The sequence below is a fragment of the Rhamphochromis longiceps genome, linkage group LG7 (assembly GCF_057381845.1).
Source record: "Rhamphochromis longiceps isolate RC_006_pf linkage group LG7, R_longiceps_female_GT1.1, whole genome shotgun sequence".
In the NCBI taxonomy this organism is placed as follows: domain Eukaryota; kingdom Metazoa; phylum Chordata; class Actinopteri; order Cichliformes; family Cichlidae; genus Rhamphochromis; species Rhamphochromis longiceps.
Window position 1 is genome coordinate 16,808,807 of NC_140563.1, and position 56,663 is coordinate 16,865,469.

At 44.3% G+C, this 56,663-nt stretch overlaps 2 protein-coding genes across 10 annotated transcripts; both read right to left on the reverse strand.

Moving 5' to 3' along the window:
- Positions 1-4,568: 4,568 nt before the first annotated feature.
- On the reverse strand, positions 4,569-28,261 carry LOC146665099 (filamin-C-like). 2 transcript variants are annotated; one of them, XM_085412553.1, is made up of 47 exons: positions 27,459-28,261; positions 24,921-25,169; positions 23,329-23,426; positions 22,040-22,190; positions 21,483-21,601; positions 19,937-20,014; positions 19,665-19,827; positions 19,376-19,576; positions 19,095-19,211; positions 18,304-18,441; positions 18,012-18,138; positions 17,774-17,910; positions 17,475-17,668; positions 17,272-17,385; positions 17,029-17,172; positions 16,727-16,850; positions 16,293-16,453; positions 16,110-16,200; positions 15,813-15,982; positions 15,571-15,688; positions 15,222-15,484; positions 14,528-15,125; positions 14,187-14,360; positions 13,192-13,354; positions 12,706-13,034; positions 12,489-12,612; positions 12,165-12,321; positions 11,896-12,085; positions 11,776-11,799; positions 11,422-11,663; positions 11,220-11,319; positions 10,986-11,126; positions 10,733-10,861; positions 10,465-10,638; positions 10,180-10,344; positions 9,837-10,040; positions 9,603-9,755; positions 9,388-9,510; positions 9,019-9,267; positions 8,645-8,914; positions 8,403-8,540; positions 8,123-8,238; positions 7,109-7,241; positions 6,810-6,986; positions 6,483-6,701; positions 5,792-6,013; positions 4,569-4,862 (listed from the first exon to the last, which is right to left on the reverse strand). In XM_085412553.1, the coding sequence occupies exons 1-47, from the start codon at positions 27,832-27,834 to the stop codon at positions 4,675-4,677; spliced, it is 8,235 nt and encodes a 2,744-aa protein (XP_085268679.1). In that variant the 5' UTR covers positions 27,835-28,261; the 3' UTR covers positions 4,569-4,674. The 2 variants fall into 2 exon arrangements, with proteins under 2 accessions (XP_085268679.1, XP_085268678.1); XM_085412552.1 differs by lacking the exon at positions 19,095-19,211 and having other exon boundaries at positions 27,459-28,260.
- A 2,319-nt stretch (positions 28,262-30,580) lies between these two features.
- On the reverse strand, positions 30,581-51,874 carry LOC146665100 (uncharacterized). 8 transcript variants are annotated; one of them, XM_085412557.1, is made up of 10 exons: positions 50,869-50,999; positions 50,562-50,706; positions 43,739-44,056; positions 39,486-39,560; positions 38,631-38,933; positions 37,524-37,641; positions 36,788-37,064; positions 36,573-36,704; positions 34,803-34,915; positions 30,581-32,760 (listed from the first exon to the last, which is right to left on the reverse strand). In XM_085412557.1, the coding sequence occupies exons 2-10, from the start codon at positions 50,611-50,613 to the stop codon at positions 32,748-32,750; spliced, it is 1,401 nt and encodes a 466-aa protein (XP_085268683.1). In that variant the 5' UTR covers positions 50,614-50,706; positions 50,869-50,999; the 3' UTR covers positions 30,581-32,747. The 8 variants fall into 8 exon arrangements, with proteins under 8 accessions (XP_085268683.1, XP_085268682.1, XP_085268686.1 ...); XM_085412556.1 differs by having other exon boundaries at positions 50,562-50,709; positions 50,869-50,977; XM_085412560.1 differs by lacking the exon at positions 50,869-50,999 and adding an exon at positions 50,233-50,387 and having other exon boundaries at positions 50,562-50,862.
- Between the last annotated feature and the right edge of the window lie 4,789 nt (positions 51,875-56,663).

Genomic DNA, 56,663 nt, shown 5'->3' on the forward strand with positions numbered 1-56,663 from the left:
CATCTCACCGTGCAGTGCTGTCTGCTTGTATTAGCATTCAGCAATTAATTTGAGCACTTGTTTAGACTGTACACAGTGAATCTGCTTCAAATATTTGAAATCATGTCGCCCCTTGAAAGCTCAAGGGCCGCGGTATTATTTAGCTTGGCCCGATGCTGTGATGAATAAGTGAATTTCTGCAAGTGTGCTCAGAATGCTATTATGCTAATATTAACAGACAAGCCATCTGCAAGGAGTGTCGAGTAGGATATGCTTCTTCTTTTTTTCCCTTCAGAACTATTTCTGCTTATTGGAACATAGATTTAACCACCTGTGCGCATATGTTAATACAGCATTTTCAAAAAAATCTGCGCCTGTGACCGAACAAAGTGTTCCGTAATAGGAAATGGGATACAAAAGACAGCACAGGTGGTGCCCAATGACCCACAGGCCCCTATCATCTCCAGGTTTAAAGCTGATTGAGACCAATGACTTTGACTCTTACAGTAAGAGGGAACAAAAAGTTATGCTTCCATTTGGAATCAGCCTGAGTTTCAGCCCACACACAGGGCACGCTTCAGTGGTCTGAGAAATTACAGGATACCACCCCTTCCAATTTCACCATCACTGGACCGGGCTGTTGCAGGCTTCTGAAACAATTACCCCAAGGGGACCAGAGCAACCTTGTTTATACCTCATTGAGCAGCCACAGTTCCAATTTAGCACAGGTAATTACAACATCGTTATCTTCTCCTAAATCTTCACCAAAGGTGCTATCACAGAAAGCTACCTTTGGCTCAGCTCGCCATTTGGACAGTGATCGAAACAAACACAGCATCAGTATGCCCAGGCATTTCTTGGACGGGCTTATGTTCGTTCTCCAGGTGTCGGTGACCCAGCGCAGCCTGCTCACCCAAAACACATCAGTCACACTAACACACATCTGTCGTACCGGTCCAAGCCACTCCATCACAGCACACGGCTGGTCTCTCTCCTTGAATGTCCCACCCCGCTTGGAGAGGACAAACAAATCTTCTGATTTGCCTCTAATCTGCAGTCTACCCTCAGCAAGGGCTGCCGTCAAATCGCACATCAAGGACAAGCCCTCCGCAGGGGGGCTATCCATTAGCACAGCATCCTGCATTCACCATAGTGCGATGGGGACAGGGCAGAGGGATACGCTCCAATTAGAGATGGAGACATGGGGACTTTGCCCCTGACATGTCCCTGCTGCTCCACAAAAGAAGTGTGAACACACCTTTCTCAGAGGAAAAAGGACGCTTTTTCTCCCTGTCATTTCTCCTGCCTCGGGCTGTTGCTGTTCATACACCTCATGAAGCTAAACCATTTCACATCACGCTGTTTCTTTTCGTGTGCGTGATGCTGCCTGCCTGTTCGAGTCTGCTCTGTTCGAGCATGAATGACTGGCCAAGCTTATATGTATGTGTGTATATGGCAGAAATGTGTGCCTCTTGCTTTGTGTGAAAATGCTTTCTTAGGGTGGGAGGTCTTTGGTATGCATCTCTCGTTGGAGGCTTCCATCAACAAAAATCCATCCCTCTCTATAGTGCAGCAACTATTCAGCAACTGGTTTGAGGGCTTGGACCAGCTTCATGCTTTACGCATTTGCATGCTGCATGAACACAATCTGCTGACGCCCATTGGGAACTCCGTCCATCCATTTGCATTGTTTTTACACCCCTACACGAAGCTAACCAATTTGCGGCCGTAGTCCGTCTTGATTTTTAATCGGCTTACGTGTAAGAGACACAGACAAAAGCAGAGCGACAACAGCCTAATGAATATTTCATCTATATGAATAAAACACATCGCGGTCCTGATTCAACTACAGGAGAGCATACCTTTCACTGGTCCCGCGTGTGCCTGTGTGTTTGAAAGGAGAACGTTGAGCGCTCAGATATGAATGAGTTTTTGCGTTAAAAGCAACTCCAAATCCTAACTTTCCAGTGGCCCTCAAAGTCCAGATCTACACAAACAGAGAAAATCCAGCATATTTGGTTGATTATGCAGTGTATCAACTATGCATGAAGCAATTACACAGCAGAATCTTCAGGCTTGGATGGAAATTGAATGGATGCATTGCTACAACAATCCCTCTCTCTCTCTCCCTACATGTTCATTCATTAACCCGGCCGGGCAACCATTTGTTTGTGCAAACACTCGTTTAGCTGTTTGTTTGCTGGTTCATTTCCCCTTTTTTTTTCATTATTTGCTCCGAGAGATGTCAATGTCTTGTGACCCAATCTTCCGGGATTTCCATCTGAGTTGAGGAGACAGCCGGCATTGACAGATAGAGGTCAAAGGTAGAAGATGCAGGCCTGGGGACAAGGCTCTCAGTGACAGAGGAAGGAAGATGAGAAATAAACTGCAGAAGCTTAGATTGATAGGAGTTTAAGGAGCGGGAGGAAAAATTAAACTCGGGGGAGGCGGGGAGGGAAGGAAGAAAGGGAGGGTGGGAAAGGCTGGATCAGAGTAGATGGAAAAGAGAGAAGAGAACAGGAGTCAGCATGATAGGGGCACGCTGGAGAATGAGTTTTTTGCCCCGAGAGCACCATCTTCAAAAGCTTTTGGGGGCATGCCTTTACACAATTTTACTTTTAACATAATCCAGACTTTTGTGTTTGTCGGTAAGTGTGTGTGTGTGTGTGTGAGAGAGAGAGGGGGAGAAGCATCTCGATGCAGAACCCCCCCCCCCCCTCATCTTCCAATAGTCGAACACCAGTGCTATCTTTGACGGTAAAGTTATGCACTGCATTAGGATGCTCTCAATGACCTAGAACAGCAATTTGATTGCTTCATCTGCAGTCAGTTTTTTTAGGTTGTCTTTAATGTACTTTTGTTTGTCTGCTTCTCTGTTTTTGTGTGTGTGTGTGTGTGTGTGTGTGTGTGTGTGTGTGTGTGTGTGTGTGTGTGTGTGTGTGTGTGTGTGTGTGTGTGTCTGTCTGTCTGTGGGCCTGTCTTCCTTTCTTCCATCTGGATTCTTTTAATCCCATTCTCTTACTCTAATCCATCTTTCTCAGCCTCTTCCTCCCACACTCTCTTCCCCTCTCTTTGCCCTCTCCTCTTCCTCCCCCCTATGCTTGTACCCCCCCCCCCCCCCCCGCCCCCCTTCCTCTTTTTTTCTATGCTGCTGGATCGCTGCACCCAATTCACTTGGCATCCACTCGAGATAAACATGTTGTGGTGGACAGACGCCTGGGTCCCGGTCCGGAGGAGCGGTACGGGGAGGACAGACTGACGTGGGTGGGCCCTGCCCCGGTCCCAGCGTCAGCAGAGACAGCAGCGGGCAGCGTCAGCCACTCGGCCAGATGGTCTCGAGTCGAGTTCTCGCCACTGTTCATCAGATGCACCCACGCGCTCTGTCTTGCCTCGCCATGGCCCCCACCATCATGTCACAGTGGAACCAGAGAAAATTAGCACCTAATTATAGGCTCCTCTCTGTGAAGAATGGTATTGGTTCAGGTGAACTGTGTCACCGTGTGGAGGCTACTTGGCTGACTCACTGTCGTACCAAGGCCCACAGACCACACACAATTCATGGAGAGGCACACACACACACATACACACAAGCAAAAGGGTAGACCTCCCTCCTTGCTGGTTGGTTTGCGCCCCACCATGAGGACGCCACAACAGAATCCACTTGTGTTCCATCTCTGATCCAACAGGATTAATTACACAAACAACAGAAGCCGTTTCCCCCTGCTTTCTACGCTCCGCGGGCTTCCTCGTGTTGAGCATGGTGTAGTCAATCTTTACTGGGAACAATGGAGATTGCATTATGGTGTATTTTCTGGAGATATGAATACAGATGTGAGCTTGCCTATGCTGCCATCTTGTGATTGCATCTGGACAAGTACAGGATGCAAACAAGGTGAACTCGAAGAGAAACCCTTTATTATTTATTTGACGCGACACTGTATCGTGATATCGAGTTAAAGGTAAATGAAGACCTTTAGGAGAGTCGATTTTAAATGTTGGTTGCACAGTCTGAAGTTTGCCGGGAAGAAAGTTTTCAGCTCTCAAATATCTAAAGGGCAGCTACTCAGCTGAGAGCTGCGGTGATCGAAAAGAAAAATCCTGAAAGCTGCTCAGACAGAGGAACCAGCAGTGGTCAGAAAATAGCTGCATGATGAAACTATGGAAATGTAAAACGTAAGAGATGCCTCTTGCAGAGCCCGCGAAGCATCTGCCAGCACAGCGTGAAATCAAATAAACCAAATCATTTTCATCTGGAAAGTTAGCAATTAAATCTTTATTAGGTCTGCAAAGACTTACCAAAAAAAAAAGGTTAATATAACAAAAAAAAGCCAATTTTGTCATTCTTAAATCATACAAAACCATACTGTATCACACTCTAAACACTGTTACTCTAGCATCTGTTTAACATTCGTGTACTTGTGCCATTTGGGGGTCGCTCAAGGACTTCTGAACCACAGTGCTGCCCCCACACCCGTCTGAATGTGGATGCATACCTGTGAGTGTACACGCACACATCATCTGAAGTTTAAACAATAATTTGGCACAATAGCTTCTTGCATGTTTAGTAGATTGTGATCCCTGCTGAAGAGCAAACAGCGGTGCCGGAAATGAAGCACTGAATGATGCATGCACATGAGGAGGAAAGCGTGGAGGGTCAAAAGGGATGGAGTCTTTTTGTCACTGTTGCTGTTGTTTTTATGGTACAGCCACTTTGTACGGGCTTCCTGGCACGTTATCGTCGCCCCATTTAACAATGACGGTGTAACTGCCCTTGTCCTTCACGGTATAGGTGACGTTATAGAGCTTGTTGCCCATGTGCTTGACGTAGACCTCCTCACAGGGAGCATGGGGTCCGTGCACGCCCACCATCAGCATGTTGGTACCTGGATGGAGCGGCAAGAGGGAGATTTAATGATAGTGGTCTACAAAAGCTGGTGGTTGTGCAAGTTTAAATATTCTTTTATTCAGCCAATGAAAAGAAAATGTATGATGTCAGAGAGGTTTCCTAAAATGACAAAGTAACAGAGAAATATTCCTCGTTTCTGCAGTTCATCATGACCTCTGTGATCACATTGTCTTGTGTTTTTTATACATTTTTATACTCTTTTCAGGAAATTAGACTTTATGTTTCTTGCGTAGCATTAAATATTCGAATATTACACTAAGTTTGCAGCTGTCTGCCGAAAGAAAATGAGCAATTTAACATTTACCAGCCATCTATGATGATGATGTTAACAAATTATTTGGTTGAGCCCGAAATAAGTGAGGGAGGTAGTGTAAAAAAATATAGAGAGCTTTGATTGTATCAGAATTTTAGGTTTTTATGATGATTTATTAATGTATTAATCCCTGACTCTCTTCCACAGTTTGTCTTTTGTCTTTTCTTCCTCCCTTCACTAGCAGCCGGTCACAGCATATGGATGCCCCTCTCTGAGCCTGGTTCTGCCGAAGGTTTCTTCCTGTTAAAAGGCAGTTTTTCCTTCCCACTGTCACCAAGTGCTTGCTCATAGGCAGGTGACCTGATTGTTGGGTTTTCACCTTAAAATATAAAACACCTTGAGGCAACTGTTTTGGGGAATTGAAACTAAATTTGGACTTTTATATTGTGAAATATGTAAATCCAGATCCCACTCATTCACTGCATAAAAAACCTGAGATTACTGAGGTCATAGCAGCTTAAAACTACGTGTTAACATACGGTTACAGTGTGAATCATTTAATAAACCTCACTTTGGTGTCTGTATATACCAGTGCTCAAATCCTGCTTTTTTTCTGTATTCACGCAAAATATGTTCGATCTCTATCGCCTCACCTGCTGTGCTGCAGTCGACAGTAAAATTGTTTTTCTGCCCAACCAAAGCCTTGGACAGCCCTGTTCCACGACAAACCACCTTGCTAGCATCTGACGTCATTTTGGATGAGGTGGTAGAAGAGGAGGAGCTGTAAGCACCACCCACTTTGGATGTTTTGGTAACCGTTTCGACCAAGACGGAGGAGGTCTCGTGGAGGCTGTGTCCCCCAGAAAGCCTCGGGCCTGCGGGAGAGAGAAAAAGAGAAAGAGAAAAAAAAAGTTATCTCCAGCCATCATGGCTTAATCCAGACATTACATAACACACTGGGTATTGACAAAGATATGAGGGAGGAAAAGCTGCTGTTTATAGGGAGAGTTTTTCCTCAACGGAAACATTCAAGGAAGCCCAAATTGGAAAAGATTTTATACCACTTTCAAATAAAGTGAACTTTCAGGGACTCTTGGGAGTTGTTTTCAAACTTGAAAGCATTTTTATGTAACACTAATAAAAAAAAATGGGAATTTTTTTTTCCGTCAGCCAGTGACAGGAATATATTGCTGCAGTGCAAGAGAAAAACAGCTTTTATCTAAGATGAACACGGAGAAGCACACACGTGGAAGACGTGACATTTTCATTACTTCTGCACTTTTCAGAGATGCACTTATCTCTCAATCGAAGACCTATCATGCAGATATATACTGTCAAGCACACCTGTTATTTTGGCTTTGAAAGGGCTGCCCACTATGTGCTGTGGCCCGCCGTATTTGATGGTGATGAGATAGTTGCCGGGTGCCATGGGTGTATAGGTGATCTTATAGCCTTCAGGACACTCCCGACAGTCCATCTTGACCTTGGACGGCCCGTCGATGTTGACCGACAGAGTGCCGGAGCCTGCGTTACAGGTTTTGACCACAAACTCTGAGGGTACACCTGTGAGAAGAAAGATGCAGATGTTTGAAGGGCTTCCCCCTTGTTGCAATTGTGCAAGAATATTAACAATAGCAGGAGCACATGGTGGTGAATGGCAGTGAAATGCACCTGTGGTTCCCCCTTGCAGTCCAGGGCCATGTGCAGTCACCATGCCAGGGTCTCCAATAAGCCCTGGATCTCCCACTCGCACTTTGAATGGGCTCCCAGGAATGTGGCATCCATTGAACTTGACATCTATGGAGTGAACTCCGTTCTCTCGTGGAATGAAGCGGATTGCACTCTTGTCTAAAAACACAAGAGGAGACATTTCTGCTCTTATGCTCACAGATGACGCGTTGAAATGAAAAAACCTGAGTTATCTCTGTTGTGCAGCCTACTTAATGCTAAAAGCTGAGGGTGGTGCATACCGCTGTCAAGCTCGGTGACATAGCATTCCTCAGAAGAGCCAGAGGGGGTGTGGACTTTGGCATCAACCACACCTCGGGCGCTGTTGCGCTGCACCATGAAAGATGCCTCTTGGTTCACCTTCAAGTCTTTCTCCTGCAAAAGACAGGTAATAATAGGATCACAAAATGTGTGTGTGTGTGTGTGTGTGTGTGTGTGTGTGTGTGTGTGTGTGTGTGTGTGTGTGTGTGTGTGTGTGTGTGTGTGTGTGTGTGTGCGTGCGGCCCACACATTTAGGGACACAATGTGTGTGACTCATCATGCCTGAACGAGAATAGATAGAGCATTTGCGTGTGAGAGGCAGAAAAGGTCAAAGATTACAGCGAGGCGTTTAGCGTTTTTTGCCCCACAGATGGACAAGAGGTCCTAGCAGACAGAGATAGCGTGACATTTTAAATGCTGCTGTTGCACTTTACCTGCCTTTTTCATTTTCTAGTGCGAGAAAAAGTGCTCTGAAGTGGCATTTCAGTTAACTAAAAATACATGGTTTTAGCATCGTTGGCAGCTGTTACGGAGACTATGAAAGCAAATAAAACAACATCTGTCTGCCACTGACACCGATATCGTGAGCTGTCAGAGGTATCTTTATCTTCAGCTCACAATTTGCTTTCTTGCTTTCACTCAGACGGAAACACAATCACAGCAGAGCAACTGAGTGCTCACATAGCACAGCTTGTGATGCCCCACATTACAGAGGGACAGTTAATCCAGCCCTTCATCACTCGCCAGCATCACAGTATTATATTCATGGGTACTGCTCCAGCGCTGGCATTCAATTACACTTCAAGGGCAAAGTGCTTTTAGAAAGATCTGCAACCAATCGCACATTATGTCACATGCCATCTGCTATTCTACCTTGATATTCTGTGATTGCGTATCTATTTTGTCTGTGATAGCTGCTGAGACAAATAATTAATGTGACTATTGACAGCTGCGTATGTGTGTGTGGAAGTGTGCATATGTGTGCGAGAGCTAACCTGAAGGCTTGTGACAGTGAGCCTGCGGGCCTCGTCTGACAGTGTAGCAATCGGAACGATGAAGGGGCTGTCAGGGATGTGCTCGTTGTTGAACTTGATTGACACCTCGTAGTCACCTGGGGAGGCAGACAGGTTATTTACTTCCACCATCAAATGAAGTGGAGGAGGCTCACAGGAATTACTGAAAAGCTTAGCAGCTCAGAAACAAACACACACACGAGTCGCACTGCTAAAACATGCATGAGGAAAATACCACGGCTGTGTGTGATAGAAGTTCTACCTGGTTCTTTCACTATATAGGAGACACCGCAGGAACCATCTTTTCTGTCCTCAAATGAGATTTCAGCCTTGCTGGGCCCCTCCACGGCAATGGACAGGCCACCAGCACCTGCCTCTCTGGTCCAGATACTAAATTCAGCTAAAGATGATAAAGTAAAGGAGAATGTTAATCTTAAGGAAGAAGAATGTCAAAACACAGTCATTCCCGTTAACAGCATGGCTGTTTACAAACAGGAAACTCACAAGGCGCTCCAGCAACGCCTCTCTCCAGCCCGGGACCGCCTGCGCGGACCTTGTGTGCTCCACCCTCCCCCATGGGACCCACGGTGAACTGGAAGGGGCTACCGGGGACGTGCTGGCCTCTGTACTTGACGTTGACTGTGTGGGGTCCGATTTCCTGAGGGATGAAGCGCACACTGTAGGTGCTGCTGCCTCCATCCACGATGTCGGCGTCCACTGTTTTCCCACTGGGGCTGGTCACCTGAGCTGTCATGGCCTGGGAACCACTCTCAACTGGTAAAACGTCAGATCAGAAACAATCCAGGATATATATAATAGGCATAGAGTACATCGGTGATTTAGCAGGCAGCTAAAGCTGGATTCAGAGCTAGACTCACCCTCAGGTCTGGCAGTGATGCCGGCGAAGCTGCTGAGACTCTCTCTGCCTAGAAAGTCTCCAAAAACATCTCTGAATGGGCTTCCTCTTCCTCCCACCTGAGTGCTCTCCTCCACTCGTACTTCCCTCTTGGTCTCTCCACCGCGGATTTTGCTGATCTCTGTGCGTTCGGTGCGGGTGTAAGTGTGGCTGCTGCGAGTGAATGTCCTCGTTAGCCTCTCCTGAGCTGAAACCATCTGGAACCAGTTTCCTAGAGCAAGGAAGAAGCAGTGAGAGTATAAATGTAAAAATACTGTAGCTTCATTTATTTAAAATCGCTCCCCGTTGTTCCTCTGCTCTCTAACCATTTCTAACTGGCTTCTGTGCTCACCTGGGATCTTAAGGTTAAGACCGCATGTGCTTCCCACTGACGCAATGGATGAGGCCTGTCTCTTCCTAGTAATACTCTCCTTGATCCTTCCCTCTCCGGTCACCTTCACTGTGAAAGGACTTCCTGGAAAGAACACGCACACACACATATGCAGATTTAATTCATTTTAAGATAAAAAAATATCCTCTTTTTTTCCCAAAGTAAAAGATTCTAACCTGGGATGTGCTTTTCTGCAAACTTGATGTTAACAGTGTAACTTCCAGGCTCTGTTGGGCAGTAGGTCACCCTGCAAGTCCCATCCTCCACATCTTCACAGTTGATGTCCACTTTGCTCGGACCCTCAATTGACAGTGCCAGACCTCCGTAACCTAGGCAACAGATTTGACTGTTTATTTGCTTCTTTTTTGTAAAACTATGTCTGTGTGTCATGTACCATTTAAAAAGCATACCTGCATTCCTAGTATCCACAAAGAATTCAGCCATTTCAAAAGTGTGTGCCTCCACCAGGCCTTTACCGAAAGCCTTCACCCTGCTGGCCTCACCAATCTCTGACTGGCCAACCATGATTTTGAAAGGACTGTTGGCCACATGCATGCCATTCTTCCTAACGCTCACTTCATGCTCACCAACCTCCTTAGGAGTGAAAGAGATGCCTGTGGGCATAAAAAGAAGGGTCAGAGGAAAGAAATTCAATGCGACCAACCTGGGAAAAAAAGCCTAAATCCGTCAGGTGAATCTTATCAATCTTCTACTCTTCTTAGTCTTTGTGTAACAGGAAAATTAATATCCCACCGAGGTGTCTGTTGGGCAGTCTCTTAAGTAGGCACGGCTCTTCGTTGCCAGATGGGGCTCTGATACTGGCAGTCAGAGAGCTCAGATCAGTTTCTGCGATCTTTAGGGACACATCGGCCGCTGTGCCGACATTCAGCTGGGATGTTCTGGTTATGGAGTCATCCCCTTAATTAAAAAAAGAGATGATTTAGATCTTTGTCGAGCCATAAATGCAAGTGATAGTTTAAAGATTCAATATATACATCTATGTGTATAGTGTATACATATTATAATGTACTTCCTTACCAGTGATCTTGGCAGTAAAGGGACTGCCAGGAATGTGCTTGTTGTCAAATTTGACAATGATATTGTAGTCTCCAGGTGCTGTGGGCAGGTAGGACACAGTGCAGGTGCCGTCTTTGTTGTCCTTGCAGGTGATCTCAGCCTTGGAGGGGCCCTCCACTGCTAGCGACAGACCACCTGAAAGGGACACAAAAAAAAAACTTCCGCTATGTATTTTTTCTTTTCAGTTGTCTCATAAATATCACTAAAAAAAAAGCGTATGTTCTGCTACCTTCTCCTGCATTCTTCGTGACCACTGTGAAAGTGGCAGCCTTGTTGACCATGCCATAACTCAGACCTGGGCCATAAGCAGTCACCACTCCACTGTTCACTGCATCCACAAAGAACTGCAGAGGGCTTCCTAAAGAGTGCATAACCATCAGCAACCAGTGATTAATACTGCATTTTATATTTTTAAATCTGGAGCAAAATTAATCAATAGCACTAAATTCCGATCCATCCATCCAACATGGTGTGCTGCTGACCTGGTATGTGGTTTCCATCATATTTGATGTCCATTTCGTGCAGGCCTTTCTCCGTGGGCTGGTACTTAATAGTGATTGTGCCATCCTTATTGTCAGTGATGTGTGGGCGAGCAGTCTTGCCAGAAGGCATCCGCACTTCACCTGCAGAGGCAAGACGGTTAAATGTCAGTGACCTAAAAAATAAGATATTTTGTGGGCATGTGTGTGCAGACTTTTTGTGTGTGTTTGTCACACCTGTGATTTCGCCTTGCTGTGGTGTGAAGGGGACGAGAAAGTTAACGGGACGGAAGAGAGGATCCACAGTATCCCGGGGAACGACTGGCTCATTTGTGGCCTGTCAAGGAGCAAGAAAAAATGAACTGTTGGTTTCATTCGACTGAATGTCAGTTTAAAAGCACACAGAACTGTGGCAGCTAGCGAATAATCCTTTACTCACCATCACATGGAAGGGGCTTTTAGGGATGTTTTGTCCCCCAAAGCGGATGGTAATTACATATTTCCCAGGTTCAGGTGCTGTGTAGTAAATGTCAAAGGTGCCATCGTGGTTTTCCACCACATCCATGTCCACCTCCATCCCCTGTGGGGTCAGAACCTTGCAGGTCACCTTGCCTTTCCCAGCAGCCTTGGCATCCACTGTTATAACTGTATCCTCAGAGGTCTGCAGCTTTTGCAGACTTGCTGTTAAGGACAGAGAGGAAAGAAGGATAAGTGGTAAAATGTGCTGCATTGATTCCTGTAAAGTCTTCCAGCAGTGCAGTGCAGATATAAAAGCAAAGCTTTGGATACTCACACACGCCGTGTCCTCCAATAGAAACTGCGGAAATAAAAAAAGAGCATGATGGTTAAAAAAACATGAACATTAAATTAAAATTGCTGATAATATTGTTATTTATCATAAGTATTTTCCTACCTGTGACGCGACATTTGCTGGCATCTCCTGTGGGCAGAGACTGGATACGGTATGGGGAGTAAGGGATCTCATCTCCTCCATATTTAATGGTGATAGTGTAGGGGCCAGTAGAGTCAGGCACATAGGAGACCGTGTATGTGCCATCCCTGTTGTCCTGGATGGTTGCATTCTTTGGCTTTCCCTCTGGGTCCTGTGACCAGACATTTCATGTTATTTTACATAGTGTCTTATTGTTTAGAAAATACTGTGTAATAGGAAGGAAAACCTACCAGAATCTGCACAGTGAGCAGTCCCTCTCCAGCGTCACGAGCATCAATGGTGAACTCAACAGGCAAGCTAGCGGGCACACCTTTGGTATCGAGACCAGGGCCACTGGCACGTACTTTACTGGCGTCGTGCCCAGGCTGAGACATTACCTTGAATGGACTGTTGGCGAGGCCAGTAGCAAATATAATTACATTTTCAGTGTGACAAAAAGGTAGAAATGGGACACAAAAATGTGTTTAGCGCTTCTAAATCCAGACACAAAGAGCAGAGATTTAAACAAGACATCAAAACAAATTGCCTGGATTACTCTTATACTCAGACTCTACCTGTGTGGGACTTCCTGGTCAGCATATTTGACTGCTACAGTGTACGGGCCATCCTGGGCTGGAGTGTAGTGAACTGTGTGGGTTCCATCACCGTTATTCTTCACACCAACAGGCTCCACGGTCCCTAAAAATAAAGACATGCCACATAATTACTGCTATTTGTCACTCACTTGGTGCATTAATGACAGTTTTTCTTATTAATAGAGCCCATTCACACCTGTTGGGCCATAGAGTTTGACATCCAGTGGGGCCTGTCCAGCCTTGGTGCAATCCACAGTGAAAGTCTGAGGAACATGGGCTCTCACTCCAGCGCCCAGACCTGGACCTGAGCACTTTACTTTGCTGGGATCCACGGGATCCTTAACTGGCACACGGAACGGACTGCCGGGGATCGGGTGACCTCCGTAGTTAATATTCACATCGTAGTCTCCAGGAGTGAAGGGCACATACTCCACACTGCAGCTGCCATCTTTGTTGTCCTTGCAGGATATTTTTGCCTCTGAGGCTCCTTCGATGGTCAGACCCAAGCCTCCTGTACCAGCACCCCTGTGACAGAAGCAGACAATTTAAAAAATGTTCACACTGGGGTTCTAATATACTCTCTCTCTGTGTTTTATCCACAAAATACAGAAAAAGAAAAACATTTTAAAGAACATGCAAATATTCTTTATATTCTTTTGTCTTATATGTGGTTCAGCAGTACCTGGTCTCCACGGTGAAACAGTTTGGTTTGTTGGTTATTCCTCCCTCCAGACCCGGTCCAAAGGCACGGACCCGGGTTGGATCACATCCCTCCACCACAGACACTCTGAAGGGACTCTTAGGCACCGGCGCGTCATTATACAGCACTTCAATCAGATGCATCCCTACACACAAACGAATACATCACTTACAGGTCTGACGCCAAACCTCTGTGTCTGCTTGTTTTTAACACAAGAATATATATATATATATATATATATATATATATATATATATATATATATATATATATATATATATATATATATATATATATATATATTCTGTTACTGCTTCTTAAATTATGGGCCAGACAAATTCCCTTTTAGGTAGGTAAACATCTGTTTATTTATAAAAGACACTATCAAAAGCGCAGACGCTCGGGTGAATGTACAAGGCGTTACATCTGTTCCCTATTCATTATTCTGTTACAACATTTTTCTGACAGAGCCCTCTCAGTAGGCCTACACACCAGATTCCCAGCCACACTGCTGTGATATTAGAGCATGTCTGGTGGTAGAGAAGTGCTCTGTGATATCTTTGCTTTGTGCTATAGGTCTCTATTAATATCCCCTGTCATTCCCCTGCTGTACTGCTGTGTGCAGGCAGCCTTCAGCACACATACATACCTGGTTAAGAGCTTCTGTGCGCACTATTTATAAAACAGAGCCTGTCTGACTCTCTGCTTCCCTGCTCTCTGCCCCTCACATCATTGCACCACTGCATCATTCTGTATTTATACCCCCCTCTCTCTCTCACTCGCTCTTTCTTTTCCATCTCTTTAGCTTTATTCCCAAATGGCGCCCAATGCAAGCAACTGTTAGCGATTTTTTTCTGTCTGTATGAACTCTTTCACATGCCCTGTCCATGTAAAATCCTCCATTTATCTGCATCGGGTCAAATCTGGACATTTTTCACCACAGTTTATGTATGATCTAACATAATGACTGCTCCTACCATCCTCGAACGCCGTATATTCCACTCTGTAGGTGCCGTCTCCCTTGTCAGTAATGTAGGTGTCTGTATTGGTGCCAGAGGGGTTGATAATGTCAACCTTCACGTGATTTCCTCCAACCTTGTTGAGGGCGCGCGCATCCACAATGAAGTGGGTTGTGACTTCTCTGAGAACACCTAGAGAAGAAAATAGGCCTTCAGGTGCTGAGATATTAGATATCTTTACTAATACTTATTTCTGGGCAGTTGGCATATATGTTAAGGCGGTAACGACCAATAAAACAAACCTTTATGTCTACAATGTAATGCAGTGATTTATTTTGAGGTGATTTTGTCATGTGTACCTCTGGGCTCCACTCCAGGCCCGTAGACGAGAACACCCGTGGTGTCAACAGAGGGCTCGACCTGCAGGACCTTTGGAAAGTGGGGAATCACGTTTCCGCCGTACTTGATCGTGATGGTGTGTGTGCCGTGGAAGGGTGGGATGTATGTGACAGAAAAGGTGCCTTCAGCCGTTTTCTGGATGTGCACTTCCGCCTTAACCCCAGTCTCTGACACAATCTCGATAGTGAGCTCGCCGTCGCCTGCTCTGGTACAGTCCACAGTAAAGGTCGCTGGTTCACCCGCCTTGGCCCTCTCTAGACCGGGCCCACTAGCCGTCACCTTGCTGGGGTCAAAGGCTGGGCGGACTGCAGCTTTGAAGGGAGAGCCTGGAATGTGCTGCTCTGCAAACAGGATGTTGATGGCGTACTCGCCGGGCTCAGTGGGCAGGTATGCGACTGAGCATGTGCCGTCACCGTTGTCTTGGCACTCAATTTTTGCCTCGCAGGGACCTTCCACCGTGAGGCCGAGCCCACCTGCACCAGCTCCTTTTGTGTCAATAGTGAATGGAGCTGGTTTACCCACAACCCCTCCCTTCAGACCTGGGCCGAAGGCTCGCACCTGTGATGCAACAGTCAAGTTAGTTTGCGGGAGATGGTAGAGAAACATGTCTTCATACATAGTGCAGAAATCTATACAATTTTCATGATCTTTTACCTTTGATGGATCAGCAGGCATTACTGCTTCAACCCCAAAAGGGCTTCCCATCACAGGGTTCCCATCATAGCTGACATCAACCTTGTACTGCCCCTCTTCTGGGGGAATATACTTCACACTGTGAACGCCTTTGGCTTTGTCTGATTCCAGCTTGCACGGGATTGGTCGGCCAGAGGGCGAGGTCATCTTCACACCTACGTTGCCCTGCCCACCAGCGTCCTTTGTGTTAACTGTGAACTCCTGATCCTTTCCAACCTCCACTTCTGCATGAAAGAGCACAATAAATTTACATAAAACATGTAATTATACAGTTAACTGGACTATAGATGTGTGATGGGTTATAACTTACTGGTATCTAATCCCTCCACTTTCACTTTTCCAATATCCATAGCTGGCGACACTGTGATGTGGAAAGGGCTCTTGGGAATGGGATCTCCTCCGTGAGTCACGGATATTGTCATGTTGCCCTAAAAAATAAATAAAAAAATTTAAAAAACACCAGAAGAAGAATGAGTATTTAATAATGCATGGCACTACTGTGAATAATTCCTTTTCTAATCTAACTGGACATCGAGCAGAGGTCCGCTGTACCTGTTGAAGAGCCGTGTACTTGACAGTGTAGGAGTAATCGTGGTTATCGATGATCTCAAAGTCACGAACTGCCTCTCCTGGGCCTGACGCAGCAAAATGCACCTCAGGCTTGGCCTTGCCAGCTCCCTTTGTGTAGATATTGAAGTGGGTTGGAGTGCCCACCTCCACACCTGAAACGCACATGCGTCTTGTCAAATTGTTCTATTACTTTGTATCAAAGCTAGAGCATTAAAGCAATGTAACGGAAGTGGTTGCGAATGTAAATACCTATACAGTGTAGATGTCACGAAAGCTCACCTGTCTTGTTGAGGCCAGGCCCTTCTGCTCTCACCTTTCCAGCATCGTGGGAAGGATCCACTTTCACTTTGAACGGACTTACTGGAATTTCCTGGGGAATACAATTACCAAGTAATGAAAATGAAAACTACTGATAATTTTACGGCCCGGCCCCCTCAGCTCAGGCAAAAACTGTTTTCTTACCTGATCTGCAAACAGCACCATGATGGTATATCGGCCTGGACCGGGTGGAGTGTACTTGACAGTGAAGGTGTCATTGTCATTCTTGATGATGTCAAAGTCGATGTCAGCCTCGGCAGGCCCAACCACCCCCGGGGCGCATTTTATTCCAATGCTGATGTCCCCTAACGGTGCATAACAATGAGCACAGTTCACAAAGGTTATTTAAAAGTTGAGCGTGTGAATATATTGAAGCAGTCACTCAACTCCTCTGGCTTTATTTATAAAATACTGTCATCCATTTCAAATAAATTCAGCTTCACAGATTCACTTATTCTTCTCTTTCTGTGCTCTACATTTTTTTTACATTTGCATGGTGCAGCACTAGTTTCTTTAGGGTCGACTAAACTTAGGAGTGTTTTTGTAACCACCCACATCATTTCCTTGTTCAGGCTCACCTTGCCCAGCCTCACTGCAGTCCACAGTGAAATATGTTGGCTCGTTAGCCTTGAGCCCCGTCTTCTCTACTCCGGGCCCATAGACCTTGACTCTGTCTGGATGAGACCCCTCTCCAACCAGCACCTAATGAATTCACAGTGTACTTGAAGCAGATGCAATTGATTGAAGTACAACCACTGCAGTCCTCTTATTTTGTCTATATCTGGTGAAGTATCATCCTATTAAATAGACTTAATTTCGAGAGCGGTATAAAGTCATGTGTGCGCGCGTGTGTGTGTGTGTACATCTACAAGTCTCTTACCCTGAAGGGGCTGCTGGGCACATTGACCTCGCCCCAGGTGATGATGATGGTGTGTTTAATGGGCTTGACAGGAGTGTATACACAGTGAAATGTGCCATCTCCCCTGTCAGTGATCTTGATGTCTATGGTGGAGCCTTCAGCATCCTTAGTGGATACAAAATCTTGTCAGGTCTGGCTTGTACACCCCACATGAATATAAGTGACCCACTCCTATGAATGCAAAACAAGGATTCCAGGCCATACCTGTGCGTAGATCTTGAGTTGACCCTTCCCAGCCATGCGGGCGTCAACAGTGAATTCGGCCGGTTTGTTCACAATGACACCAGTCGGCTTCAGGCCTGGACCATAAGCTTTCACCTTGAAATACATTATTTGGGATGCAGTTGAAGATCTCGGCGATGTGATTTGTACTTTCTCAGTTTATAAGTGATATCAGCTAGAATTACCTTTTCAGGGAAAACATCATTGGCTGCGGGCAGAATGTGAGCCATGAAGGGGCTGTCCTTGATGTCTTCATCGTCACAAATGACATGGACAGCATAGTCACCGGGCTCGGTGGGCCAGTAGCGTACGTCACAGGAGCCATCGCCCTTATCATCACACTCAATTTTAGCTTGTGATGGGCCTTCAATCGAGAAGCCTGAGAAAAATGAAGCATTCACACGTATAAAGCTCAGATTTAAAGCACTGAAGAATGGTATTACTTTTCTTTCATAAGAGCTTGCATAACCTGCACACATCTTACCCAGCGTTCCAACTTCAGTGCCAATGGCCTCTACCACAAAGTCAGCAGATTTTCCCACCATGCCAGTCTTCAGACCAGGACCCCAGGCCCTCACCTTCTGAAAACCTGCCTCCGCACCCACCTGAACTTCGAAAGGGCTGTGGCACACAAGAAGAAAAAGAAGTATACACAATATTACCTGGCACAAATGTGATCGCGCATTATTAATGAATCGCTGAAGGCAACAATAGGACCCTACCTGCGTGGGATGGGCTGGCCTCCCCAGGTGATGGTGATTGTGTATTTACCAGGTTTAAGGGGGTAATATTCACACTCATACACGCCGTTCCCCACATCTCGCACTTTCACTTGCTCCTCTGCTCCAGCTGAAAAGGAATAATATCAGCTCAGACGCATTTTATGCATTTCGTTTTGTTGTTTAGTGCCGTATCATACGCGTATGTGAATGCAGACAAAGGGCCCAAACAAAGGAAATCATTCTAAAAATGCACGAGGAGGAGTGATGCAGAGAACAGAGCTGTCTGACTCACTTGGTCCTTTGACTGAGACGCTCAGTGCACCGCTGCCGGCTCCCTTGGTGAAAACTTTGAAGTCTGCAACCTCCTTTACTCTCACACCTGTAGGCTGAAGCCCTCTGCCAGTAGCTCTGCAAGCGTTTGGGTTTATGGCTGAAAGGAATAACAACAAGTGTGAGAAAAATATTCAGCAGCAAAAAAAAGCAGAGTAGCCAAGAGCTGATTGCAGCAATGTTAGTAGCAAATTCCAATTGAAGTGTTGAAGTGGGATTCCACAAATGTTGACAGACTGAACCTGTAAATGAGAATGATGCTTTCTGCAGCACAAATTTCAGTGCAGTGCTCCACAAAATATTGACACATTACGGGGCATCAAGGAAGCATCCGGCAACATTTCAGTCAGTCACTCTGAAATGTTGAGGGCAGGCTTTGAATGGAATATTGGCTGAGGCAAATGCAGCCATGATGAAAACAAACATGTCGACAGCACAAGCACAGATATTTTAAGAGAGAGGAGCAAAGACAGGCAGGAAGTGGCTGAAATTCTAACTGGGAAAAACTGCAAACTATGTGTACAACACTGCATTTCCTCTCTCTCTCTCTCTCTTTCTCTCTGAACATGACTAAACCACCAAGCTTCAGGACACGGGACGATAGAGCAGGCGGCCAAGCATGGCATAAAGCCACGGCACCAAAAACTCAGAGGAAAGCACAGAGGGGCATCTGCAGGGCCTGGCGCACAGGATTGCACTGTGTCAATCTGGCTAGGCAAGAGGCACAAGCTCCTCCAATGAGACAATACTAACTTGGACGGTCAGGTTTTGGGGGAGGAGCCCCCGTCGCACCCTTCGCTCCAGGAGGGGTGCGCACTGACTGAGGAGTTATCGGCAGTGGCGCTCCCTTGGGAGGAGCAACAGTTGGAGCTAGAAATGACAAATAGGAAGGATTATGGACTTTACAGGGTGGCTGTTTCCAGGATAAATAAAGTTGACTGCAGACTGTGATGGATTGATCAACGCGACACTTACAGCACGGTAAGAAATCAGATTTGTGTGACACTAATTTACAACACAGACAGATGGCTCACCCTCTGCGATGTTGACAGTAAAAGGGCTCTTGGGGATCTCCTGGCCTGCGAAGAGCACATGAATCTTGTGAGGGCCCTCCAGAACAGGACGATAGGTGCAACGGAAAACACTGTCCCCTTTGTTTTCCAGGATGAGCTCCACCGTGTCCTTTTTGCCTTGAGGATCGACGATGACCACACTGACATCGCCATTACCAGCACCTACGTTTGCCAGAAAACCATTGATTATTGGAGGACTGTCGTTTTCTATATGATTTCAGTAAGCAGTGGGTGTTTTTTTCATGCTTACCAGCTGTGTAGATGTCAAAGTATGTGGGTTTGTTTGCCACATTGCCTGTGGGCTCCAGACCTGGTCCCCTGGCCTGGACTTTGCTCGGGTCCCCTAAAGCTTTTGCCACATTCACTGTGTACGGGCTCTTGTCAATGTCCTGGCCTGCAAACAACACTTTCACCTAATGTTGAAGGAAAAAACAAGACAAATTGAATACAGAGTCCGTTTTATCCTGTCGTGACCGTGTTTATAGTTAAAACACATAATAAATATTGCCAGTGGGCTCTCACCTTGTGAACTCCCTCAACTTTAGGAACATAGGTGACAGTGTAGGTTCTGTTTTTGTCATTGTTGGGTTTTACTTTTGCCTGAAGAACAAAAAAGTCAAAGTGAGAGACATTTAGTCAAAGATGAGCCAATTTTTTTGTGTTGTTGCAATGGTCACAATGTAATATTCATAAACTGTATATAAAAGCTGGCCATATCTTCAATTTCTGAAAAGTGACACCAATGTGTCTGCCTTCAACCAGCGCTCTTTCTGATTACTAGAGGTGGGAATACCCATACAACCCACGGTACTCAGCATATTGCAGTTATTAGTATTTTGCAATGGATGATTAGGATAACGGTTAAAGCTAAGTGTGTCCAGTGTTTGTTGTGTGCATTCGAGCTGATTCAATGTAAGTTTACTCAGCTCGCATCATCTCAGGATGGTGGTGTATGAGATGAGCCCTCTTGCTCACTGTATTTCCAGGGAACTTAAATGTATTTGATAAAATATCGAGTTTTTTATCGACACAAAGTTGCCAGACAAAATATTTTTCCCTGCCCCTACGACCTACTGTTCTGTCTGCTATGAGTCCATATTCAATTCAGTTCAATTTTATATACACCACAACAGTTTCCTTAAAGTGCTTTATATTGTAAGGTGGAAACCTCAACATTCAGACAACCCTCTATGAGCAAGCCCTTAGCGACACTGGCTGGAGTGAGGGAAGGGAGACGGGACAAGGACAGGACAGGATATGGGTGAAGTCACTGTAGCTACACCCATCTTTTATATACAGTCTATAGTCAGATTAGGCATCTACAGAGTTAGAAAATCTTGCCTTTCCAGAACTGAGAGGCATGACAGGCTTTACACTTCTCCTTGATTAATCACGCTTACTGCCTGCTGCTAATGCTTGTTAGTGATTTCCACGTACGTGTGTATAATACTGGCTGTCGTGTGTTATTCCATTTGACAGTTTCACCTAACTACACCAGGAACATCGTTCCTAATTTGCTTTGGCATGTTGACAGTTGTATACAGACAAGCAGTAGAAAAAATCTCACAGAAGTGACAGAACTTCCACGGAAAACTAAAAATATTTCCCATCTATGTTTTTCTGCTGGGATGCAGCTTTTGTTTTGGTCCATTATGATGAGACGCAGCAGTAGTCATACACAACACCCATTTTTTTGGTTTCAAACCAATGCCCCAGTGTCACCTGGATTAGGTCATTTCTGGGCTGACAAAGTGAGGTCTAAATTTAGCATTAGGGTTAATAATTCAATAATTTGACTGATAATGGCACTAAAGAAAATGTAAACCTACAGTTTGGTACCCTGTACCTTTTTCCTGAGGGCATCATCTCATACTCGTTATGAAGGATGTGATTTTTGTCCTTAGTAATTTTCAGAGCCTGCTTTATCACTGACTCTTCAAATACCTCCTGGAGGGATGATGAAGGGGGCATGCCAACTATCTTTCCAGCCCTTTAATCAAATTTTGAATTTGGGGCTCTGAGCTTGACGAGCTTGCCAAACAACCCTTGGGTATCATGTATGACTCGCCTCCTCTTTGTGTCCCTCTGGATCCTCCACGTAGACCAGGACTTCACCACTGCCAGCTTCCAGAGTTTCCACAGTGAACACAGCTGGTTGCAGTACCTTGTTTCCATGAGGCTCAATGCCTGTGATATAAATATAGAAACACGAGGCATGTTTTTTCTTTCTCATCAGAGCAAACAAATAGGCCCCTCTAGATTACAATTATCCAATTAATATAAAGCATTGAGCTTACATTGCTGTGCAAGGCAGGCAAATGCAGTGAGAGTACAGAAAATAAATTTTTTAATGCAATCGGATAAAATATGAGTTTCTTTCACAAAAGCTTGGGGCAATGCAACACTTACAGACAACCAAATGCAACAAAGTGATGCACCACCAAAAAAGAAGTATTAAAAGGTTTCCCTGAGGGAACACACTTGTGTTACTGCTAAATTATCTATACAGTAACAGTACCTAGCATCACTGTTTTCAAGACTGAGAAGGTGAACATTCATTATTCATGTCATAGTACTTGTACGAAATGTTGTGAGCTGTTCATTCATTCATGTTGGGATGCCCACCTGGTCCATAGGCTTTGGCCTTGTTTGGAAAAAGCTGTCTGGGCTTGAGAGGAGCTCCAGGCTTCAGTTTTGCCTTAGGGAACTGAGACAGGTAGGTCATCACCGAGTGCTCGTCCACATCTGGGTCGACAATTTCCTCGGGGGCAATCACCTGAAGCGTAGAAATCGGCCAGCGTTAAAGCGGTTAGTCACACAAACTGGCTGACCTTTTCTGTGGGAAAAATTTGGTGTTCATTAAAAAACTGTTTTCAATTACAGACGACACGGTTTCGCTTTTAAGCAAAGACCACGATGACAGCTGTGACCATAAAAAGACAGCACGGCTTTATTTATGTCTTAATTAAACATACTGTCTTTTTTGCAACAAGGGTTTTGGGTTACTCTTTATACACATTTGCCTTATTAAGTATAGTGCAGTGGGATTTAATGAGGATTAAAACTTATTTATTCCCTTCACCCCTGCTCCTCTCCACCCCTTTAGCACTTGTTTGCCTGTCTATCACACACTGGCACAAAGCCCTGCGCCACACTGGTTATATTTAACCTCAGGACAGCAGGGTTAAGGATTGTTGCCCTCAATAAGCCAGCAAGGGGGGGATTTATTCTGAGCCAGACCTCTCCCACATCTCCTTAACAACACCACAATGGAATCCAGCCCCCAGCCCTGCAACGCCATGACATACAGCCCCTGGCTATCTCACCAATGCTAAGCCTCATGGAGAGTAACTAACCCTGTGCCTTAGACAAACAAGTAAACAACGCGCACGGTGCACATTTCAATACGGAGACTGGGTCTTACAGACGGGACTGAAAATATCGCACACTTCACATTGTTATTCTGATGAACGCAGGCATATTTACACCTCAGTTTCAGAGGCTGGCTCGGAAGGTGTTAAGAAATCTCACACCTCCACAAATTCACAAAATGAAACTCCTACACACTCACTTACTAAGAGCTACAATAAACTAAATGGAAATATTAGACCTGAGCTGGGTAATAAATATTTCATGGCATCCTCCAGCATAATCTCCCTGGAAAAAACTTTGGTCTCTTTATAGTTCTGTTGTTTTTCCCCCCACTTCAGTGTTGCCTTCCATGTGTATGAGATCTGTTTGCATTTGCAAATTAGGCTTCGGTTTAATCTGCCAGTAGTTGGTTTGTTCTCTCTGAACCTATGTCCCATGAGTATAGCTAAGTTGCCAATCAGAAAACTGAAGAAACACTCTTGCTTTTCATGTTGCATTGTTTCATGAGATCAGCCCCACCCAGCGTCTATCATGCATCTTACCTGTGGCACACCCAGCCAGTCATCAGCCTGTTGCATGGCTTCTCTGGCATTCTGCACAGGCTTGTTTGGGTCCCAGTCTGCCCAATCCGGACACAAACCTGACAGGACGCAAAAAGGCAATTTAGCTCTGGAATGACTGACGTAGGCGGTGTTAAACTGCACATGGTATAATAGGGCCATTTGGGTTGTCACTACTATCTCTCCAACACCTCTAACTACAACAGCGACTGACCTTACCCGCACTTCTGCTCTACAATCTCTCAGGACTGTTCAAAAGAAACAGCTTCGACAGACGCAGTGGCTAGCCTGCTCTGTGCCGCTAATGCCTAAATTGGATTAGTGTTGGCAATGGAGTGGCCACTCACTCAAAAGGCCCACGCAGGCACACCACAGAATACCATTATCCAATTAGTATGGACAAAGAACTATTGTATTAACAGGGTTGAGTTTACATGTGTCTAAAAGCAAGTTTTTTTCAGCACAACGCAAAATAAACCTTTATAAAAATGTCACGTGAGAGATGTCAGGGAGTTCCTGCCACCATGCTACGCTTGATGCTTTTAAGCCATGCCGTAAAGGCCATTTTAACACCAAAGGAGAAAAGAGCATCTATGCTTTAGTTGTATGAAAACTGGACAGTAACAGAAACTGTAGCTAACTGCATGTCAAACAGGATATCCTGTTGTTCAAGGTCAAGGTAACTAATGAACCAGCTCCTTGTACTTTGGGACGTGAAGTGGAAGCAGAGCCTCTGTGTTTTGGTTTTTCAGAACAGAGCTAGTTTCATCAGCTACCCTGCTGTATTTCGCTGACAGGACCTTGTATGGTCAGTGTTGCAGCACAGTGTTTGAAAGATGCGTCTCCCCAGATCAATGGCTCATGTAAACACAGTTAAACATGGTGTTGTACACTTCTCTTGCTACTCCTCCACCTTTCGCTCTGTAAAGCACAGCTAGAAGTGGGTTCTCTAGTGTTCATTGCTGGACACAGAAGCCTTAACTGGCAGAGATTCACATTGCGGCCTTGTGGTCTTTGGATCTGTGGCTTAGGCACCTCCCTGTGACAGATTATTCTGCATTTTGATGCAGGGCCAAGCATCCCCCTTGACAGAAGAGGAGGAATGATGCCCAAATTTGGGGGTGTTGTGTAGCAGCAAAGCTATAAACACTAAAGCTGGGCCTGGGCCTCAGGGCCTGATACAGTGAGGTTGAAGGCTTCAGTGACTGTGGGACAGCTGGCGGGGACATCCTCCGGTCATCAGCAACCTCTCTGCAACCCCATGACACTACCTGTTCTCCAGAGACAGATTACACTGGCTGACGTCTGAATCTGAAACGAGATGCGTGTTTGTGTGTGTGTGTGTGAGTGTTAGACAGAGAAAGAGTAAGAGAAACCAGGCCCCGATTTCTAAATGAGGAGACGAATTCTCCTGAGGAAGTGATAGCGTTTCAAATGGGCACATGCCCGACCTCAAATTCCACTAAGAAAAACTGCCACGCAACAAGCCTGTCAACAGACGCTGTGCATATTCTGACTCAGCACTTGCACGACCTGACCTGTAGAGTCAGTCGATGCCACTACAAGCTTCTTACCAGGGGCACAGTTGTCAACCAGAGCTCCCAGGGCTTTGCCATCCCGCCAGTCACGGTTGAAATTGTTGATTGGCAGCTGAGGCACCTTGTTCTGTATCCAGCCCAACAAGCGCTGCTTCGGGGTCAGCTTTTTGGCCTCCTCGTCGTCCTCGTCATCCCACATGGGCATGGAGATGGAGTAGTGGAGGATGAGAGTCCAGATAAGACCCAGGATCAGCTTTAGATTCCCATCCACAATGGCTTTGCTATCTGTAGTTGGACAACAGTGACAGCGGAGTTCATGAGGATTTAGAACTTGCTAAAAAAAATCAACACGATAAACTTTCAATCTCTGTTTTCATGCTTATGGGCCATCCTGATAAGATACTAGATAGATTTTAGGATAGTAAGATGTAAGCATAAGTGTAATCTATCAAATAGTGCTCCCCTGGCATTCTGCAGAGTTGACCAGGCTATTTTGGGTAAAAATATAAACAATGATGATTGACTGCTGAGAAGACAAGAATCTAATGCTCTTCCCTGTCCCCCACCACTCACCCCACCCCCCAAGTCCCTTTCTCTCAGACAGCTGTCTGGCTGAGGACCCCTGACAATCTGTCATCCAGTCACAATGGTAGTCTGAAGATAGTGACAGCTGAGGATATGTGGAAACGGATCCCTCTCTGCATAAATACCACTTGGATTTCAATTACCTCCTGAACTTGTTGCGCGAGAGTGCGATAAATCAAATAGATGGAGATTAGATTCATTGACAGTTAGCGTGCGGCTCATTTCCTGAAGTTCATGACGGGAAAGTTTGTCAAATAGCTCCCGATAACATCCACTCTAATTTTCGAACTTCAGCCATTTAAGCCAAATAACCTCCGACGAGAGGCAGGACTTTAATGTGTAATCGACTAATCTCATTTGATACACCCCACTTAATTCACCGAGGCTTTAATAACGAGGCGCCTCTGATGCCAGTTGTTTATCACAAGAGCGTTTTATTGAGACTCTTCTAACTTTTCATAGATCTGCACCCCCCGACCCCCCTCTCCCCCCCCCCCCCCCCCCCTGTCAGAAGGCAGTGTTTGATGTGTCGCTGTCTGACTGACAGAAGCAGGTGGCACAATGTGGCACAGTGTGGTTTTGATCCCGCTGTGTCCGGCACCAGCGTGGTCAGAGAGACAGCCATCAAATGGCATCTAGTTACACATGGTGACACATGAGCATCTAAGCCCGAGGTGATTTGTTTTTTTATGTTATTTTATATTTTTCTTTGTGTCTCTGGGTCACTGTAATGAGGCTGAGACATTATCTCGAGACGGCTGCAGTAACCCCATAGCGCTGCATGAAGGGAGATGGTGCTAGGAAGCAAAATGCCAGGGCTGTTATTATCACGCCCTGTTTCTGTCAAAGCAGTCTGACCTAAAGTGTGTCTGTACAGCTGCGACAACTGTGCCAGACACACACAACCATATTAACTCCTAGACACAATATTCAGGACATGTACTCTGCTAGACTTTGAGGTAATGCCTGTGATTGTGGCCTGTTCTTCCCTGTGATGAACAGAACTCCTGTGATTTGAGAGATGAGTGTTTTCCCCCAGTGTCATCGCGCACACCCGTAGTGCTCTTTCATTTGGACACGCTGTGGCCTTCACAGTCCAACGGCCAAAGCTTCAGATATGCCAGGAATTTCACTCAAGTGTGTGGCAAGGATCATTAGACACCAGAGCACAGAAATGTAATAAATACTCTCATTTATAAAACACAGGGTTGTCTACTGTCAGTATGGTGAAGCCATATGTCATCTTAGTTTTCATTTAGACCTAAAATTCTCCTCCCTGTTTGTTAAATATCTTTAAGAGGTGGCTTTCTGTTCACTCTGCTGGAGAAAAGTCTTTCTATTATGACCCTGTCGACGTGACAAAAACATCTACAAATCCACAACAATTTATTGTACCTTCAGCTCTCTGCAGCACTGTCTGATCCTCAAATCCCACCACAGTTAATCCTCACCTCACATACGTTGCTGATGGCTCTGGATAGAAATTGGCTATCAGTAGAGAGCCTCTGTGAGTTCTTTCTGAACCTTGACCTGACGGAGACAGCTGCCTGTGTGTCCGTGTGTGTAGCTGCTGTCCGCATGTATGAAGTGTGTCATTCTCATTAGCGCAGTCCTACTGAATTTCCAGGCCGTAATTTACCACACTGCTGCAGTGCGAGTAAGCAAAAGTAACAGTGTTGAGGCGCCGGGTTTTGGCCCTGGCACAAGTTAATGACCTCAGTGGCACCTCCACAATAATTTTCCAGTGAGCTGGTGACCTCTCTCAGCACTGCCTTCAAGGGGCCTGCAAAAGCCATGTTATTGCTGACTGACACCTGGCCTGATAACATACCAAAATAGAGTGTGTTTGCCATGGTCCTCTGTATGTTTTAGGATCTAGGCGACATAAATTTCTTTTTCATAACTTGTTCCTAAGTAATAGTGGCCTGTTAGGGTTTTAGGACAACAGTGAACTTTCCAAACAGCTAATAGAGCCCAAGGCTGGCTTACCTATTGAGACCAGTTTGATATGTTCTCTGTCCAGGAACTCTAGTGCCACAGAAACATTTTCCAGTTTCATCTGACGGAAGTTGGGTCTGTTGTGGTGCTTTCTGTACATTTTCTTCTGGCTCAAAACTTCCAAGAGCGAAATGAGCTTCAGCCCATCACTAAAATCCTTCTGCAAGTCGGTGACGGTCTTGTTAACGCACTTGAGGTGCTCGTTGCACCACCTGGTGAAGGTGTTCTGCTGGATCTTCTTCCACGGCGCGTCCTCGGCCAAGTCCTTCTCCGTGGCGGGCATCTCGTCCTCCTCCTCTTCCCCGAAATCAGTGGCCTGGTAGTACTGCGGGGGCAGCTGGTCGTCGCCGTAGTTGGTGCTCATCATGATGGCTTTTTCCGCGTCCACTTTTATACCTCGGTGACACTTGTGTGTTGAATTGTGCGCAAAAAAAGAAAAAAACTTTAGCGGCTCGGTGGCAAGCGCGCTCTCGCGGAGGAAAGTTCAAACTCGGATGAGTTACACACAAAAAAAAGCAGCTTAGAGATTTTTCGGATGTACGTGCGAAGAAGCCTCTGGTGTCAGTGATGGATTAAATGATCCGAATCACAACGTGCAAGACAGCTGGTCGTCTGTTTTGTTTTTTAATTGGCACCCTCCTGATAAGTCGTCCCTTTTAATATGGCCCACGGGGGGAAAGAATGTCGCTTTTTCAAGTTTCGTGGCAGGTGAGCTGGAACAGCACCGTTAAGAGTTCCCTCTGTTTTAACTTGAAAGTCGGGTGAGGAGAGAGATGGGTTTATAAAGGACCCCCCGGGCCACGTCACCCAGCGTCTGTGATCATAGTCTATTTGCTAATCCACGCGGATAACGGGAGTCGGTTTACGGGGAAGATGGGCCAGTGATTGGTCAGACATTAGGCAGCGCAACAGTTGTGGCATGCTGCTTATTTTTAGGCGCTCCTATTTGGGCTGTTGAGGGGGGGCGGCTGGGGCTTGCCGATTGTTGTGAATGTGTTATGCAGCTCGGGGTCCAAGTGGCTGAACCACTGAACTAAGAAAAGAAAATGAAACGTGCCCTGAGTGTCTCAATGGCTCTTTTTTTTTTTCTAACGATACAGAAAAGTAGGGCTTTACATCCTGAAAGTCCCTCATTGTGGCCTGGGACAAAACATCTTAAAGGATGAGGTCACAGAGGTGAAGATGAAGTCGCTGCATTACGTGGGGTTGACTGCTATCTGCCACCACTGAGTGAAATACATCTGTGTGCAGGCAAGCAAAGCTCAGAAAAGCTCGTGAGATGATGGTTTTGAGTTATTGTCTCTCTCAGCTTTCAAATTTCAAATTTTAAAAGCCAACCCCTTTGTGGGTCAAGGTTATCCAGCTACATGAGTAGAGTTTCATCTCCAGCTCTGATCAGTGACAGCACGATATCAGCACCTGATGAACAGTGTGTTTGTGAGAGAGAGAGTGGGAGTGTGTGTGTGGACAGCATCAGCTCACTGAAAAATTGATTATCTGTATTCTAAATGAGTAGGTCAGAATAAACACCAGGCTTGCAGCGGCTTCAAGGATTGTGGTGGTGCTGTGACTCAGCACTGACATGGCAGTGACACCAGATGCCAGCACCAGCCTTGATGAAGTAGTGGGAGGTAAGTATAACTGTGACACATGCAGATGGCATTTACAAGATACTCAGTATGGACACAGCACGGGGTGCCCATGGTGATCTCCCACCTGCTAGTAAGATACCTTTTAACACTGTTGTTCCACTCAACAACGACGTGTTCCAGCGCTTCATATAAATGACATATGTTGTGAAGTTACTGTAAATTTGACATTTTCCTGCAGCTGAAAGAGTCAGAGCCTGTCAGGACCTCTCAGGGCTGACCACGAAGCACACCAAAGTGAGTTTGTTTCTTTCTGAACAGAGGATTTCTCTCCTTTATGATGGAAGCAAGGTGTCCCTGAGACACTGGAGTGTTACTTTACTCTGCTAAATCTATGGTGGACCATAGCACTGCAGGAGAAATGCACATTCTTTTAAGCTTCATCCAGAATATTGTCCAGAAAAGTTGTGTCAGTGGGTTTTACACAGGCACAGTGAACTGATACTTCAACTACAATCTTTAAAAAAAAAAAAAAAAAAAAATTATATATATTCGCACAAATTACAACATCACTGAATATTTACACAAAATCAAATCATAATATAATAATTTTTTAAAATACAATTAAATAATGAATCAGAATTTACAGAAAAAACAGAGCACTATTCTACATTTTAATCACTAAAAACATTGCAAATATTCAAATTCTACAATGGTATTTCTTTAATTTGTTGGTATAAAGTGTCTTATTTTTGTTCAACTCCAGCTCCCATCTTTATAAGGAACTATAAAGAATGGTGAATAACTAAACTCAAGCAAGAACCGTAACACGGAGCAAGATCTGTTGACCTGGACTCTGTTGAGTTGGCATTATATCTCCACCAGATTGCCCATGGCTGCTATCACAGTCAGCGGTCTACCTTTTTTAATTAGCTTTTCCCTGTTAGTCTGTCAGGTGAATATATTAAATATTTAATAAGGGATTTGGGGTGAATTTGCAGGACAGATAGGCCTGAGGCCAAAGGCCAGCTGATTAAATTTTGCTGGATCTGACACTTCTTTAGCCCTAACTCTGAGCCAGAGCAAAATAGAAACCTGGTTCACAATCCGAAGTGAAATATTTTGAAACTTGGAAAAGTAATTTCATGTGAACCAAAAGTGAAAGACAGCCGTGCAGTGAAGGGTTTTACCGGCACTAGTTTTCTATAGAGCTGCACATGTAGGCTACTTTTAGATAATTGGATGCACTCAAACTCAGTAAACCATGAGCTGTGGCAGTGGAGTCATGAGTGTAACCTCTGTGCCATCTGTAAGGAAGCCATGTCTGTCAGCTTATGTCACGCCGTTGGAAGGAAGTTTATTAATATCCATACAACCCATGTAATGTGACGCCACCAGGGAGACTGCTCTTACTCAGGCTGGACTTGTGTTTTCATGAATGGGATTCCGTAAGACCTTTATACCTTGTGACTGATGCCGAGTGAGGCCACCACCCAGGAAAAAATAAAGCTCTCAGACATCATGTGGGTCGGGTATATTTATTTTCTCAAGTCGTGTACAGTGCAAAATAGACCTCCGTGTAACAAAATAGCCACAACTATATTGAAAACAACAATGCTATCCAAATGTAAAGCAGTAAGCCGAGAAACACTGCAGTTACAGAAGCTCGTGAAACTATGATAACAGTCAGTATTCATGAAGGAAACTCAGAGTGAGTGACACATGAATCAAATCAGACAGTATTCTATACTAATGCAAGTAATGCGAATTCCATTTCTATTGTACGATTGATCCAACAGACACTGACAACATTTGCAGTCCAGCGGCACATTTTCTGTTTTCTTGTGCATATGCAGAAATAAAACTTGTCAGGCATTGCTAATGAAGGTTGAGGCTTCAGAAAAAACTTCCAATACGTTTCAGAAACTCAACAGGTTTTAAGAAACAGGAGTTGCACTTTCTGGCACCTACGGTCAACTGCAATCTAAACGCATGCAACGGCTACACCACCTCTAGACACGGAGGTACTGAAAATGGTAAGCGATGCTATCAATCCTCCTGAATGACATCACCATAAATAATGAACATTAAAATGACATATATTTCGGCTATCAAATATACGATGCTCTTTCAAAATAGAGTAGACTTTCTACAAAGCTAGTACAAATGGATTTAAGAAATATCTCTCCCATAGTACTATATGTCACATCTATATACATGAAATACAAAGAATCCACATAAACAACATAAATTATATATTTGTGCTTCTATGTTTTTCTAGCATGCCGTTTTCAGTTCTAAAAGATTTTTCACCAAGAAAATAACATATATCACAAATGTAAACAGAGTCCTGCCATAGATACATAAGTTTTTCCTAACTGATGCTTAGCCTAACTCGTTCTGACACTTTCTTATTTACATATTTTGGACCCATAACTGCGTCTGTAATGCCTTCGGAAATAGCTGTGCTCGCTCATTTCACTGCATCAGTGTTATAATCTGTCAATATCTGGATATCAACTGGTAGTAATCAGACCTGCAGGGGTTTTTCCCCCCATAAAGCATGTAGTAGGTAAAGCTGAAGGTCGACATTCTCACACTGTGTACCTTGAACAATCTGCAGTCGCCTAAAAAAATCACTAACAAAACACTCAAAAGCCAGTTTAAAGCCTTACAGAGGAAAACGAACATGAATTCCTTCACAATGACATTAGCATTAGCTTAAAGTATACGAAACAATGACTACATAGACCCTCCCCACCAGGATTTGCTCCTAACGCTGCTTTATTATGTTGGTACATAACAAGAAATCATATTGTTGGGGTATTTCAAAGTGAAGTGGCTCTGCATTAACCTCCTGGTGTGTTGGTTCATTGATAAATTAAGGGGAATGTGAAGAGGGGCTGACCACAATCAGCCTTCTCATGCTTGCAGACTTTGTAATGAAGGCTGTCTAATATCTAACTTAAGGGCAAAATAACACAATAATAGATATGATAGACTGCTAATTCATGAAGACTTGTTAACTTTTGTTCATGCATATATTGCATTGTTTTTTTGGCGGGTGGGTGGGGGGTCAGTAACTGATTGTTAACAATTCTTTCTGCTATGTACACTTTTGGGGGTTTCAGCGCATTACTCCAAATCAAATGCTTGTCCTTATGATCAGAGACACCTATTAACAACAGTTTAAATAGTAAATAAATAAATAATGGTTAAATAAACTAAAACCAATTTAGTACATCCTACTGAAAAACATAATTTGTCACATTGTTAAAAGAGAAAAAAAAATCATATTCACTGGCACAGAAGAGGAATGACACAGCACTAGCATACATTTAAAGGACAGTCCTTGTGTGCACTGTCTGCAGGTCAGCTCATTGTCGTCTTCAGCCTTGAGTGATGCCGGGCGCATCTTTCTCAGCCTGTGCGTGCATGTAGTACCGTCTCGTTAGAGATAAAGGTTTCCCCGTAGGTGTTTCTACTACAAAGTTGTCACTTCTATCACATTTAGATCATTCCGGGTGACTCGATATAGACATGGCAGGAGACGTGAGGGCTGGTCTGAAGCAGACGTCCGTCCCGTGCGGTTGTTACCCATCCAGTCAGAATCGGACGAGAGCTCTCAATAAGCTAGTCATCACTAGAAGCACAGCTGTGGCTGCAGTGATAGTCACAATGGAGCTCCAACCTACCTCACTCCCCTGAGGGAAGACACGAAAAGAAGAGTGTCAGGAGTCAGCAGAGGTTAACTGTCACCAATAGATACAAACTAGATGTCTTATAGAAAGAATAGTTCCACGTTTAGGGAAATGGGCACAATTGCTTCTCTCAGAGATTGAGATGGGGAAAAAAAAAAGGAGATTGAGATGAGAAGATTGTTACTGATTTAATGTCAGTGCAAACAAATCAGGGGGTAATTGGTTAGGGAAACACCAACTCACACCTCCAAAGCTCACTATTTACAAACCACATTTTAAAATAAATACTAATTTAAGCTAAATATCATTTGGCTGTAGTTTCACATTTGACACAAATAAATGGTAACAATCTTCTCATTTAAATCTTGGCAAGAAAGCGGTAAATCATATTTCCCAATAAAATGGTTGAGCTTTTTCTTTACATTATTCATTCAGTGAAGCTCAAAGATTTCTTGTTTTTCAGTTTTGCCAAACTGCCCACCCGTCCCATGTTGACCTTTCATAAATGGTCCACAGTGGTTCATATTATCTGTTTTTCAGTGTGTTTCAGATTTTAAAGGCCGTATTTGGAATTTCTTCAGTTTATATTCTCCCATAACAACTAAACACAAAGATTCCTGACAAATAAAGGATTAGTTCACCAAAATAACAGAAAAACATATTTACTTCTGACTGTATGGACTAAAAGCACTAGGCTATCAACACTTTACATCTACAGGAGCTGCTCGGCCATGGAAACCCATCCCATGAAGCTCCTGGTGCAGTTTATGTGCTGACATTAATGCCAGAGGAGGTTTGGAGCTCTGCAGTTATTGAGTCAGCAGAGTGTTGTTGACCCTGCTCTGTAACTTTACATATCTAACAGTAGACGCTCTTTAGATTGGCCCATTTTTTCACAAATGTTTGTAAAGCCAGACTGCATTGCTCGATTTGCTTTGCAATGCAACTGAAAACACCTGATTCCCAACATAACGAGGTGTGGACATGCTTGTATTCTTTAAATTTCATCTTTGATACCTCCAAAGATCATTCGTCAGCTGTGTGGTTTATTAGCCATGCACTATCATTCCGTGGACTGTTGTTATATTACACAATTTATGAATAAAGGAGAGTAGTTTTAAGTAGTTTTTCGAGCCCTGCCATCTTTAGTACAGTGGCTAAGACAGACAGCGCCATTTCACCTAATCACTTTTTATGTAGTACTCCTTGCAAGTTCGTTTTAATTTCAAGATCCCAAATATCCAAATATATATATTTACACATGACCATTTAACATTTGTATATGTTTATTTTTATCACCTCATTTTCATTATGTCTTTTTCCTCCTCCACCATTGCACTTTCTCCTCCCTTATTTCCACATCTTGCTCTTCCTCTTCCTTCTCTCAGCTGAAGTCAGGACTCTAACACATAAAAACCTGCTTATTTATTATTGACCCAATTACGTATTGTCAGCAAATTAGACGTGCAACCCTCCCATCTCCAGACAGCTCACAGCGAGCCAGCTAAACACTTTGAAACTCCAGGATTTCAAAGCTGACCTTGAAAGAAATTTCATGAAACTATAATGAGTAAGATATCATATGAAAGGGCATGGAGAGAGCTGTACAACATGTTTCATTTTTTCAATGACGGCTTAATGTTTTGCAAATGACACGCCGCAAGAATATATCTTAAAAAAAGTTTTTACAGCTTAAAAGCCAAAGATTTCAGCCAGTTCTGCTCCAATCATCTGGGTAAAGATAATAAAATGCACAATTTTAATATGTAATGCTTCCTTGTCTGAGGTCAAACATCAGAGTTGTTGTTATAAAAGCAGGCTGATGTCAGCATGTTGTAATAAGACATCATAAAACCTTAAAGTTTTAGTATAGCCCTTGCATTCTGGGGGAGGGGGGATTACGCTCTCTGAGTGCTCTTGTTTTTCTTTCGTTTAGCATATTATTGAAATTTTTTTTGTGTAATTTAGGTGAACTAATCCATAGCATATTTTGCGAGAACCATAAGTAGCATTACGCTTCAGACAGATATAAGCTCCTCCCATACCTTGCTCTCTGGGACGCCAGCTCCGACAACCAGCACCAGACCACAGCCACAATTACAATCATTCCTATGAAGGGGATGGAGAGAACAGCGTGCTCAGACGGATGGATGAATCTCTGAGGAGGGAACAGAAACAAACACAAGGACCATGGCAATGAAGGGGATGAATGAATGATGGAGCGACGTAGCCAAATAATAAAACAAACAGATAAGGATGTGTGACAACGGCACAAATGGACCACCACTACACTACACAAATCACTCAATTCTAAGTGTGAAATGGCCTGTGGCTGTGATATACGGGGGGAAGGACTGTGATGGAGTGATTTAATATTTCCTATTAAACAAACAATGCATAACTTTACGGTGACATAAACATCAACTCAGTGTGAGTATGCGTGAGCAGTCCTGTGTGGCATTTCCTGGCTGCGTGTGATATCATGCTAGCAAAAGAAAAGAAAAAGAAGGAAAGGCACGCAGGATGGACTTAGCATATGAAGGTTTATTAGTCTCTCTATCCTCATTTTGAAGTTAAATTGTTCGTAAGTCGTAAGAAATTTGTCGTCAAACAGGCTGAGAGGTCATGGACATTCAGAGAACAAGGACAGCATCAGAGACAGGCACGGGTAGACAGTTTGACACGATGTGGAGACATCTCATCATGGCTGTTGCAGACAAAACACAGTTCTGTTTTCACTGGATGATTTCAACCATCGCAAGCATATGATCCAAATTCTGAGGTTTTGTTTAGATTTTTCACTGAGTTTTTATGCGCTCTTTTTAAAACTTGATAATACTCGACTTTCAGAGTAGCGACTGTCTTTGCATGGCAATGCAGGTGAAAGCACAGACTGTTCTACCGTCAGTGCATTCTAATTCCTCGGGAGCTTTGCAATGGAAATCACAACCTATGCTTTCATTCAGTGGCACCTGGAAGGCTGAGAGGTCATGAAAAATACATTGAACTGAGAAGTTATAACTCATAGTTCAATGTACAAACCATGCTGGATGCTTTCAAGTACTTATTATGTAAGAATAGTCGCGCTTTAAATGAATATGGCATGAATTGTGTTCACTTTCATTTCATTTCATTTAGATTTTTCATATGTAACTTTATTAGAAGGAAGAGAAACCAGTCTGGTATTAAATAAAAAGTCTAAACAAGAAAAAAAAAGCAGCTTAATTACATTTACTGTTTTAAAAAGATCTCAAGTCTGCTTATATGCTTCAGTGGTATAAAGTGCATTAGCTCCAAGGCGCCTGAATGCGTTTTATTAGAGATTTTGTGTTTTTGTCAAACAACAGTATTTAAGCATTGCTCTAACTGAGCAGTCAGGACACAGACACAGTGGGGGGAACGTTCCCCAGCCCAAAGCACACAGTAAATACTGATATGGGCTGACAGGCCAGGTCAGCTCATATCAACACATGTATCGCTGCAGTATGGGACACATAAAAAAGTGGGCTCAACAGACACAGGATACAGTGAGGAGCAATGTGAGGTTCGTTATGTGTTAGTAGATAGTGTGACTGCAAACAACAACAACAAAAACAACTTTACATTTTCTTCATTGTGTAACTGGAATATTGCTTTTAGAATAAATTCATATCATTTAAAAACAAGTTCAGAAAGCGATGATAAATATCTACTAAATATATTATTAGTAATCGCAGAAAGCTGTGCAGCTTTTCAATCAGTTGCTCTGCTGATGCCGGCGCTATACTTTTATTATAGTTTGTCCCGTGATGGGCTTGAGCTCTGCGGTTCCTCACCTGCGTCCCCCCCGACAGCTTCTCCAGCTCTGCCTTGCAGCGCTGCAGCTCCTCCTCCAGCTCTGCCCTCTCCCTCTGACTGCTGTCATACAGTACCTGCAACTCCTGCAGCTCCATCTTCAGACCCTCACACTGGAGGACACAGAGGCCAAAAGAATCAGAAGAATAACGTGTACCAAATCTGTGCCACTTTCTAGCAAAGCAGGGCACTGTACCTCTCTCTGAACTTGTGAGGCCTTCTCCTCAGCCTGTTTCAGCTGGTCTCTCAGCGAGAAGATCTCCCCGATCCCTCCGGTCCAGCTCGTCGGCGTCATCGGCTTCCCATCGAATGAGATGTTCTTCTGGATGGAGGCGTCCACCAGACGACAGTTCTCAGACTGGGCCATGGTCATGTAGCTCTCTGTCATGACCTCATCTGAGCCGGTCTCCATCTCCTTTCCCTCTGTGCCCTCCCCCGCGTCTTCCTCTTTCAGCGACAGGTAGACGCTAGAGCTGCGAGATCAAAAAGCGGCTTCAAATTAACCGGCTTCTACCATTTTTTTTATTTCTTATTGTAAAAACGGGAGGATGGGAGGATGTGTTAACCCTTAGAAGAAATGTTGATATCAAATGGTGACACTGTTTTGTCAACCTGCTTGTCAGCTACACATACATTTAAACCTGAAGTTAAAATATTTACACCCTATAGCACAGTAACAACTATTCTTTTCAATTTCCCAGTAAATGGCCAGACAATATTGGCAAATGCTCATCATATAGAACAACCTTACAATTCAAAGGCATTCTTAATTCTTAATTGCTTATGTGTAATCCCTCATATCATGCTACAACTTTACTGAAGTGCTTAAACAGGTGGTCGGTGCTGTGATGGGAGCTAGTGATACCAGAGGGTATCCCCTCCAGCTGATCCAGTGAGCACAGCTGACGAGCGAGCAGTCGTTGACCTCTCACCATGTCCTCTGTCTTTGCAGCAGCTGCAGCCTCTCGGAGAGCCGTCTGTTGTCCTCCTTCAGGGTCTGACACTCCTCCCTCAGCATACGGCACTCCTCCTTTAGCAGGTCAACGTCACCTGTCGGAGCAAGAAGGGCACATATGAGGATGTTTAAAACGACATTGTATACTCCTACACATCTTTATAGTACAGACAGTGTAAAACGTAAATTTTAGTCATCCGCTCTCTTGTCAGAGCACGAGAAGCTTTGGAACAATCTCATATCTGTCTGCTGAAGATGAAGCGACAACCAGCAGCTGGTTAGCTTAGCCTGGATTGGCAGCAGGATGACACATCCATGCCAGCTCTGTCTCACTGATATCAAAATCCGACTGGCAGTTCCTTTAAGGCTTACAAATGTTTTAGTAAGTGCAAGAACTGAAGCAGAAAAGCCATTTTCACCAATAATGTTTGTGCATTTTGGGTGATGTTCCCCCCACCCTCGGTCCCACCCAGCTCCAGACCCCAGCGGTGACATCATGCGCTGGAAGTGTGGGTCCCTCCCTGTCGTGACCTCATGTCCCTGGTATTCTGAATATACACACACATGTCACTCCCTTTTCAACTCCCAGCAATCCTATTTTGTAGCATTTACTGAACCCGCCAGTGACAGATGTTCTTGACTGCAGTTTACTAACATGCTGTGAGGGAACGAGACCATCCTCGTGCAAAGACTGATCACAGGCTTTTTGTGCTAAACTTAAAAGCTTGAAGAAAGAAGAAAACTTTATTTTTAAGCTTGTGAAGATGTTTTCACCTCTAATCCAAGAGGCTTCAGTAAGAGTCCCAGGTATTTAACCCCTACTGGGGGTTGTTCCTGTGAGAGGTGGTCATTGACCTACTACTTCTCATGTCCTACCTCACATGAGTTAAGATGGAGAAAAAAGGTGGATTTAATGCCTAGTAGGGTTAAATTCACAAACTTAAAGATGACCAGTCGCCTTTTTTTCTCAAGTTTGTAAGACTACAATGACTTGGGTAACTAAGAACCTAATAAGACACACGTGATGCAACGTCACTTCTTCTCTGACATCTGTCCCCCCCCCCCCCTTTTCCTCATCCCTCACCCTCTCTCCTCTCAGCCTCCCTGCGCTGGCTCTTCATGCTGATTTCGGCCCTGAGCGTGGTTATCTCCAGCTCGTACTCCTGGGTTTCTTCACTTAGGCGCTGGAGCTCGGCCCGCCGGCGACACAGCTCTTCCTGCAGTGAGGCGATGTCGTTCTCCCTCTCCGCCGCTGCCTCCTCAGCGGCCTGCTGGAGCAGGAGCACCTCCTCCTGAGCCGTGCGCAGCTCCTCCTGGGCCTCGGCCAGCTCGCTCTCCTTCTCCTCCTCCAGGCTGTACATCTCCTCCTGCACAGAGCGCAGCTGGGCTGTGGCAAGCGGGGGAAGAGGAAGAGGAGGAGGAGGAGAACGTTAGGTTTTCTTTATGGCAGATGTGTGGGTGAGACTGCAGTGTCAGTATGGGTGTATATGTATGATCTCACCTGAGGCTTTGCAGTAGTGGGCCTGTGTGTGTTTGTGTGTGTAGGTGGTTAGTGTGCACTTGCATACGCCTGTGTGTGTGTGTCTGTGCGGGTGCTGTTTGAAAGAGGAGCTGATGTAACTGATGGTAACTGGCATGCTTTTTATTCAGGGTCAGGTTGGGATTATTAGTTTAGTCATTTCAGGAATGGAGAGTTTTCTCCACCTCGCAACTTAAAAAAAAAAAAATTTCCCTTCTGATTTTCTGTCTTTGAGAACAAAAAATCTGCATAAGTGGTAGCATGAAACAGAAGTCAAGCTAATAAATTAGCAGCTTAAAGATCAAAATCTGCAGAGACCTTAAGCACTGAGGGATGTAAAACTTTTGATTTTTTTAATCCAAGGGGAAAAAATGACACAAAATGTTATTTTAGAGATCTTTAGGCATATTGTGTTGATACCTTGCAGATTCTGGATCTGCCGTGTGAATGCCTCAGCCTGATGGGCACTTGCCAGACGCTCATCCTCCAACAGACCTGAAGAGGAGAGACGGGGAGTCAGGAGTGTGTAGTGAGATAAGAGGGAAAAAGTGCAGCAGGCCAAAAGAAGAAAGATGACAACTTGATAAGCTGTTCAACCTTGAGGCATGACTGGATGACACAAGCAGCTTTGTATGTCTGCTTCTGTTAAAAGCAATGAACAGTACGTGAGCAGACCGTCAATATTACTTAGCAGGATTTTTCTTTCTGGTATGCGAGTTCCTAATGATCCTTTTCATTGGAAAATTCTCTTCTAAACTTAACAGATAGCAGTAGAAAAATAACACAGAGTGTTTTGGCTGCCAGTTTCACAGCTTTTGGTTTGCTGCTATTTTTGAATTTCTGTTTATTTTTGGTCCCTATCAGTATGTCTCATGCCAAATGTTTTCTGCCACATACTTCAGGCAGATTCACTGATGGCTTTTATATAGCAGCAAGAGGAGCTAGAAGGATAGCGAGAGCGTATTCTTAAATCAAATCATATGTCCATTCAATTCAGTTTTATTTACATGGCACCAAACCACAACAACTGGCTCAAGGTGCTTTAAATTCTAAGGTCAAGGCCCTAAAATAATAGAGATAAAACTCCAAAAATCAGACGACCCCCTATGAGCAAGCACATGGTGACAGTGGGGATGAAAAACTCCCTTTTAACAGGAAGAAACCTCCTTTATGTTAATTGGGTTAATTACCCATGGGGTAATGTAAGCTGAATGGTGAGATGTCTCTATGTGTTAGTCCTGCGACAAACTGGCGATCTGTCCAGGGTGTACCCGGCCTCTCGCCCTATGGTAGCTGGGATAGGCTCCATCCAATCCACAATAAAGATAATGGAAGATAATGGATCGATGGCTAAATTATAAACACTTAGAGTGAATTAAGATACTTGTAAAAAAACATGCACACACACAAAGTACTTTCACAAGTACAATTTAATTGTAAAAAAAGGGTTTTTTTTAATCAGTATTTGGTGCACCTTTCATTAGTACAACTTCTTCTATACATTTTTGGAAACAAGTGGGTTGCTCCAAGTGTTTTGGAAAAGTTGCCACATTCCTTAATTGCTTGTGTCTCTTTGTGTAATCCCAGGGTGACTCCATGTTGCTAAGATCAGGGTCTCTGTGGGGGATGTACCATCTGCTGGAGGACGCCTTAGCCTTCTTGTGGCTTGTGTACTTAATGGCAGTGAGTTATCTACAGATCAAATTTCAGATCAAATGCCTTCTTCGTTGTGTTGTGTCCTGCATAAGAACCTAAACATGTAAAGTGCCTGTTATGCCCACTGACTTCAGGCTGCTGCTTGGAAGAGTGTTTCAGGTCTATCTGCGGCACCCCTCCAGGCGCCTGATCACCAACACCTGCGGTCTGTAATATGAAGCAAGACCAACAGACCCGGGGTATATTTTCATACCCCAACGTTTGGGTTCCTGCTATGCAGTCACGCAAAAGGTGGCTATCAACCCTGAGTTTTCCAATCTATTCACATAAAAAGGCATTGGCAGAAGGTGACCAGTCTGCTGGCAGCACGCAGGAATATTTTACAAAATAAGAGCAAACTATAAAATTAGAAAACTCATCATACACGCCAAATGCACAGTTGCTGCAGCCAAAGGAGAGGTGTGTGAGTGTGTGTGATAGGAAAAGTGCTGTACTAGCATGTGTATGCGTTTTAAGTGATTTGGTGGTCAGCAAGACTGGAAAAGCGTGAGACGGCCTGAATAAAATCTATTTAAAGCCGGGAGGAAAGTTGGAAAAAATGTGCACGGGAAGATCTGACTAAAAATACGTCTGAATTCACTCGCTGCCTAAATGTGAGTAGCTGCTTCTTTTCTGTATAAGCCAGTTTTAGCCTTACTATTTAAGCAGCAACCCGGTTGCATTAAATGGTGTGAGAGTAAATATAAACACATAATTCAACCTGGTAAGGCTTGCTTGCAAATTTTATATAAGGTCAACGAGTACAAGTTTGAAAATAGGGTAGGTAGGTATAGCGTAAGTTGCCTGGCAATATACTTCATTATGAATGATCCTTGTAATACAGAAAACTCAGTTAAACCCTGAAATTCTTTACTGACTCTTATTCCTGCTTGATAGTGCTGGTCTCTGAAGTCCATGTGATTATCACTGGGGCTGGATAACTCTCATGTCTCAAATGTCTCAAAATCTCATTTGGAGATTTTGAGACATTGTCTGTCTGTTTTTTGATCACCTGCTGCTTCACTGTTTCGCTTTCCTTATGTCCTGTTCAGTGACTGAAAGAAGTCTTTGATTCAATTTAGCTTTAACAATATAACATGTTTTGTGTTTAAACAGGGAGCTTAGCATTGTGACATTTTGTTCGGTTAAACTATCATACCAAATGGAAAAGACTGTGATAAGCCAACTTTAAGCTTGAAATGAGGAGCAAGCCAGTCACTGGCTAAAACTAAGATAAGGGCTGGCCTCTTCTTAGAGGGTTGGGGTCACTTAGGTCTCATCTATCTGCACTGGGCCTCTCTCAGCAGAGGGTGACTTCTTAAAAAAGACAGATAACCGCTGACTACACAGGAAGCCCTCCATAACAGGCCATTGTGCCATTTCACCAAACTCACCAGTCGCTTCCCAGAATGTTCTCACCAAGCTCATGAAATTCATAAACAATCTACTTGCTGAACATCAGCTGTTCAGTATCACCTCACAGTGCCACTTGCATGGATGTAGAATCTCACTTTTTTATTTTCATAATGTTTAAGCTACAGTTAGTAGATTGTTATCAATATTATTTATAACTTTTTCCATTTTAAATTTGGTTTTTAACGCCCTCAGATTAATCCATTCATCAAGCTACATCATTACTGGTGTGGGCGTAGAAACCCGAAACCGAGACAACCGCATCTGCATGCATCAGCTGCCAACGCACCGAACAGCTGACTGTTCCCAGAGGGTCTCGACCAATACTGAATTCTGGTTGAGGTCTAAGACACTCCGTCTAGAAACTTCCCGCAGTGTGAGCGCAGTTGTCTGAGGAATGGTTCCTCCCGCTGCCAGACAAACTGCTGAGCTCACCATGCTATGTCTCTAAGAATAACACACTGTTAAATGCACACACTCATAAACGCACACACACTGAGCTCAGTGTAACCTCATACCCAAGGCCTTAGTCACTGCTAGTGTCTCTGAGCATTATGCTCATCATTTCTAAGGTATGAGCTTATGCTCTTCTTAATGACTATGAGCAACAGACTGTCTGTAACCACATATAAACAGTTCGCCTTCTATATATGTATCTAACAAAATTTCACAAGGATGCCTCAGGTACAAAGTTAAGAGAGGGTTTTTTCTACTGATCAGTGTAGAAATAGGGGAAAAAATAGTGCAAACATTTATGTAAAAGTACTCTGAAGAAAATTCAGGCTGAGATTGTAACAGGAATTTTATAATCATGTGTCTTACAGCACAAATAGAGTTTTTTTCACAGCGAGGGAAAGGCCAAAAACAAGGTTAGTTAAAAATGTTAGGTAGCGTTTTTAGCTCACAGAAAATTTAGCCGCAATTAAATGAAAGGGTTTTTTTTCTTTTTCAACTTTGCTTGTTGGTCTTAGCTATTTCCATTATTTTTCTTTTCCACTCACTGAATATGCATGTGTTGGAAATGTAACGAATGAAAGCCCAGGGTTATTGCTTTTGTAAATGCGATTTAGGAGCGGCGCTGGCAAACAATTTGCAGATTTGAAAAATGATGGTTAATTGCAAAATGTAGATTCATTTCTAAGCAAAGCGCTTGGTGTAGCATTGCTTTTTGCAAAGCTGTCCCAGAATTAAAAGAAGGAAAAATTATTTTATGAAGAGAAATCGGCGAAAGAGGCCCAGCTATTTGTGTTTTATTACCTACGTGTGTTCAAATGTGACGTGCTTTTTATTCAGCTTTTGTTACCGATTCCAGTTGTGACTGAACATGACAGATAGAAATGTTAGAACGGGGACTATCATGGCAGTCAGCATATTCTATAAATGCCAGAAAAAATGTTACAGAATTAATGCATGTTGATGGATGATTAGTGCATTTGCATTGATTTTTATGGGAGATGCTTTAATGTTAATGTTAATAAATTAATAGTTAAAGGTATTAAATAATGAACATACATATTACAGTTAAGGGATACAGTCCTAGAGGTATTCAAGGCTAGAGTTCTCACCTTGCAGCTCGTGGAAGCTCTCCTGATGTTTGTTGGAGGTCTCTCTGGCCTCCTCCAGCTCCAGCAGCAGCTGCAGCACCTGCGCCCTGAGCTCCTCCAGCTCCTGCTCCTCAGTCAGCGACTCTTGCTCCTTCTTCCTCTTCTCCTCCCCTTCACCTTCCTCCTCTTTCAATTTCTTTTCTTCCCCCTCTTCCTCCTGAGATCTCTCCTGGTCCATCTCCTCTTTCTCGTTGTTCTCCTCCAGGACTCCTCGCTCCTTGGCGGTTATCTCGTTGTCCATATTGGGGCTGCTCTCGGCTTTCAGATCACAGGGGTCATCTGGTAGAGAGATGGCAGACATTACGAGAAGGAAAAGGGATGGAGAGCCTTACAGGTGACAAACCCATCTGTCATCGCCTAAAAACTCAGTCACGCTTGGCTGCAGAGCAAATGGTCTCTTCTCCCCCGAATCAACAGCACCATCTTGTGATTAAAGTGGCACCGACTTCTTTGTACATCACATCCTGTTCACTCTGATTTAAGCGTAGCTGTTCAATCCCACAATATAACTGAAAATCCTCTTTTGTGATTAACTCTAAGACGCAATCCTTTTTCTTGAGCGATTCCACTGATTAAAGGAAGAAAATCACACGTGCCTTAAAATGTCAGAATTTTGTAATAAGCAGATGTTAATGTAGCAGCATTCACACGCAACATATTTCTCTTTATTCACCGCATTTCAAGCTTCGTTGTGTTTATGGCACACGCATCCTTGTATCCGCACTGTGGATTTAAATGTTTGGCCAGCAGGTGGAGCAGGTTAGCTGACACAATGCGGAAACAGAAGTGGGGAGGTGAAGCAATCGCTATGACTCACCACTCAGCAATGCACCTCAAAGTCCACAACAACAGAGCTACCACTCATAGTAAGAGAGATGTGACACACAGCTCTTTCACGTGCTCTTGTGTCACATTTTTGCCTTCTTCTTAAAAGATTTCGCTCAGTAATAAGCTCAGGCCCAATCAGAAGCTCTAAAACCAAAAATGAGACATTATATATGAGGCAGACCAATAAGAGTGAACTTGATTTTGCATTACAGCTCTTTGTCTCGCTGCAGCTACTGAGACAAAGTCAGAGCAGTTCAGAAGAGAAGGCATCCCCGGCAGTTCTTCTTGCATTACACACACACGCAAACACACACTGACCTAATATCCTTTCACTCTCACTTCTCAACAGCATGCCCTCCTGGGTCAAGTCCTTCTCAGAAATAAATCAATATGTAGTACTGCGCATTCATGTCTGAGTGGTCTCCAAGTGGCCAAAAATTGCTGTTTGTACTCAGAAAGCAATGTGAGGATGGGAGAGGGGGAATAGTGTTCACTGAGGGACAGAAGATGGAGAGACGTGATGAGAAAAAAGAAGAAGGCTGCAGCAGGGGACGGAATAAAGCATTAACTAAAGATCTACCCTAATTAAGAGCGATGCTCACCGGTGTAATCTCGGCTCTGGGGATGCTTCCGGTTCTTGTGCTAATTATTTTTTCTTTCTTTTTCTCTGCTCGCTAGATGTAACCGTGTACATCACAGCATATTTTATCATGCATCTGTGACAGCCTTATTCCTTCCTGTCTCATAATGATGTTAATTTAAACAATGCGGCCCCTGAGAGGCATGCGAGAGGTTTCATGAGCGCAGGGCTATTTTGTCATTAAACTTTGATGCTGGTGTAACGAGTTAGTCATAAAGAAAGAGAGAGACGGAGCTCTGTGGCGGGGAGTTTTAGCCGGAGCTGCTTGTATAGCCAGGGGCGGCTAAAGGCCATCAAGAGACAAAAGGCTTCCCACTGAATATCACTCACATCCAAATCTCTTACAGGATATGTTGAGCTCATGGTAGGCAACTCCAAAAGGCTTTGGATCAAGTGTTTTCTTTTGTAAATGTCTATTCTGTATAGACGGTCATTATTGTCCTCACTTTAAAAAAAACACTTTTTAGGTATATTTAGGAGAAAGAGTCTGGCTTTGCATGATGCATCGTGTGCAAACCCTTACCACCACCTTTCACCTTTCTACTCATCGTATCGCTCTTAAAAGAAGCTTAATCTTCTCACCTTGTGGGTGAATATCGAGCACATTATGCAGCCAAATCAGCTGCAGTGACACCTGTGCTCACTCCACTGTGCTTGATTTTTTCTTTTAGTCACGCTGGGATTGCATTAGACATGGACGCCGCGCACATACAAGAGCAGGCGACGGACAGCGGTGTCATCTCAGGAGCAGTGCAACAGCTCCGGGGAGAGGACGCCTTTTATCTATGCACAACACATTCTTTCATAATCACACTGCAGCACAGCACTCTGAGTATGTTGGTATACACACTGTGCCACTTTAGAAGAGAGGCAACAGGCAGAGCCAAGTAGTCTTTGTCAGCATCTCAAAAAGGCTGCCTGAGATTTAATTCAAACATTTAATGTGTCAACACCAGCCTTTTTGTTTTGCTTCTGATTTGGCATTCTGCGATGGAGCGTGGAGCATAATGAAAATTGCACTTTGCAAAATTGAAGAGCAGAGCGGGGATTTTTAGCCAGCAGAGGGGTGGGTGAGGGACGGGCAGCGAAATCTGAAGCTCAGCCTCGCAGTCTAATTAAGTAGACAGGAATTTACTGGAAAAAACAGCATTTATGCGCTCACCTTTTTTTTTTACAGTCTTTATCTTTAATGATACCGCTTCATGCAATCAGGTGTAATATAATAGGAAATGTGGAGCAAAGTGCTTTCGAGAGAATAGTCTCTCCCTATTGCTGCTAGTTAAATGAATTGACTGCTAGTTAGGTAGTTAGGAACATCTGGAGTCAAATCAGCCAATAAAAGAAACGACTGCTCGCTGAAAGGCGGCGCTGGAGGAGGCTGTCTACGGGTGTCGTGTCCTGGGTGTGTTGAGACTGAGCAAACAGGTGTGTGCTGCGGTGTCAGTGGTTCATTTGTGCATATGCCTCAAGAGTTTGCATTTGCATATGAATACACGCCAAGAGTGACCACTTCTCTTTGGTTTTGCATGTGTGTAAATACATAGAATATGAGCACGCATACATGTGTAGTGAGATCCCCACTTCTGATGAGTCTATATACACAACATACTGTATTTATGATCATATATGTCTGTGATCTGCTCTGTGTGTGTGTGTGTGTGTGTGTGTGTGTGTGTGTGTGTGTGTGTGTGTGTGTGTGTGTGTGTGTGTGTGTGTGACGGATGTACGTGTAGGAGGCCATGCATAATGCACAACACCCCCTCCTACCCCAGCTTTGAAATCAGCCCTGCTCTGATGTTGTAGCTTTTTCCCTGCACTGGCACACTTCCTCAGCAACACATAATACAGAGGAGGGAGGGGGAGCTGAAATAACAAGGAGCCACCGTAGGAGCATATGTGAAAGGGAGACGGGGAAAAAACAATTAGAGACACACAAGGAAGGAGAAAGATTTACGACGTTAACCCCACGCATCTCCACATCCACCATGCACCCTTGGTCAGCACACCAACAACCCAGAGCTTCAACATATAGAGAATCACCATGGTGATAAAGCTGTATTTTGGTCCACTGCTTTGCTTTCCATAGAAACCTTTCCTTTACCCCCCCCAGAGAAGAGTCTGTGCAACTGTATCAGGTGCACTGTCACGAAGCCCACACGGTGAGGTCACCATCATATGAGATGCACTGCTTTCAAGCTGCGTGGAGACTCCAGATGAGCAGCAAGCGACAGAGGTGGAGGTCTTGTGAGGTTAAAGTGAGTTTATCTCTTTCCCTTGCTCTCTCTCTGTACTGCACTTCAGAGGCTGAAAAGTCCAGGGAGAGTGAGGAACAACAGCAGCAGGAGAAGAAAAGAAAGTTGAAGCGACTTAATCAGCCGTTCTGTTATTTAAATGGAAAATTCGTATTTGCGCTTTCAAAGGGGAATAAGGGAAAGTGGGTCAATGGAATAGAAAAGCATCGCAGGATGTGCTATAATTTGGCCTCATTAGATGAGTACGCACAAAATCTGTGTCAGTGTGTGCATGCTGTAGGTGATTTATTCAGGGAATGTGTGTTTTTTGGGGGGGGGGTTTTCAATACGAATCTGTGGTGGTGCAGTGTGTGCATAAGCTTGTTGCATAGCTATTCCATTAGGGGTTTGAATAGCATCAGAAGAAGAACGGAAAACAAGTCATGCAGTTATAACCCATTTCATCACAAATGAACCCTCCCCCCAAACCACCACCCCCAGCAAAGCAATCACTATGGAAAGCTTTTTTTTAATCACTTAGGTCTTATTTTGAAAAATAGGGGATACCACAGCTCACTGTGTATCTGCCAAAATTCAAAAAAGATAAATCCAGAGCACGAGGAAGGGTGCGCTAATGATAGGTTGACAATGCCAAGCATTTCTGCGAGGGAAACAAAAAGTTAAAGCCATGGGGGCGGGAGGGGGGCTGAAAGAAGGAGCTGCGGGAGTTCATGAACCTTCTCCATTCACTTGAAAGTTTTAAGAATTTTTCCATTATACAGCCGAGTAAGAGTAAAGCACACATGGCACACTTGGTTTAGCCAGGGACCTGCAGAGTGCCTTAAGAGCCCTTTTTCCCCCCTATTTTTTTAAATGAAGCACTTAAGTCTGGTGAGAGAGACCAGAGAAGTGGGTGGGGGGAACATGTGACAGTGAGAAACAGGGATCAGGGATGCTTGAGGACAGAAAAGCATGCGAGATTTGTTTTCGTTTGTTGTTCTTGGCTTTTTGGTTTTTTGGTTTTCTCAAAGGTCTAAGCAGCTCCCACATCTACAAAGTTTGTCCAAGGCAGCAACTTTGCTGTTTATTAGTTCCGGAGAGCTGAGAGAAATTCTGTTTGTGTATCTTTGGGGAGTATCACTGCTGATGTGAATTTTTGCAGCATGAGGGCACAACACTGGAGAGAAAGAACAGGAGAGAAATGCTGCGTGGGCTGACGCGCTGGCAGGTGCAAAAGGTTTGTGTGTGTGTGTGTGTGTGTGTGTGTGTGTGTGTGTGTGTGTGTGTGTGTGTGTGTGTGTGTGTGTGTGTGTGTGTGTGTGTGTTGGAGGGTGCGTGGGTGCTGAAGAGAGCAAAGGATTCCATCTGAAAGAGGGGGACGAGATACTGAGTGGGAAAAGCTGAGAGAAGGATGGAGAGAGAAGTGTTCGGCAGCTCGTGCAAGTAGGAGGGAGGAACAATATGGTGGCCAGTGGCGGCATCGTATGCAGACACCTTGTAAATGTCAGATGTGCCTGTGATCTTGCTCGGCGGCAGCATGTGTTTGCACAGGAGCATCTGCAATCTCTGTTGGTAGATGTGGCAAGGCAGCGTAGAATTAATCCTCAGCAAAAGTGCAAAAACCAGAGAAATGCTGTTGATTTTTAATAAAATTGCTTTTTTGAAGAACCCAGACTTATGCTGAGAGTTAGGGCTGACCTCAGCCAGGGCACAATAAATGCACTTAAATCCCTTTAGATCCCCCAAAGGTACATAATTCAAAACTATATCACTTATCAACTCAGCTCAATCCACTTTCTAGGTCTTTTTATTCTCCAGAAGTCAGCCCTGACACCACCATAAGCTCAGTGTTGGCCGTCACGAGCACTGAATTCCCAGCTTTAAAAACATGCCTCAGGTTGTGATGAAAGGAAAAAAAATAAAAGAGTCCCTGGAGTTAAGAGGCTAGATAACAGGAACAAGCTTGTTAGGTAAGGAAGGATTTCTCCTGAGACAGCATCCGCGTTACGGCGATCAGGCTTCAGCACAACAAATGTAATAAACAAAACTGCTCACAAATGCAAGTGGTTCGATAAGTCTACGGGCATCTATGGTGAGCATATTAAAAGAAATGAGCCACCCAGTCCTTGCTCCTGAAAGTTCACTTTTAGGACATTAACAGAGGAAAAGGAAACCTGACTCTGAGCAAACTGCTGACCTGTGTATGTGTCTGTTTCTCCGAGCCCCTCCACACCAATAAACATCCTCCTTCCAGCGTCCACACACACACACACACAGGGCCACTCTATCTGCAAAACACATACTCCTTCCTCATTGAGAATCATGGAAAGAGAGAGAGAAATACCACACATTTTCTCTGCATAGTTGAACAGTACTAATTCTATCTGAGGCGAAAACATAAAATAAAGATGCATTGTGTTCGCTGTCATGCAGCAACTTTCAGTGGAATGAAGTTACCAAGCAAGCCTAAGTGCAGCTGCTCATCTGCTCCAAGCCACTATGTGCACTAAAACAACGTCTCATTCCTCCGCAGATGATAATCTGTGTAAAACATGAGAGAGATTCAATCTTTAACAAAAATAACACCCAGCTCTGCATGACTCCAGATTCCATCAGTTCTCCATCGGGATAACATATGCAACAAATTCAACAGTGCTAAACGCTAGGCCTAAATTATTTCCTGCCTTTGGCTGCCAGCAAATCGTTACCTGGCAGCGTGTCGCCTCCATCAAACGTCCACAGATGCCGTATCTTACCGTGCTGTCCACTCACTCACTCAGTCAGTCTGTCAGCTCGACTGCAGCTCTTTAGAAACACGCTCCCACAGTAAACACCTCGACACCAGACCACCCTTCTCCCGTTCCACATCCTGCCCACTTTACATCACTCACTTTTAGAGAGCATGCTCTTTCTTTGAAAAAAAGAAAAAGAAAAGAGAGAGAGAGATAAACATTAACCATCTACCTTTTCCCCGGCTGATCGCTGTCTATATAATCTGTAGTGGAAAAAAACACCGCCACACGGCTGTATCCAGCTACGCGGAGTCGCAGATGAACACACACTGACAACACAGCAGCACACAGACCTGTGGAGTCCAAAGCCTCCTCTATGAGTGGAGGTAAACGCAGTCCATCCATAGCCCCCCTGTCGCTGCTGCGAAGAGGGAGAGACGGAGGAAGAGTGGGCGAGAGAGGGTCAGAGGGTCCGCACGCCCACCTCAGCGGCCGCTGCTGCTGCGCGGAGAGGAGAGGAGAGGAGGGAGACAAACACACGGAAAGTACTGATCGCGTGTCAAGTACTCGTACAGCACGCGCGCGCGCGCGCAGGCTTCGAATCTCACAAACTTGGCACACGCAAACACACGCGCGCATGCACACACAAACCGCCCGTACCTCGGGAGAGTTTGGGAAAGATCCCGGGAGCTGAAGGCTGGGCTCTGGAGCGTGGGAGAGATGCCGAGAGGGAAGAAGAGGGGAGGAGCGGAGCGCAGGGAAAGATGCTGTTTTCCAGATGGCAAGCTCCGTCTCCCTGCCCTCTCTCTCTCTCTGTCTTTCACATGCTCTCTCTCCCTTCAGGCTCTGTTTACTATGTTTGCACTCCTTTTTTTCTGCACCATCCTTCTCACCAATGCCTCCACTTGTGCCCCTTTTGCATTTGCTGACTTTTTACATTTGTTTACGGATTCACGATCATCGAGGCTGGGACGCAGATCTACGCACAGACGCGGACAACAATGATCACCAAGGCCCCCTTTTTTCAAAAGTCTTTTCACAGGTCCAAATGTGTGTGGTGATGCTTTAGACTAGCTTGCTAAATGTTAGCTTTAGTTGGAATCTTGGTGATTCATTTTTAGAAGCCCTAATAACAGGTAGTGTGAAAGGCATCACTGGCAATGCATTAAAAGTAGTTCAGACAATCACAGAACCAAGATATATGCAAATCCTACTTATAATAAAACACCGACCCGTGCTTCCCTTTTTTGTGCACACATTTACACTCACATACACTCTCTCTGTCTCTCTCAATTACTTGAGCATATTTTGGCCGTGGCCCCAAAGCCAAATGAATTTACCTATAATGAGATCCAGAATCCAGACAGGCTGTTGCAGTGGAGGCTGACAGCTAGCGTCGCAGATTACTGATCATTTCCCCTCCATTGTTCATTTCCTCCCCTCCCCTTGCTGACTCTCTCTCTCTCGCTCGCTGCTAATGAACAGTGTCACTTATGCTATAAATATATACATCATCTCAACCATAACACCACTCGCTCAATTTTCATCACAACTTTCACACACACAGCTTTTTTTGTCTCTCCGTCTGTCTTTCAGCCCCCCACCACCACCCATACACACAGTTTCTCTCTCTCTCACACACACACACACACTTTCTCACACTCAGTTTCAGCTGCCATCACATCTGGCAACTTCTGTGCAGTAAGGAGCCAGAGATTTGAGGTGTGGCGTGAAAGCCTGAAAATATGTCAGCAGACAGAGAGAGAGAGAAAAAGAAGAGGAAAGGAATGGGGGGCCAGGCTTAACCGTTCCCTGGCCCAGGAGGGGGATATTTCTAACACTGCACTGTCAGGAACCAGGAAGTGCTTTGCAGACAGAAGATGCACACACAACGTTTGACACATGCACTCTCATGTGCAATCTGGCAGCATCTGAAAGAGGAAATGTGTTTAAAAAAGGCACAAAAAACTGTAGCGGAACGGAAATAGAAGGAAGCAGAAAACCCGTGTCTGAGTAGCAGCATGTTCCTGTTGTTTGTATCTGTAATGAACAGCAAGTGATTTCTGAGAGGTCGACAACACAAAACAAGGGATAGGAAGAAAAAAAACAAAAACTGGAAAAGACCGATGTCTCCTTGTAAGCACTTCCTTTACTTCCTTGTGCAGCTTTTCTCGGGCAGCCTTAATCCTCAGACAAGGAGCCTGAGCAGGGAGACATCTTTCAGCTCTTAAGTCATCCCACAGTCTCCTCACCACACACAATAACACCCCCCACACAGACACACACACATACACAGGAAGGGAGAGCTGTGGAAAGCGCAGGCTGACAACACATGACAGGGTGTTGATAATGAGCTGACAATGTCTGGCTTCAATCCACGAATGTCACTCTAGTGTGGCAGAAGCAGCCGGGCTGCAAAGTAGAAGTGCCAAAGAGGAAATGCAGATACTGTCAAACCTTGGTCAAAATATTTTTAGTAGAAAGTTGAACCAGATCGATGTCATGTACCTGCCTCACCACAGGCCCCACAGACTCAGCCATGAAGCTGCAGTGAGGATAGCGCTGACTGCTGCACTGTTAGAGGCTTAAAAATCACTCAGAAATGTTGTTTGGTGGGAAATCGCGAGCATTTTATTGCAGCAAATGTCTCTACGAGTGCCTGTTGATCAAGATCTGGTCGTCCTGCAGTGAAACTGTTAGAGATGAGTTGTTTGTTCTGCTGCAGAGAGCAGTCCTACAGAGTGTGAGGTCACATGAAGGGAATCTGTCCAATCTGCTCAGACTGTGGTCTTTGTCTTGTCCAGATTCAACAAGTTACTGTGCCCACAGCCACAGTGCAGACGTCAGGAATGCGAGCCTATATTTGGCATGAAGCAAAAGAACAGATACGCACAAACATGCACACACACACGTCCAGAAGCCCCTTATTTCTTACTATTCCTCATATGCGGCATCACATTAAGCATCTTGCATTAGTGTAGCGACTGAATACGAGCGTTGACAAAGGATTTACATAAAAACGTGCATAACAACATGAAGAATTCATGCAATGACTGAGAGCATGTCTCACTACCAACTCATTTGATTTGCTGCAAAATTTCCATAAACATACGTACACAGCTGTGGTCCCCAGAGAAAAAAATCCTACTGTTTTCAGCTATTAACATTTGTGATTTGTAATGACGTGCGTCTGTAACCTTTGTACCCCCCCTCCACACAACCGTGAGGCTGTAGCATAAAAGAGGTCCTTAACTGGTGGACATTCCTTAATAGATTACGCACTAAGTACTGCCCTGTTTAACAGTCACTAATTTTATTTGTCAGCTGGGTGCTGCAAAATACAGAGAGGTGATTAGTGGTGAAGCTAGAAAATAAAGACAAACCACATGTTATTGAAAATCTGCTAATGCTTCCATTGGATGCTTCTGTACCTTTAAAACCAGCTTTAGAGGTGGCCTGGTAAATAACATTAAACTCTGGGCAGATCTGGGGCATGTAGATGTTTTTCACCAGCGCTGTAAGCTGAAACACTGTGTACCGCAATGCACCGAGCACTAGAGGACTACACTGTAAAATTTAATGAGCTGGCTTTACTTTAAAAAAAGGAAAATGCAAAATTGATGACTCAAAGAAAAAGTAACCTCAACTTAAGAGGAGTAAGTTATACTTACTTAACAGGGTACCAAGGATAGTATAGAGCCACAATTTGAAGTTAAAACTGTATTTTAAAAAGTCTATAGAGTTGTATTTTTTATAACTTTAGTGAATATTTTGGCAATAAATTCAGAAAATGTCACTATAAATGGTTATTATATTTATTAGTCAAGTCAAGAGTACTCGTGCACAATATTTACATTAAGTGTTATAAGATGTGGATCCAATTCCGTGTTACACGCATAAGCCTCATACGCTACACAGTCATAGGATTGCTGATTTTATTAGTATGCATAAGAGCCTTTCACTCCATCCAGTGCATCACTCCAGAAATCTCAGACATGGTGGTCCGTTGCCAGCGAAGCCTTTACACTGTTCTTGCCCACACAAACGCTTGGCACCACATCACACATCTGGTGAAATAATCATCACAATGTCAACAATAACAGTCTGATGAGTCTAGACTTGCAGAAGTATTAAAAACAAATCAAGCACACATTATAAAATTAATTACGTATGCACAAATACTCCTCAGCATTTGGGCAAGAAGTGCAAATAAGAAATTTCAGTTAAAATTCACTCATTTATTTAAAGTAAAGACATTGTTTGGAGTTACAGGGTGGGAGTCAAAATGGGTCCAAAGCACATTTTTAACAGCAGTTAAATCACAAACCAAAATAAACCTAACACAGACGCAGCTGCGCCGAGAAGAGCTATCACAAGTGTCATGCCGACCTTAAAAGGAACTTTGCAAGCATTGATGGCAAATTAAAAACACACTATCAAAAAAACACTTTTTTGTTGTTTTCACAGATCTAGCAACTGCCCAACAGCTTGTTAAATTTCTCAAAAATGATCATAATGACCAACTGCTGGTCCTGTGGCACTGGTCAACCAGCAGAAACCTCACTACAGCCATTGAGCTGGCATAAATTGCTTGCGGATACACCAGAGGGATCAACAGGACGTATAATTACTCTGCAATGATAGTGTATCATTGTCATTGTCTGCAGGCCGTGTAATGGAACCTCAGAGCCATAAAAGACAGTGATTCACCCCCACAATCGACTTTACACCACTGGGCTGCCAGCCTTTAACTCCAAGCATCACTGTGGCGCTCTATGGTTGCTTAGCAACTAAAGGAAATTGGAGGTGCCTTTGAATTAGGGCATTTTAAGAGGAGATTTATATGAAGACCTTGATGATAAATGCCTCCATAAATCTGGAACTTTCTATTTCTATGAATTAATCGCTGGAGGTTCTAATTCTGGTTTTAGACACTGCAGCGTCACGGGGGCTGCAGATCTCACGCTGGCTCTATTATGAGACTGTGGCTCGTTTCCAGATGCAGGCTACATTTTCATGTTATAGTGCAAAAGCAGAGGAAGGGAACATGGCCTGTTTCCATGACACCATAAACAGGAAATAGGAAGGGCCCAGTGCTGCCAGAGCAGTCTACGTAAATCACCGAAGAAGTTAGCAGAGAGGTCAGAACTTTCCCATAATTTCAGTCAATGCACGAACGACACCAGAGGATTTCTGAAGAGTAGCGCCTCCACCCTTGGCTTCAAATGGAGGTCCGATGGGCCTGTAGCCCAAAAAGTGTTGCATTTGGGGATTTTTGTTTTCAGCATTTATTTTCAATGAAATGAGCTGGAGCATGGGATTTCTAGCTCTAGCCACCTGATAGTGGTTTACATATGCTCCCAACTTTAGGTGTAGTTTGGAAATGAGTGCAATCAAGAAAGTATGTTCCATCCTAAATCCCTGACAGACCAATCACCACAGACATACATTTGATGGGTGCTCTTTTTATGTGTAAAACAGGCTATACTAAGGACCCTTAAAATAATGTTTTTCTTTTGATTTGAACCAGATTTACACAATCACTTAAGCCTTCAGCTCTCTTCACTCAAATTAATTGAGGCCTACGTCGGCAATGCCCTCTATAAACTCCAGCCTATGTTTTTATTTATGGGATTATTTGGAAGTGAACGGACTCTACGCACTCAACCCACATTTTTATAAAACGCACGTAAACAAAAAGACAGCGGTACTTATAGCTAATTCTATCTACACACTTCCCACTCTGTTTTCCCGCAAGTGAAAAAAAGTGTCCCTCTCACTCCTCCTCCTCACTAGAGGAGAAAGCAGGAGTGAAGCTGCGGCAGTCCTTTTTGGCGGCCTCCTCCAGGTCCTGTCCCCTGCAGTCACCATGCCAACCTATGTGAGGAGGAGTCTTAGCTGCGGGCCCAAAGAGACTTGATGAGGTCCTGTGATAATTAGCACCTCATTATGGAGCCCAGTGAATAGGCCAGCGGGCTCCAGGAGCCACAAGGGACAGAACAATGGAAAAAAACACACACACACAAGACAGAGGCTCACATCAAAGGGAAGCGCCCACCTTTTAGACCACGTAATAAAGAGGAGAAGGAAGATTGGGGAGGAAAATATTGCTCTCGATTCATACCTAAAAATATAGCTCATAATCCCAGTTTTTAAGCTTCCACGTGTGGGTGGTTGGGTGTATGTGTGTGTGTGCTTGTGTGTTAGGATCTCTGCGTCACTCCAATCTGAATTTTCCCCCCTCCGGAGGCCTTAGTTGCTCCTCAAATGCATGAAACATAGTCAGTCCTCCCACTCTCTCTCACACACACACACACTCAGAGACAGAGAGAGACTTATGCATAAGCAAGTCACCATTTCAGTGTTGAACTTCAGTGAGAACCAGAGCCAGAGGGACCCCGGTTAAGCAACATGTCCATCATCAGCATTCCTGTTCCTGTGTCTCACTATGTGTC

Bases quoted from the DNA above. Each gene is read 5' to 3' on its own strand.
- LOC146665100 (XM_085412554.1), bottom strand. From the start codon at position 50,847: ATGCGCGCGTGTGTTTGCGTGTGCCAAGTTTGTGAGATTCGAAGCCTG. The intron at 44,057-50,561 runs GTCTGTGTGCTG...TCTCTCTACCAG, and splicing joins GGAGGCTTTGGACTCCACAG to ATGACCCCTGTGATCTGAAA. The intron at 39,561-43,738 runs GTGAGAACTCTA...TCTCCTCTTCAG, and splicing joins GAGCTTCCACGAGCTGCAAG to GTCTGTTGGAGGATGAGCGT.
- LOC146665099 (XM_085412553.1), bottom strand. From the start codon at position 27,834: ATGATGAGCACCAACTACGGCGACGACCAGCTGCCCCCGCAGTACTAC. The intron at 25,170-27,458 runs GTAAGCCAGCCT...GTCCAACTACAG, and splicing joins TATCAAACTGGTCTCAATAG to ATAGCAAAGCCATTGTGGAT. The intron at 8,915-9,018 runs GTGAGTCTAGCT...ACGTTTTACCAG, and splicing joins CATCACTGCCAGACCTGAGG to TTGAGAGTGGTTCCCAGGCC.